Genomic DNA, 72,089 nt, shown 5'->3' with positions numbered 1-72,089 from the left:
TCCGTCCATGTGACCATGGACCTAATTACCATGGACGGAATATTACGTCATCGCGATCAGCGGCGCCCACGTGGTGAGCGCCGCTGATCGCGGCCGAGTGTCAGCTAATTATCATAGCTGACACCCGGCACAATGTGTCAGGGGCGGTCACGGACCGCCCCCGACACATTAACCCCTTGCACACCGCGATCAAACACGATCGCGGTGTACCGGGGGTTAAAGGGAAGCATCGGCAGGGAGGGGGCTCCCTCCGTGCTTCCCTGAGCCCCCCACGGCAGCGCAATGTGCAGCGCTGCTGCGGGGGGCTCTTTCCCTACAGGCCCCCGGATCCAAGATGGCGACGGGGGCCTGCAGGGAGCTGACTTCCTCACTGCCTGCAAAGCGCAGGCATGAGGAAGTCTGCAGCAGTGCCTGTGACAGATCGCTGATCTGTCACAGTGATCTGTGATGTGACAGATCAGCGATCTGTCACAGGACAGTGATGTCCCACCTGGGACAAGGTAATAAAGTAAAAAAAAAAAAAAAAAAGTGTTAAAAATAATTAAAAAAAAAAATCGCTAAATAAATCAGTAAAAAAAAAAAAAATATTCCCCAATAAATCCATTTTTTCAAAATAAAAAAAAACAAAAACAATAAAAGTACACATATTTGGTATCGCCGCGTCCGTAATGACCTGCCCTATAAAACTGTCCCATTAGTTAACCCCTTTAGCGAACCCCTTAAAAAATAAAAATAAAATACGAAGCAAAAAATAATGATTTATTATCATACCACCGAACAAAAAGTGCAATAACGCGCGATCAAAAAGACGCATATAAATATGCATGGTACCGCTGAAAACGTCATCTTGTCCTGCAAAAAACAAGCCACCATACAGCATCATCCGCAAAAAAATAAAAAAGTTATAGCTCGCAGAATAAAGCGATACAAAAATAATTATTTTTTATATAAAATAGTTTTCATTGCAAAAAACCGACAAAACATAAAAAAACAACCTAAATGAGGTATCGCTGTAACCGTACTGACCCGAAGAATAAAACCGCTTTATCAATTTTACCGCACGCGGAACGGTGTAAACGCACCCCCCCAAAAGAAATTCATGAAACGCTGGTTTTTGTTCATTCTGCGTCCCAAAAATCGGAATAAAAAGCGATCAAAAAATGTCACGTGCCCGAAAATGGTACCAATAAAAACGTCAACTCGTCCCGCAAAAAATAAGACCTCACATGACTCGGTGGGTCAAAATACGGAAAAATTCTAGCTCACAATATGTGGTGATGCAAAAACTATTTTTACAATAAAAAGCGTCTTTTAGCGTGCGACAGCCGCCAAACATAAAAACCGCCATAAATCGTAAATCAAACTCCCCGTTATCACCCCCTTAGTTAGGGAAAAATAATAAAACTAAAAGAAAATGTATTTATTTCCATTTTCCCGCTAGGGTTAGGGTAGGGTTAGGGCTAGGGTTAGGGTTAGGGCTAGGGTTAGGGCTAGGGTTAGGGCTAGGGTTAGGGTTAGGGTTAGGGTTAGGGCTAGGGTTAGGGCTAGGGTTAAGGCTAGGGTTAGGGCTAGGGCTCAGATTAGGGTTAGGGGTGTGTTGAGGTTCGGGTTGGAGTTATAATTGGGGGTTTCCACTGTTTGGGCACATCAGGTGCTCTCCAAAGGCAACATGGCGTCTGATCTCAATTCCAGCCAATTCTGCGTTGAAAAAGTCAAATGGTGCTCCTTCCCTTCCAAGCTCTGCCATGTGCCCAAACAGTGTTTTACCCCCACATGTAGGGTATCAGCCTACTCAGGACAAATTACAAAACAACTTTTGGGGTCCAATTTCTCCTGTTACCCTTAGGAAAATAAAAAATTGGGGGCAAAAATATAATTTTGCGGAAAAAAATGTTTTTTTTATTTTCACGCCCAGGCGTTATAAACTTCTGTGAGGCACTTGGGGGTTCAAAGTGCTCTCCACACATCTAGATAAGCTCGGTGGGGGGTCTAGTTTCCAAAATGGGGTCACTTGTGGGGAGTTTCAATAGTTTAGGTACATTAGGGGCTCTCCAAACGCATATGACACCCGCATACCAATCCATCAAAGTCTGCATTCCAAAACGTCACTACTTCCCTTCCGAGCCCCGACGTGTGCCCATACAGTAGTTTTCTCCCACATATGAGGTATCAGCGTACTCAGGACAAATTGGACAACAACTTTTGGGGTCCAATTTCTCCTGTTACCCTTGGGAAAATAAAAAAAATGGGGACTAAAAGATGATGTTTGTTGAAAAAATACGATATTTTTATTTTCACGCCCGGTCGTTATAAACTTCTGTGAAGCACTGGGGGGTTCAAAGTGCTCACCACACATCTAGATAAGTTCATTAGGGGGTCTAGTTTCCAAAATGGGGTCACTTGTGGGGGGTTTCCACTGTTTAGGTACATCAGGGGCTCTCCAAACGCAACATGACACCCGCAGACCATTCCATCAAAGTCTGCATTCCAAAACGTCACTACTTCCCTTCCGAGCCCCGACGTGTGCCCATACAGTAGTTTTCTCCCACATATGAGGTATCAGCGTACTCAGGACAAATTGGACAACAACTTTTGGGGTCCAATTTCTCCTGTTACCCTTGGGAAAATAAAAAAATGGGGACTAAAAGATGATGTTTGTTGAAAAAATACGATATTTTTATTTTCACGCCCGGTCGTTATAAACTTCTGTGAAGCACTGGGGGGTTCAAAGTGCTCACCACACATCTAGATAAGTTCATTAGGGGGTCTAGTTTCCAAAATGGGGTCACTTGTGGGGGGTTTCCACTATTTAGGTACATCAGGGGCTCTCCAAACGCAACATGACACCCGCAGACCATTCCATCAAAGTCTGCATTCCAAAACGTCACTACTTCCCTTCCGAGCCCCGACGTGTGCCCATACAGTAGTTTTCTCCCACATATGAGGTATCAGCGTACTCAGGACAAATTGGACAACAACTTTTGGGGTCCAATTTCTCCTGTTACCCTTGGGAAAATAAAAAAATGGGGACTAAAAGATCATGTTTGTGGAAAAAATACGATTTTTTTATTTTCACGCCCGGACGTTATAAACTTCAGTGAAGCACTGGGGGGTTCAAAGTGCTCACCACACATCTAGATAAGTTCCTTGGGGGGTCTAGTTTCCAAAATGGTGTCATTTGTGGGGGGTTTCTACTGTTTTGGTACATCAGGGGCTTTCCTAACGCAACATGGTGTCCGATCTCAATTCCAGCCAAAAACGTCAAATGGCGCTGCTTCCCTTCCGAGCTCTGCCATACGCCCAAATAGTGGTTTACCCCCACATGTGGGGTATCAGCGTACTCAGGATAAATTGCACAATATCTTTTAGGGTCCTGTTACTTTTGGAAAAATAAGAATTGAGGGTGAAAAGATCATTTTTGTGGAAAAAATATGATTTTTTAATTGTACTGCTGTACGTTATAAACTTCTGTGAAGCCCTTGGGGGTTCAAAGTTCTCACCACACATCTAGATAAGTTCCTTGGGGGGTCTAGATTCCAAAATGGTGTCATTTGTGTGGGGTTTCCACTGTTTTGGTACATCAGGGGTTTTCCAATCGCGACATGGTGTCCGATCTCAATTCTAGCCAAAAACGTCAAATGGCGCTGCTTCCCTTCCGAGCTCTGCTATGCGCCCAAATAGTCATTTACACCCAAATATGGGGTATCAGCGTACTCAGGACAAATTGCACAATAACTTTTAGGGTCCTGTTACCCTTGGAAAAATAAAAATTGAGGGTGAAAAGATCATTTTTGTGGAAAAAATATGATTTTTTAATTGTACCGCTGTACGTTATAAACTTCTGTGAAGCCCTTGTGGGTTCAAAGTTCTCACCACATATCTAGATAAGTTCCTTGGGGGGTCTAGTTTCCAAAATGGGGTCACTTGGGGGGTTTCCACTGTTTAGGTACATCAGGGGCTCGCCAAACGTGACATGGCGTCCGATCTGAATTCCAGCCAATTTTGCATTGAAAAAGTCAAACGGCGCTCCTTCCATTCTGAGCTCTGCCATGCGCCGAAACAGTGGTTCCCCCCCACATATCAGGTATCAGCGTACTCAGGACAAATTGCACAATAAGTCTTGCAGTCCAATTTCTCCTGTTACCCTTGGTAAAATAAAGAAAATTGAACCTGAATTATTTTTTTTGTGAAAAAAAGTTAAATGTTCATTTTTTTTTAATATTCAAAAAATTCCTGTGACGCACCTAAAGGGTTAATAAACTTCTTGAATGTGGTTTTAAGCACCTTAAGGGGTGCAGTTTTTAGAATGGTGTCACTTTTGGGTATTTTCTATCATATAGACCCCTCAAAGTGGCTTCAAATGTGAAGTGGTCCCTAAAAATAAAATGGTGTTGCAAAAATGAGAAATCGCTGGTCAATTTTTAACCCTTATAACTTCCTAACAAAAAAAAATTTGGGTTCCAAAACTGTGCTGATGTAAAGTAAACATGTGGGAAATGTTATGTATTAAGTTTTTTGTGTGCTGTATCGCTGTGATTTAAGGGCATAAAAATTCAAAGTTGGAAAATTGCGAAATTTTCAAAATTTTCGCCAAATTTCCGTTTTTTTCACAAATAAACGCAAGTTATTTGAATGCAATTTTACCACTAACATGAAGTACAATATGTCACGAGAAAACAATGTCAGAATCACCGGGATCCATAGAAGCGTTCCAGAGTTATGACCTCATAAAGGTACAGTGGTCAGAATTGTAAAAATTGGCCCGGTAGTTAACGTGCAAACCACCCTTGGTAGTGAAGGGGTTAATAGCCAGGCCATCTCTCACTGTATTTTCACATCGCCTATGACTACAGTAGATAACATTGTGTGTGAAAGGGGGGAACTACTCCCACCAGTAGTCACCACTAGTGTTGAGCATTCCGATACCGCAAGTATCGGGTATCGGCCGATACTTGCTGTATCGGAATTCCGATACAGACTTCCGATATTTTTTCAATATCGGAAGTCGGCATCGGAATCGGAAGTTCAAAGTTGATTGACAGCCTGACGTCATCATGATGCGCGGTGTGTGCGCATCATGATGCGCCGTCATTTCGGGCCTTCCGGGGGTCTCTGCCGGCCTGCCCGGGGTCTGTACTGGCCTGCCGGGGGGCTGTGCCGGCCTGCCGGTGGTCTGTGCACCCTGTGGGGGTCTGTACCGGCCTGCCGGGGGGCTGTGCCGGCCTGCCGGGGGGCTGTGCTGATGTCCGGGGGTCTGTGCAATCATCGTCCGATGGGACTATAAGTCCCATCTGGCGATGCCTGCTACCATGACAGTGATTGGCACATTAGCCAATGATGGGACAGTAGTAGTCCCATCATCCGGCTAATGTGTTAAATGTTAAAAAAAAAAAAAAAAAATACTACATACATACTACATACATACTACATGCATGCTACATACATACTACATGCTACATACATACTACATATATACTACATGCATGCTACATACATACTACATACATACCACATATATACTACATACATACTACATGCATGCTACATACATACTACATACATACTACATGCATGCTACATACATAACATATATACTACATGCATGCTACATACATACTACATGCTACATACATACTACATACATGCTACATACATACTACATACATACTACATATATACTACATGCTACATACATACTACATACATACTACATGCTACATACATACTACATATATACTACATACATACTACATACATACTACATGCATGCTACATACATACTACATGCATGCTACATACATACTACATGCATGCTACATACATACTACATGCATGCTACATACATACTACATACATACTACATATATACTACATGCATGCTACATACATACTGCATGCTACATACATACTACATACATACCACATATATACTACATACATACTACATGCATACTACATACATACTACATGCATGCTACATACATAACACATATATACTACATGCATGCTACATACATACTACATGCTACATACATACCACATACATACTACATACTACATGCATGCTACATACATACTACATGCTACATACATACTACATATATACTACATGCATGCTACATACATACTACATGCTACATACATACTACATGCATGCTACATACATACTACATACATACTACATACATACTACATGCATGCTACATACATACTACATGCTACATACATACTACATATATACTACATGCATGCTACATACATACTACATGCTACATATATACTACATGCTACATACATACTACATGCATGCTACATACATACTACATACATACTACATGCATGCTACATACATACTACATGCTACATACATACCACATACATACTACATATATACTACATGCATGCTACATACATACTGCATGCTACATGCATGCTACATACATACTACATACATACTACATACATACATACCACATATATACTACATACATACTACATACAATACATTCATACAATACATACATAGACATACAGTACATATAACATAGAGTAACATACTTACCAATACTTGTCACATTGTTCCCCGAAGCCATTGTCTTTTAAAGGAATAAATATTAACATAACAAACCACAAAAATACTCACCCACGATCCGAAGCAGTCCACGAGTGTGTCCCACGACGATCTTGGGTAGAGAACTGCAGCATCAGCTGATGCCGCCGTTCTCTACGGGCTGCAGGAATCCAATGACGGAAGGTAGGTATCCTTCCGCACTGTATTCCTCCGCCACTTAAAAAAAAAAAAGTCCCTAGTCTCACTTTATGCCATTGCTGTGTGGGAATTTCATGTAGTATGTATGTAGTATGTATGTAGCATGTAGTATGTATGTAGCATGCATGTAGTATATATGTAGTATGTATGTAGCATGTAGTATGTATGTAGTATGTATGTAGTATGTATGTGGTATGTATGTAGCATGTAGCATGCATGTAGTATATATGTAGTATGTATGTAGCATGCATGTAGTATATATGTAGTATGTATGTAGCATGCAGTATGTATGTAGCATGCATGTAGTATATATGTAGCATATATGTAGTATGTATGTAGCATGTAGTATATATGTAGTATGCATGTTGCATGCATGTAGTATATATGTAGTATGCATGTTACATGCATGTAGTATATATGTAGTATGCATGTTGCATGCATGTAGTATATATGTAGTATGTATGTTGCATGTAGTATATATGTAGTATGAATGTAGCATGTATGTAGTATGAATGTAGCATGTATGTAGCATGTAATTTTTTTTTTTTTTTTTACATTCAACACAATAGCCGGATGATGGGACTACTACTGTCCCATCATTGGCTAATGTGTCAATCACTGTCATGGTAGCAGGCATCGCCCGATGGGACTTGTAGTCCCATCGGACGATGCCTGCACAGACCCCCGAAGCCTGCACAGCCCCCCGGCAGGCCGGCACAGCCCCCCGGCAGGCCGGCACAGCCCACCGGAGCCTGCACAGCCCCCCGGCAGGCCGGCACAGCCCACCGGAGCCTGCACAGCCCCCCCGGCAGGCCGGCACAGCCCCCCGGCAGGCCGGCACAGACCACCGGAGCCTGCACAGACCCCCTGGCAGGCCGGCACAGCCCCCCGAAAGGCCCGTACAGACCCCAGAGAGGCTGTACAAGGCAAAAACAGGGTTTTTCTTATTCCGATACCGGAAGTCCCATAGACTTGAATGGGACTTCCGGTATCGGAATCGGCGATACCGATACTTTTTTTTAAGATCGGCCGATCCATTCCGATCCGATACTTTGAAGTATCGGACGGTATCGCTCAACTCTAGTCACCACCAAATTTTACTACCTTATCTCATCATGTGGTGTGTGTGACATGGTCAGACACATCCTGTTTTATTTATGAAGGAGAGACTCTGAAACTCTCAAAGCCTATGCAGACAATGCAAGAACTGACTAAAATTAGAAGGAAGAGGGACTGCAATACACCCTGGAAAACATGTAGAGGAGGGCCTCAGAAAACATTTTTTTCCCATTTTTAAGGAGAGGGACCCCTAGACTGCTAAAGCATATGCACTAAGTGCAAGTGTTGAAAAAACATTTACCCCTAGGGGTAAATGATATTATATAAATTATATATATCTATAGATATAAAATTGAATGTATGTGTGTATCACCAATCACGAAGCATTTTTCATTTCACCAGAGCTCGTTAAAAGAAGCTGAGCTGTGATTGGTTGCTATGAGCAACAGTTTTCCTTGCAACCAGTCACTAAGCATCTTTCATTTCACCAGAGCTGTGTAAAAGAAGCTGAGCTGTGATTGGTTGCTATGAGCAACAGTTTTCCTTGCAACTAATCACTAAGCATCTTTCATTTCACCAGAGCTCTTTAAAAGAAGCTGAGCTGTGATTGGTTGCTATGAGCAACAGTTTTCCCACTCCACGACAACACCTCAGCAGACAGTGACCGGGTGGGAGAAATCTAGCATCCCTGGGAACATAAGCTCCCAGCCATTGTCTGCCCGCCAGAAAAGAGCAGAGAGCACAGGACAGAAATGAATCACCCCCTCCCGTGCCAATATACCCATCACACATCCTCCATCCCATAGGCACATCTTCCCTCTTAAAGGGATCTCCGGTATGGAAGTTAGGGCAAATCCCTCAGCACTCTGATACTGACTCCAGGCCTCTCTTAAAGGGATCCCCGGTATGGAAGTTAGGGCAAATCCCTCAGCGCTCTGATTCTGATCCCAGGCTTTTATTAAAGAGATCATTGGAATGGTAGTCAGGACAAATCCATCCAGCGCTTTGGTTTTGACCCCAGGCCTCTCTTAAAGGGATCCCCAGTATGGAAGTTAGGACCTTTCCACTCAGCTCTGTGATTCTGACCCCAGGGTCTCTTAAAGGGATCATTGGTATGGAAGTTAGGGCAATCAACTAAGCACTCTGGTTCTGACCCCAGGCCCCTCTTAAAGGGATCCCCGGTACCGAAGTAAGGGCAAATCCATCCAGCGCTTTGGTTTTGACCCCAGGCCTCTCTTAATGGGATCCTGGGTATGGAAGTTAGGACTGTTCCACTCACCTCTGTGGTTCTGACCCCAGAGTCTCTTAACCCCTTAACCCCCAAGGGTGGTCTGCACGTTAATGACTGGGCCATTTTTTACAATTCTGACCACTGTCCTTTTATGAGGTAATAACTCTAGAATGCCTCCATGAATCCTGGTGATTCTGACATTGTTTTCTCGTGACATATTGTACTTCATGTTAGTGGTAAAATTTCATTGATATAACTTGCGTTTATTTGTGAAAAAAACAGAAATTTGGCGAAAATTTTGAAATTTTCGCAATTTTCGAATTTTTATGCCCTTAAATCACAGAGATATGGCACCCAAAAAACTTAATAAATAACAATTTCCACGTGTCTACTTTACATCAGCACAATTTGGGAACCAAAATTTTTTTTGTTAGGAAGTTATAAGGGTTAAAATTTGACCAGTGATTTCTCATTTTTACAACACCATTTGAAGTCACTTTGAGGGGTCTGTATGATAGAAAATACCCAAAAGTGGCACCATTCTAAAAACTGCACCCCTCAAGGTGCTCAAAATTAGATTCAAGAAGTTTATTAACCCTTCAGGTGCTTCACAGGAATTTTTTGAATGTTTTAATAAAAATGAGCATTTACCTTTTTTCACAAAAAAAATTACTTCAGTTCCAATTTTTTTTATTTTACCAAGGGTAACAGGAGAAATTGGACTGCAAAAGTTATTGTGCAATTTGTCCTGAGTACGCTGATACCGGATATGTGGGGAGGAACCACTGTTTTGGTGCATGGCAGAGCTCAGAAGGGAAGGAGCGCCATTTGACTTTTTCACTGCAAAATTGGCTGGAATTCAGATCAGACGCCATGTCACATTTGGAGAGCCCCTGATGTGCCAAAACAGTGGAAATCCCCCATCAATGACACCTTTTGGAAACTAGACCCCCCAGGGAACTTATCTAGATGTCTAGTGAAAACTTTGAACCCCCAAGGGCTTCACAGAAGTTTATAGCGTACAGCCGTACAATTAAAAAAATCATATTTTTGTCACGCTCACCGTTATAGTTGTCAGGAGTGGCGTGACAGGCAAGAGTCAGCGGTCCCTGTACAGGTGAAGTGACACTGGAGGCTGGTTACTCTCAGTGGCTGAGCAGGAGCGCAGCGTCTGATGTCAGAAAACCGGTCCTAGTACCTGCGGGAGGGGAAGAGCGACGGAGAGGCGCTCAGTGCCCGCAGTACCTTCCACCATGTGACCGCGCGTCAGAGGAGGGGGCGGAGCTTACCTCCAGGATGCAGCAGAGACAGGCAGGGGACTCAGCTACACAGGGGCTGAACAGTGGCAGTAGTCAGACAAAACAGGGGGTCATACACAGATTGAGCAACGCAGTACAGAATCAGAATGTCAGAGGATAGTCAGGTGAAGCAGTGGGTCAGACACGGGTCGGGCAACTCAGTACAGAATCAGAACGTCAGAGAGTAGTCAGGAGAAGCAGAGGGTCAAACATGGGTCAAGCAGTACAGTACCAAATCAGAAACCAAGAGACGTAAACCAAGTCCAGAACAGATCATACACCAACCAATGTACGAGAACAGGCAAGAGGCACTAGCGATGCTGGGTCGGGCACACTCAAGTTAGGAGTGCTCACCTGAAGCTATAAAAACCCTCCCTGGCACCAAAGAAAGGCTCTCCCTATTAACCCCTGCACCATCTGTCCTGAATCCTGAATAAACCATGACAATTTTTCCAACAAAAATAATCTTTTCATCCCCAATTTTTATTTTTCCAAGGGTAACAGAACTGCAAAAGTTATTGTGCAATTTGTCCTGAATACATTGATACTCCACATGTGAGGGTAAACCACTATTTGGGCGCATGGCAGAGCTTGGAAGGGAAGCAGCGCCATTTGACTTTTTTGGCTAGAATTTAGATTGGACACCATGTCGTGTTTGGAAAGCCCCTGATCTGCCAAAACAGTGGAAACCCCCCAAAAATGACCCTATTTTGGAAACTAGACCCCCAAGAAACTTATCTAGATGTGTGGTGAGCACTTTTAACCCCCAAGTGCTTCACAGAAGTTTATAACGCCCGGGCGTGAAAATAAAAAAATCATATATTTTCCACAAACATGATCTTTTAGTCCACAATTTTTTATTTTCCCTAGGGTAATAGGAGAAATTGGACCCCAAAAGTTGTCCAATTTGTCCTGAGTACGCTGATATCTCATATGTGGGAGAAAACTACTGTATTGGCACACGTCAGGGCTCGGAAGGGAAGTAGTGACGTTTTGGAATGCAGACTTTGATGGAATAGTCTGCGGTTGTCATGTTGGTGTTGGAGAGCCCTTGATGTGCCTAAACTGTGGAAACCCCCACAAGTGACCCCATTTTGGAAACTAGACCCCCCCAAGGACCTTATTTAGATGTGTGGTGAGCACTTTGAACCCCCAAGTGCTTCACGGAAGTTTATAACGTAGAGCCATAAAAATAAAAAAATCATATTTTTTTCCACAAAAGGGATATTTTTGCACCCAATTTTTTATTTTCCCAAGGGTGTCAGGAGAAATTAGACCCCAAAAGTTGTTGTGCAATTTGTCCTGAGTAGGCTGATACCCCATATGTGGGGGTAAAACACTGTTTGGGCGCATGGCAGAGCTTGGAAGGGAAGGAACACTGTTTGACTTTTTCAATGCAGAATTGGCTGGAATTGAGATCAGACGCCATGTTGCGTTTGGAGAGCACCTGATGTGCCCAAACAGTGGAAACCCCCAATTCTAACTCCAACCCTAACCCCAACACACCCCTTACCCTAATCTCAGCCCTAACCCTTGCCCTAACCCTAACCCTAGCCCTAGCCCTAATCCTAGCCCTAACACTAGCCCTAACTCTAACCTTTGCTGATGATGCAGTGTGGTGGCTTGTTTTTTGCGGGATAAGATGACATTTTCAGCGGTACCATGGTTATTTATATCCGTCTTTTTGATCGCGTGTTATTGCACTTTTTATTCGGCAGTATGATGATAAAGCATTACTTTTTGCTTTGTTTTTTATTTTTATTTTTTAAGGGGTTCACTAAAGGGGTTAACTAGTGGGATAGTTTTATAGGGCGGGTCGTTACAGACGCGGCAATACTAAATATGTGTACTTTTATTGTTTTTTTTTATTTCCAAAAAATGAATTTATTAGGGATTACTATTTTTTTTAAATTTATTTAGTGATTTTTTATAATTTATTTTTACACTTTTTTTTTACTTTATTACTTTGTCCCAGGGGGGGAAATTACTGTGAAGTGCCAGATCGCTGTTCTGACACTTCACACAGCGCTGTGTTAGAGCAGTGATCTGCAGGCACTGAGGAAGCCGCCTGCAGGGAAGGAGACTGTCGGAGCAGCACAGCACATCGCGCTGCTTCGGTGGTCTCAGGGAAGCACGCAGGGAGCCCCCTCCCTGCCTATACTTCCCTAATGCCCCGATACACTGCGATCATGTTTGATCGCAGTGTGCCAGGGGTTAACGTGCCGGGGGCGGTCCGTGACCGCCCCTGACACATAGTGCCGGGTGTCAGCTATGATAATCAGCTGACACCCGGCCGCGATCAGCGGCGCTCCCCCCAGGGGCGCCGCTGATCGCGATGACATACTAGCCCATCCCCAGTCATAGGGGCCCGGGTACCATGGACGGGATAGTACGTCAGATGTCAGAAAGGGGTTAAAGGGATCATTGGTATGAAAGTTAGTGCAATTCAACTAAGCTCTCTGGTTCTGACCCCAGGCCTCTCTTAAAGGGATCCGTGATACGGAAGTGAGGGCAAATGCACTCTGCGCTTTGGTATTGACTCCAGGATTCTATTAAAGCGATCATTGGTATGGAAGTTAGGGCAATTCCACTCTGCGCTCTGATTCTGACCCCAGGCCCCTCTTAAAGGGATCCCCGGTAAGGAAGTGAGGGCAAATCCACTCTGCGTTTGGTACTGACCCGAGACCTCTCTTAAAGGGATCTCTGGTATGGAAGTTGGGGACTTTGGTACTGACCCCAGACCTCTCTTAAAGGGATCTCCGGTGTGGAAGTTAGGGTAAATCCCTTAGTGCTCTGATTCTCACCCCAGGCTTCTATAAAAGGGATCATTGGTATGGAAGTCAGGGCAAATCCACTTGGCGCTCTGGTTCTGACGCCTCTCTGAAAGATATCATTGGTATGGAAGTGAGGGCAATTCCACTCTGTGCTCTGATTCTGACCCCAGGCCCCTCTTAAAGGGATCCCCGGTATAGAAGTGAGGGCAAATCCACTCTGCGCTTTGGTACTGACCCCAGACCTCTCTTAAAGGGATCTCTGGTATGGAAGTTGGGGGCTTTGGTACTGACCCCAGACCTCTCTTAAAGGGATCTCCAGTATGGAAGTTAGGGTAAATCCCTTAGTGCTCTGATTCTCACCCCAGGCTTCTATTAAAGGGATCATTGGTATGGAAGTCAGGGCAAATCCACTTGGCGCTCTGGTTCTGACGCCTCTCTGAAAGATATCATTGGTATGGAAGTGAGGGCAATTCCACTCTGCGCTCTGATTCTGACGCCAGGCCCCTCTTAACAGGATCCCCAGTATGGAAGTGAGGGCAAATCCACTCTGCACTCTGATTCTGACCCCAGGCCCCTCTTAAAGGGATCCCCAGTATGGAAGTGAGGGCAAATCCACTCTGTGCTTTGATACTGACCCCAGACCTCTCTTAAAGGTATATCCCTCAGTGCTCTGATTCTCACCCCAGGCTTCTATTAAAGGGATCATTGGTATGGAAGTCAGTGCAAATCCACTTGGTGCTCTGGTTCTAACACCAGGCCTCTCTTAAAGGGATCCCTGGTATGGAAGTTAGGACCTTTCCACTCAGCGCTCTGGTTCTGACCCCAGGCTGACGGGATGATGTGGGATATTAGGGGTAGTAGTCCGGTGGCTCTGGCTGACGGGATGATGTAGGATATTAAGAGTAGTAGTCCAGTGGCTCTGGCTGAAGGGATGATGTGGGATATTAGGGGAAGGAGTCCGGTGGCTCTAGCTGACGGGATGATGTGGGATATTAGGGGTAGTAGTGTGGCGCCCCTGAGGCTCAGTCGCCACAGAGGTACTGCACCTTCTCCTAAGGTGTGGTGCCTCACCATCCAGGTAAGTTGGGGGCTCCTGACCATGCTCCAACACTCGCACCCCACACAACAGGGTAGTTCTGCACAACCACATTGCGGCTCCTTGCTTAGAGAGAAGCAGAGCACCTTTGGTGGTTCCCTGCTTGGAACACTAGACGTGCTGGAAGGTGGTTGGAGTTTAGACTAGATATAAAAGAACGGGACAGATCCAAGATTGAGGTTCAGTCAGATACAGTAAGAGAGAGGAGGCCACTCGGAGAGGAGTGGGGATCCCTGGAAGAGGGATGGAGGAAGGAGTGCTGCAGTTGCCTCAGTGACCTGAGCCAGCTGGCACGGGAAAGGAAAGGAAAGAAGGAGAAAGACATTGAACTGAAGCCTGAGCTTCCATAGAAGGGAAAAGACAAGTACGGAATGTAGGAGTAAAAGGGAACACAGAGGACGTGGGTTAGAGGAAGAACCCTGCCTAGAAGTTCTAAGCGCAAGGCCGGGGCCCTGTCCCCGAGGTTGTATGGACACTAATGGTTCTGCAGCAGACACCGGTGGAGTAGTGGACTGTAAATGCACTACTCCCATCTAAGACTTGGGGGCACAACAGCAACACGGATAGAGAGCCAGCTGTCTGCCGTACAAGTAGAGTTCTTGGGAACATCTGTCAGTAGGAACTCCAGTGTAATTCAGTACTAGGAGATCTTCACACTTAAAGGCGCTATAGAGGAGACGTTCAGAAAAGGCTCATAAGTTGGCGGAGCGTGGAAGGGAGCATTCCATCTTGCCTGCAGGTTGACTGAGTCCCTCACCCAGAGGACACGGCACAGAAGCGGGCACTACAGACTGTGAGTAAAGCTTTGGAACTACATGCCCTGGTGTCCTCCATTCCTTCCTGCGTCCGTCCGCCTGGCACTGCTACATCCCCTGCACCGTACACTATACCATCTAAGTGTCTCCATATCTACGCTGCCCTGGGACAACAGCCCTGCCTGTGGAGGGCTATAACACCATTGCTGCACCACACCATCTGTCCCAGAGGATCTGTCTGCAGCGTTGGCTTAACACCTCCCTTGCCGAACACCACAGGTGGCGTCACGAACTATTCATCTAACTACATTCCACCATCTACATCCCCCCGCCACTGCTTGGGCGCCCAGGGCCACGGTCCGGGTCACCGCTGCTGTGACACGTCCCGCTGATACCAGCCCGGTACTGAGTACCCCACAGCCCTGGGAGGCCGACCCAGTAGTCCGGTGGCTCTGGCTGATGGGATGATGTGGGATATTAGGAGTAGTAGTCTGGTGGCTCTGGCTGAAGGGATGATGTGGGATATTAGGATATTAGGGGTAGCAGTCCGGTGGCTCTGACGGAATGATGTGGGATATTAGGGATAGTAGTCCGGTGGCTCTGATGGGATGGTGTGGGATATTAGTGGTAATAGTCTGGCGGCTGTGACGGGATGATGTGGGATATTAGTGGTAGTTGTCCGGTGGCTCTGGAAGACGGGATAATGTGGGATATTAGGGGTAGTAGTCCGGTGGCTCTGATGGGATGATGTGGGATATCAGTGGTAGTAGTCCAGTGACTCTGGCTGACGGGATGATGTGGGATATTAGGGGTAGTAGTCCAGTGGCTCTGGCTGACGGGACCATGTGGGATATTAGGGGTAGTAGTCCGGTAGCTCTGGCTGACAGTATGATGTGGGATATTATAGTGAATGTGGCTATACGGAGTTGGCGGGGCTCTACACTCAGCTTTATATATATATATATATATATATATATATATATTATAGATATAATCATTATAATTTGTTATAACTAACCGTAATTACTACGCCCAGGCAACGCCGGGCTCTTCAGCTAGTATATATATATATATATAAATATAGGAATTGTAGAGGTAGCCCTCATACACGTCCTGTAAAAATTATGCAGGAGGGCATCAAACACACCCTGGAAAAATTAAGAGTGAGGATTGCATGATGACCTTCTACAAATTATGAATGAGGGCCGCCTAATGACCCTCCAAAAATTATGAAAGAAGGCCACCTATTCACCCTCTAAAAATTATGAGCGAGGGCTGCACGATAACCCTCTAAAAATTATGAGCAAGGGCCGGATGATGACCCTGTTGATATAGTGGAGGAATAGCAGGAGGAAGACAACCATGAACCATATCCATTTTTTCAGGTGAGAAGAGATGCATGGGAATACATCAGAAAAAAAAAACATTTGACCATTGAATACTGAATGTGATAGTTTGACATTGAACATTCGGCCTCTGTGTGCACCATCATCAGCACATCCACTTCCCCGTCCCTTACTACACGCCTTGCATATTTTAAATTAGGTATATAATATATGCCTGCAAACTTTGTGCTATTAATAGAGCAAATTAAATATGTAGACCTGAAAAGGACTTTTGTTTTTAGGTTGCTTCAGCAGAAGCATAGCTATAGAAGGACTGTGAGGCAATAAACCCTGCTTATATGCCTCTAATTCAAAACTATCCCACCTCCGCCAGCTATCCCTACACTGAATGCAAGTAACATCAATTTTACTAAAAATAGGACAGGATGTAGGATAGGGACAGGATGTGGCCAGTGAGCCTTACTTCTATACCAGGAAATATCTTTGAACAAATTATTAAACAGCATGTATGTAAGTGCTTGGATAAGAATACAGTAATTAACCAGAGCCAGCATAGGTGTGTAGTAAGCAAGTCATGCCAGACTAATCTAAAGGCCTCGTTAGACATAACGATGTCCCAGCGATCCCACCAACGATCCGACATGGATGGGATCTCTGGGACATCGTTAGGCTGATCGCTAGAGTTGAGCGATACCGTCCGATACTTCAAAGTATCGTATCGGATGGTATCGGCCGATCTTTAAAAAAAGTATCGGTATCGCCGATTCCGATACCGGAAGTCCCATTCAAGTCTATGGGACTTCCGGTATCGGAATAAGAAAAACCCTTTCCTGCCCTTGTACAGCCTCTCTGGGGTCTGTACGGGCCTTTCGGGGGGCTGTGCCGGCCTGCCAGGGGGTCTGTGCAGGCTCCGGTGGTCTGTGCCGGCCTGCCGGTGGTCTGTGCAGGCTCCGGGGGGCTGTGCCGGCCTGCCGGGGGGCTGTGCCGGCCTGCCGGTGGTCTGTGCAGGCTCCGGGGGGCTGTGCCGGCCTGCCGGGGGGCTGTGCCGGCCTGCCGGGGGGCTGTGCCGGCCTGCCGGGGGGCTGTGCCGGCTCCGGGGGGCTGTGCCGGCCTGCCGGGGGGCTGTGCAGGCTCCGGGGGTCTGTGCAGGCATCGTCCGATGGGACTACAAGTCCCATCGGGCGATGCCTGCTACCATGACAGTGATTGACACATTAGCCAATGATGGGACAGTAGTAGTCCCATCATCCGGCTAATGTGTTAAATGTAAAAAAAAAAAAAAAAAAAAAAAAATTACATGCTACATACATACAACATGCATACTACATACATGCTACATTCATACTACATACTACATACATGCTACATACATACTACATATATACTACATGCATGCTACATACATACTGCATGCTACATACATACCACATACATACTACATACATACTACATATATACTACATGCATGCTACATACATACTACATGCTACATACATACCACATACATACTACATATATACTACATGCATGCTACATACATACTACATGCTACATACATACCACATATATACTACATACATACTACATATATACTGCATGCTACATACATACTACATATATACTACATGCATGCTACATACATACCACATATATACTACATACATACTACATATATACTGCATGCTACATACATACTACATATATACTACATGCATGCTACATACATACTACATATATACTACATGCATGCTACATACATACTGCATGCTACATACATACCACATACATACTACATACATACTACATATATACTACATGCATGCTACATACATACTACATGCTACATACATACCACATACATACTACATATATACTACATGCATGCTACATACATACTACATGCTACATACATACCACATATATACTACATACATACTACATATATACTGCATGCTACATACATACTACATATATACTACATGCATGCTACATACATACTACATACCACATACATACCACATACATACTACATACATACTACATACATACTACATGCTACATACATACTACATATATACTACATGCATGCTACATACATACTACATATATACTACATGCATGCTACATACATACTACATGCTACATGCATGCTACATACATACTACATACATACTACATGCTACATACATACCACATATATACTACATACATACAATACATTCATACAATACATACATAGACATACAGTACATATAACATAGAGTAACATACTTACCAATACTTGTCACATTGTTCCCCGAAGCCATTGTCGTCTACGGAATAAATATTAACATAACAAACCACAAAAATACTCACCCACGATCCGAAGCAGTCCACGAGTGTGTCCCACGACGATCTTGGGTAGAGAACTGCAGCATCAGATGATGCTGCCGTTCTCTACGGGCTGCAGGAATCCAATGACGGAAGGTAGGTATCCTTCCGCACTGTATTCCTCCGCCACTTAAAAAAAAAAAGTCCCTAGTCTCACTTTATGCCATTGCTGTGTGGGAATTTCCAAGCTAACTAAACAGAACAGGAAAGGAAGGTTGCTGTCTGCAATCTGCCAAAACCCTATCAAAGACAAAAGCCAACAAGCTGAAATGGAAAAAGACCCTGAAGCAGCTAGGCTTCAAAAACTAAATCAGCACTCAGGTATTTTCAGAAGACAGAGCTAAAGGAATTCAGCACACCCCAGCAGGGAATGGCAGAAATCCAGAAAAACAAAGCAAAACAAAGTCAAAGCACAAATGCAAAAAGCCGAGCAGAAAACTTAGCTTTAGAAGAGCAGGAATTCAGACTGGTCTCCAACGATCCCACAGAGAAATCACCCGCAGGGCAGAAGGGCGTCGGCATCCTTATATCCAGTCAGTAACTCCACTCAGCCAGTCAACCTCATCAGGCTCAGGTGATTGATAATCAGGCTCACTACCTTTCTTTACCAGAAGAGGGAGTTCCTCGGGCCTCAGTAGTGAAGGGGAAAATGAACTCACAACAGTACCTCTCCCTTGAGGAGGGGTCACCGAACCCTCAACCACGCCACCAGGACGATCAGGGTGAGCCCGATGAAAGGCACGCACCAATCTATTGGCATGAATATCAGAGGCAGAGACCCAGGAATTATCCTCCTGACCATAACCCTTCCACTTAACCAAATACTGAAGTCTCCGTCTAGCCAGACGGGAATCCAGTACTTTCTCTACCTCATATTCCATGTTACCTTCAACCAATACAGCGTCTGGAGGTGCCACCCCCGGAACAACAGGTTCAACAAACCTCTTCAACAAAGATTTATGGAACACATTATGGATTTTAAATGTGACAGGAAGAGCCAAACAAAAAGAGACCGGATTAATAATCTCCAAAATCTTGTAAGGTCCAATAAATCTAGGCTTAAACTTAGGAGAAGCCACCTTCATAGCAATATTTTTTGATGATAACCACACCATATCACCAACCTTAAACTGGGGACCAATGGTCCTATGTCAGTTAGAAAACCGCTGGGCCTTTTCCTGGGAGATAGATAACTTATCCACCACTTGGTCCCAGATCTGGTGCATTCTCTCCACCACAGTGTCAACACCTGGGCAGGCAGAGGGCTCCACCTGCCCTGAAGAAAATCGAGGATGAAACCCAAAGTTACAAAAAAAAGGTGACATCAAAGTGGCAGAACTAGCTCTATTATTTAAAGCAAATTCGGCCAAGGGCAAAAATGAAACCCAATCATCCTGATCAGCAGAAATAAAACATCTCAAATATGACTCCAAGGTCTGGTTTGTTCTCTCTGTCTGCCCATTGGTCTGAGGGTGAAAAGCAGAGGAGAAGGACAACTGAATTCCCAGCTTGGAACAGAAAGTTCTCCAAAATCTAGACACAAACTGGACTCCTCTGTCAGATACAATGTTCTCAGGAATCCCATGCAAGCGAACCACCTGTTGTAAAAACAGGGGCACCAACTCAGAGGAAGACGGCAGCTTAGGGAGTGGTACAAGATGAACCATCTTAGAGAACCTATCACAAATCACCCAAATAACAGTCATCCTTTGAGAGACAGGCATATCAGAGATGAAATCCATTGAAATATGGGTCCATGGCCTCTTGGGGACAGGCAAAGGCATCAACAACCCACTAGAGCGAGAACACAATTTAGACCGGGAGCACGTCCCACAGGACTGCACAAAATTCCTGACATCACGAGACAAGAGGGGCCACCAAAAAGACGGACTCACCAGATCTCTAGTACCAAAAATACCTGGATGACCAGCCAAAGCAGAGCAATGAACTTCAGACATCACTCTCTTCTTCCACTGGTCAGGAACATACAACTTTCCACTGGGACAACGCTCAGGTTTGTCCTCCTGGAACTCTTCCAGAGCACGTCTCAAATCGGGCGAGATGGCAGAAAGAACTACCCCTTCGCCTAAGATGGTAGCAGGCTTGGTCACCACAGGAGAATCAGCAAAGAAGCTCCTAGAGAGGGCTTCTGTCTTGACATTCTTAGTTCCAGGAAGAAAAGAAACCACAAAATAAAAACGTGTAAAAAACAAGGCCCACCTAGCCTGTCTAGGGTTCAAGCGCTTAGCCGACTCTAGGTAAATCAAATTCTTGTGGTCAGTGAGGACCACGACTTGATGCTTAGCTCCCTCCAACCAATGTCTCCACTCCTCAAATGCCCATTTCATGGCTAACAGTTCCCGATTCCCCACATCATAGTTATGTTCAGATGGAGAGAACTTTCGGGAAAAGAAAGCACAGGGATTCATTTTAGATGTTACAGGATCCTTTTGGGACAAAACAGCTCCTGCCCCAATCTCAGAAGCATCCACCTCTACCTGGAACGGAAGTGAGACATCAGGTTGCCGCAAAACCGGGGCGGAGGCGAATCTTCGCTTCAGCTCCTGAAAGGAAGAAACAGCCTCTGGAGACCAATTTAACACATCAGCACCCTTCTTAGTCAAATCAGTCAATGGCTTGGCAATACTAGAAAATTTTGCTATAAATTTCCGATAAAAATTAGCAAAACCCAAAAACTTCTGGAGGGCCTTCAAAGAAGTGGGCTGAACCCAATCGTAAATGGCCTGTACCTTGGCCGGGTCCATTTCAATAGTTGACGGGGACAAAATAAATCCCAAAAAAGAAATCCTCTGTACTCCAAAAAGGCATTTAGATCCTTTGACATACAGGGAATTCTCCCTCAAGATCCGGAACACAGTCCGAATATGTTCCACATGAGAATCCCAATCCCTGGAGAAGATCAAAATATCATCCAGATAGATAATCAAAAATTTATCTACAAAATCTCAGAAAATATCGTTCATGAAGCACTGGAAGACAGAAGGGGCATTAGCGAGCCCAAAAGGCATCACCAGGTACTCAAAATGTCCCTCCGGAGTATTAAACGCCGTCTTCCATTCATCCCCATGCTTAATGCGAATAAGATTATACGCCCCCCTGAGGTCAAGCTTGGTAAACCAGCAAGAACCTTTAACTCTGGAGAATAGATCAGAAATCAGGGGTAACGGATACTGATATTTAACAGTAATCTTGTTGAGGGCACGATAATCAATACAAGGTCTTAATGATCCATCCTTTTTGGCTACAAAAAAAAACGGCACCTAAGGGTGACGAGGATGGTCTAATATGACCCTTCTCCAACGCCTCCTTAATATAGGATCGCATAGCCTCGTGCTCGGGTACAGATAAATTGAAGAGCCGACCCTTGGGAAATTTACACCCCGGGCTCAGTTCAATTGCACAGTCATAACTCCTATGAGGAGGCAGAGACGCAGACTCATTCTCACTAAATACATCATAAAAGTCCGCCAAATAATCAGGAACATCATGTGACTGAGGAGAGGTGGAAAACACCGGAGCCTCACTAAAGGCACACCGACAACCCCAACTCACCACAAACACAGATTTCCAATCCAAAACTGGATTATGAATTTGTAACCAGGGAAACCCCAGAACAATAGTATCATGCAGATTATGCAACACCAAAAATCTGCAATTTTCTTGATGGTCTGGGGCGACCCGCATTACCACCTGGGTCCAAAACTGAGGTTTATTTTTAGCCAAAGGAGTAGCATCAATCCCCCTCAAAGGGATAGGCGTCTGCAGAGGTGTCATCGGAAATCCACAACGTTTAGCAAAATCCAAGTCCATTAGGTTTAGGGCTGCTCCCGAATCCACAAAAGCCTTGGCGGAAAATGTGGACAGGGAGCAGATCAGAGTAATAGCCAGAAGAAACTTAGGTTGAACACCACCAACAGAAAATGTGTGTGCAAAGCGTTTCTCTCGTTTAGGACAGACAGAAATAATATGCGAGGCATCTCCACAGAAAAAACACAACTTATTACGCCTTCTGAACTCCTGACGCTGCTCTCTGGAAAAAACTATCACATTGCATAGGTTCAGACATTTGTTCAACAGGTGACAACACCTCTCGTGCAGCTTTGCGTTCGCGCAAGCGCCGATCAACCTGAATGGCTAATGACATAGAATCATCAAGACCAGAGGAAACAGGAAATCCCACCATAGTATCTTTTACGGCTTCTGACAACCCCTTCCGAAAGAGAGCAGCCAAGGCATTATCATTCCAGGTAGTAAGTACTGCCCACTTTCGGAATTTTTGACAGTACAATTCTGCAGAATCACGACCCTGGTTCAATGCCAGCAGGGTCTTTTCAGCGTGATCAATGGCATTAGGTTCGTCATACAACAACCCCAAGGCCTGAAAAAATGCGTTCACATTAGTCAGAACAGGATCATCTGGTTTCAAAGAAAACGCCCAATCCTGGGGATCGCCACGCAGCAAAGAGATGACAATTTTAACCTGTTGCGCGGAGCTCCCTGACGAGTTAGGCTTCAAGGCAAAAAATAATTTACAATTATTTTTGAAATTCAAAAATTTAGACCGATCCCCAAAAAATACATCAGGTGTAGGAATCTTTGGTTCAGCAGCATGTGAATGAGCAAGGTAGGCGGAAATTTCCCGCACTTCCGCAGCGAGCTGCTCCACACGATCAGACAATTGCTTTATCTCCATTGAGAGAAAAAAAAATTCCCCCTATGGCCTCAGAGATATAGAGGAAAAAATATACACTTTTTTTTACAATTCTTTCCTGCTATTGAGTACCCTAGGATCTACGGTATGGCGGGTGATTCTGTTATGATTGAGTCACCGTAGGAGGCAGACACAAAAATAGAAGCTACGTCCAGAAAACCAGAGAAGTTGGCAACTATCAGATTGCAGACCCCTGAACCTATCAACACAACTAGCAGTAGCCATGGGGGGTTCCTACAATGCCCTAGACCCCTCGATCACAGCCGGAGATCTAAATAGCCTAAAGACAGAAAAGGAAATCGAAACTGCCCCAGAGCAGACCCCAAAGTAAAAGGCAGCCCCCAACATATGATGACGGTGAAGCAAGATGAAAAAAACACTCACACAGATAGAAAGATAGGCTGAGCAAACGATGGGGCCCAAGCTAACTAAACAGAACAGGAAAGGAAGGTTGCTGTCTGCAATCTGCCAAAACCCTATCAAAGACAAAAGCCAACAAGCTGAAATGGAAAAAGACCCTGAAGCAGCTAGACTTCAAAAACTAAATCAGCACTCAGGTATTTTAAGAAGACAGAGCTAAAGGAATTCAGCACACCCCAGCAGGGAATGGCAGAAATCCAGAAAAACAAAGCAAAACAAAGTCAAAGCACAAATGCAAAAAGCCGAGCAGAAAACTTAGCTTTAGAAGAGCAGGAATTCAGACTGGTCTCCAAGGATCCCACAGAGAAATCACCCGCAGGGCAGAAGGGCATCGGCAGCCTTATATCCAGTCAGTAACTCCACTCAGCCAGTCATCCTCATCAGGCTCAGGTGATTGATAATCAGGCTCACTACTTTTCTTTACCAGAAGAGGGAGTTCCTCAGTAGTGAAGGGGAAAATGAACTCACAACAAGCATCCCTTGGATACTCGCTGTTTACCTTGGAAACCGGTGTAAACGCTGGTTTCTAAGGTAAACATCGGGTATCTAAGAGCTGTGCGGCTCCTGGATACCCGCTGTTTACCTTGGAAACCAGCGTGTATGCGGGTTTCCAAGGTAAACAGCGGGTATCCAAGAGCCGCGGCTCCTGGATACCCGATGTTTACATTAGAATCCAGCGTCGCTGATTGCTGGTCTCTCGCTGTCACATGCAGCAATGCGTGCTGGCCAGGGGGAGACTAGCAATCAAAAAATGGCTGGCGAGATCGCTGTGGCGTCACAAAATCAGCGTGTGTGTGACAGGGCCTTAATTTTCTTCTATGATGGAATCACTGACTGGATGGATCAGGAAAATGTGGTAGATATAGTATATCTCAACTTCAGCAAAGCATTTGATAAAATATCTCATATTGTCCTTATTGAAAAAATGACCAAGTATGGGATTGAAAAGGCAACGGTTAGGTGGATTCATAACTGGCTCAGTGATCACGTTCAAAGAGTGATAATAAATGGTTGCACATCCAAAGTGTAAAGTGCAAAGTGTGCCCTATGAGGAATGGTTAAAGGATCTGGGAATGTTTAGCTTGCAATAAAAGAAGGCTAAGAGGAGACTTAATAGCTATCTGCAAATATCTGAAGGGATATCACAGTGTAGAGTGATCATCCATATTCTCATTTGCACATGAAAACACGAGAAGCAATGGAATAAAACTGAAAGGGAGAAGATACAGATTAGATATTAGAAACAACTTTTTGACAGTGAGGGTGATCAATGAGTGGAACAGGCTGCCGTTGGAGATGGTGAGTTCTCCTGCAATGGAAGTCTTCAAACAGAGGCTGGGCAGACGTCTGTCTGAGATGGTTTAGTGAAACCTGCATTGAGCACAGTTACCAACTTCTCTGGTTTTCTGAGACTTAGCTTGTTGTCTTTTTTTCCTCCTCGGTTTCCCATTCGTAACAGAATCACCAGCCATACCGCAGATTCTAGGGTACTCAAAAGCAGGAAAGAATTGTAAGAGAAAGAAAAAAAAAAAAAGTGTCAGAATTTTTTTTTTTTTAATTATGTATTTTTTCCTCTTTTTCTCTGGGGCCGTAGGAGGATTTTTCTCCTAATGGAGATTAAGCAACTATCTGATCGTGTGGAGCAGCTTGCTGCTGAAGTACAGGGAATTTCCACCTACCGTATTCAGTCACATGCTGCTGAACCCAAGTTTCTTACTCCTGATGTGTTTTCTGGGGATCGGTCTAAATTTCTGAATTTTAAGAATAATTGTAAATTATTTCTTGCTTTGAAGCCTAACTCATTGGGGAGCTCTGTGCAGCAGGTTAAAATTGTCATCTCCTTGCTGCGCGGCGATCCCCAAGATTGGGCTTTTTCTCTGACACCTGAAAATCCTATTCTGACTAATGTGGATGCATTTTTTCAGGCCTTGGGGTTGTTGTATGATGAACCTAATGCCGTTGATCAAGCTGAGAGAACCCTGTTGGCATTAAACCAGGGTCAGGATCCTGCAGAGTTGTACTGTCAAAAATTCCAAAAGTGGGCGGTCCTTACTACATGGAATGATAGTGCATTGGCAGCTCTCTTTTGGAAAGGTTTGTTAGAGACCACAAAAGATGTTATTGTGGGATTTCCTGTTCCCTCTTGTCTGGATGGCTCTATGTCATTAGCCATTCAAGTTGATCGGCGTTTACGTGAACATAAAACTACACGGGAGGCGCTGCCACCTTTTGAACAAATGTCTGAACCTATGCAATGTGATGGGGTTTTGTCTAGGACGCAACGTCGGGAGTTTAGAAGGCGTAATAAGCTGTGTTTTTTCTGTGGAGACAATTCTCATACTATTTCTGTCTGCCCTAAATGAGAGAAACGTTTTGCACACACATTTGCTGTGGGCAGTATACAACCTAAGTTCCTTTTGGCAATTACTCTGATCTGCTCCTTGTCCACATTTTCCACTAAGGCTTTTCTGGATTCAGGAGCAGTTCTGAATCTGATGGATTTGGACTTTGCTAAACGTTGTGGTTTGTCCATGACGCCTCTGCAGATACCTATTCCTTTGAGGGGTATTGATGCTACTCCTTTGGTGGAGAATAAACCTCAGTTTTGGACCCAGGTGATAATGCGAGTTGCCCCAGACCACCAAGAAAATTGTAAATTTTTGGTGCTGAATAATTTGCATGATACTATTGTTCTGGGGTTCCCCTGGTTGCAAACTCATAACCCAGTTTTGGATTGGAAATCTGTGTCTGTGGTGAGTTGGGGTTGTCAGTGTGTTCTTAGGGATGCTCCTGTTTTCTCCACCTCTCCTCAGTCTCATGATATTCCTGATTATCTGGCTGATTTCTCTGATGTTTTTAGTGAGAGTAAGTCTGCGTCTTTGCCTCCTCATAGGAGTTATGACTGTGCAATTGAGTTGATGCCTGGGTGTAAATTTCCCAATGGTCGGCTTTTCAACTTATCTGTACCCGAACATGATGCTATGCGATCCTATATTAAGGAGGCGTTGGAGAAGGGTCATATTAGACCATACTCGTCACCGTTAGGCATTGTTTTTTTTTTTGTGGCCAAGAAAGATGGTTCATTAAGACCGTGTATTGATTGTCGTTCCCTTAACAAAATGACGGTTAAATATCAGTACCCATTACCTCTGATGTCTGATTTATTCTCCAGAGTTAAGAGTGCCTGCTGGTTTACTAAGCTTGACCTCAGGGGGGCGTATAATCTTATTCGCATCAAGCACGGGGATGAATGGAAGACGGCGTTTAATAGTCCGGAGGGACATTTTGAGTACCTGGTGATGCCTTTTGGGCTCTCTAATGCCCCTTCTGTCTTCCAATCCTTTGTGAATGATATTTTCCGAGACTTTGTGGATAAGTTTTTGATCATCTATCTGGATGATATTTTGATCTTTTCTAGTGATTGGGATTCCCATATGGAACATGTCCGGACTGTGTTCCGGATTTTGAGGGAGAATTCCCTGTTTGTTAAGGGATCGAAGTGCCTCTTTGGTATACAGAGGATTTCATTTTTGGGATTTATCTTGTCTCCATCGACTATTGAAATGGACCCGGCCAAGGTACAGGCCATTTATGATTGGGTTCAGCCTACTTCTTTGAAGGCTCTCCAGAAGTTTTTGGGTTTTTCTAATTTCTATCGTAAATTTATAGGTAATTTTTCTAGTATTGTCAAACCACTGATTGATCTGACCAACAAGGGAGCTGATGTGCTGAATTGGTCTCCTGAGGCTGTCTCAGCATTTCAGGAGCTTAAGTGGAGATTTACTTCAGCTCCAGTTTTACGGCAACCTGATGTCTCACTTCCATTTCAAGTGGAGGTGGACATTTCTGAGATTGGTGCAGGAGCTGTGTTGTCCCAAAAAGACCCTGTGACTTCTAAGATGAATCCCTGTGCCTTCTTTTCTCGAAAGCTTTCCCCACCTGAACGCAACTATGACGTGGGGAATCGGGAATTATTGGCCATGAAATGGGCATTTGAGGAGTGGAGACATTGGTTGGAGGGAGCTAGACATCAATTTGTGGTCCTCACCGATCACAAGAATCTGATTTATCTGGAGTCGGCCAAACGCTTGAATACTAGACAGGCTAGATGGGCCTTGTTTTTCACGTGTTTTAAGTTTGTGGTCTCTTTTCTTCCGGGCACTAAGAATATTAAGGCAGACGCCCTTTCTAGGAGTTTCTTTGCTGATTCTCTTAATGTGACCGAGCCTACTACTATCCTAGGTGAGGGGGTAGTTCTTTCTGCCATTTCGCCCGATTTGAGACGTGCCCTGGAGGAATTTCAGGAGGATAAACCTGAGCGCTGCCCTATAGGAAGATTGTATGTTCCTGACCAGTGGAGAAAGAGAGTGATGTCTGAAGTCCATTGCTCTGCATTGGCTGGTCATCCAGGTATTTTTGGTACCAGAGATTTGGTGAGTCCGTCGTTTTGGTGGCCTGCCTTATCTCGTGATGTCAGGAATTTTGTACAGTCCTGTGGGACTTGTTCTCAGTCTAAACCCTGTTCTCGTTCTAGTGGGTTGCTGATGCCCCTGCCGGTGCCCAAGAGGCCATGGACCCATATCTCAATGGATTTTATTTCTGATCTTCCTGTCTCTCAGAGAATGACTGTTATCTGGGTGATTTGTGATAGATTTTCGAAGATGGTCCGTCTTGTACCACTCCCAAAGTTGCCATCTTCCGCTGAGTTGGTGCCCTTGTTTTTACAACATGTGGTTCGGTTACACGTGATTCCTGAGAACATTGTGTCCGATAGAGGGGTCCAGTTTGTTTCCAGATTCTGGAAAGCCTTTTGTTCCAATCTGGGAATTCAGTTATCCTTCTCCTCCACGTTTCATCCCCAGACCAATGGGCAGACTGAGAGAACAAACCAGACCCTGGAGTCTTATTTAAGATGTTTTATATCTGCTGATCAAGATGATTGGGTCTCATTTTTGCCCTTGGCCGAATTTGCGCTGAACAATAGAGCTAGTTCTGCCACTCTGATGTCACTCTTTTTCTGTAATTTTGGGTTTCATCCTCGATTCTCTTCAGGGCAAGTGGAATCTTTGTCCTGCCCAGGTGTGGACACTGTGGTTGTGAGAATGCAGCAGATATGTGACCAAGTGGTGGATAAGTTGTCACTCTCTCAGGAAAAGGCCCAGCGTTTTTCCAACCGGCGTCGGACCATTGGTCCCCGGTTTAAAGTGGGTGATATGGTTTGGCTGTCGTCTAAGAATATTGCTATGAAGGTTGCATCTCCAAAATTTAAGCCAAGATTTATTGGACCTTATAAGATTTTGGAGATTCTTAATCCTTTTCAATTGGCTCTTCCAGTTATGCTCAAAATCCATAACGTATTTCACAAGTCACTGTTGAAGAGGTTTGTTGAGCCAGTAGTTCCTGTGGCGGCACCTCCTGATCCTGTATTGGTTAAAGGCAATGTGGAATATGAGGTAGAGAAAATATTGGATTCTCGTTGGTTAGACGGAGACTCCAGTATTTGGTCAAATGGAAAGGTTATGGTCAGGAGGATAATTCTTGGTTCTCTGCCTCTGATATTCATGCCAATAAATTGGTTCGTGCTTTTCACCGGGCCCATCCTGATCGGCCTGGTGGCATGGATGAGGGTTCAGTGACCCCTAGTCAAGGGGGGGTACTGTCATGAATTCATTTTCTGCTCCACCAGTTGAGAGTTCCCCTTCCGTTCTCCCTCTGGTGGTGACAGGAGGTAGTGCTGTTGGTTTAAGTGGTAGTGATCTGCCACCTGATGAGAAAGATAACGATTGGATCTCTGGAGTATCAGACTGGATATAAGACAGCCGACGCCCTATCTGGGTGCTGGTGATTCAGTCTGCTTCTCAGGTCCTGGACTTCAGCTCTCTTCCAGTCTTCTCAAGTTAAGTTTGTTTTTATGCTAATGTTCACACTTGCGCTTGTTGGTCAATTCAGTTTTTTGTGTAATCAGCCTGCCCCTGCTGGGGCTATGCTGAAATTCCACTCCTATTGATCAGTATTTGCCAATCTGCTTTTTGTCCCTTATTAGATTGGCCTCTTTTTTGCTCTGTCTCAGAATATTTCAGAGTGCTGATACAGGTTTAGAAGTCTAGTGACTTCAGGGTTAATTTTGCTATCAGAAGTGTTGGACAATATTTTTGTAGGTTTTTTTGGCAGATTGCAGACAGTGTCTTTCCTTTTCTGTCCTTTTTAGTTAGCCGGGCCCCATCGTTTGCTCAGCCTATTTTCCTGCCTTTGTTTGTATTTTCATCTTTTCACCGTCAATATATGTGGGGGGCTGTCTCTCCTTTGGGGTCTGCTCTGGGGCAGTTAGTTTTCCTCTTTTCCTGCTTTAGGCTTATGTAGTTCTCTGGTTGTGACGAGGCGTCTAGGACCAATGTAGGAACGCTCCACGACTGCTGCTAGTTGTGAGGTTAAGATCAGGGATCTGCAATCTGCATAGTTACCAACTTCTCTGGTTTTCTGAGACTTAGCTTGTTGTCTTTTTTTCCTCCTCAGTTTCCCATTCATAACAGCAGGGGTTTAGACACGATGATCCTTGATGTCCCTTTCAACTCTAACATTCTATAATTTTATGATTCTATGTAGCCCTGAAAAGGACTTTTGTTTTAATTGTGCCACAGTGGTATACAAGTATTGCAATAGCAATTAAACACAGCCTATATGCCTGCTCTAATCTAAGCTCTACCTCCTAGATCAACTCTTCCTGAACTGCATGCAGAGGATAGTGTGCCAAGCATCTTATATAAGATCCGATGACACTATGCGATCAGCTAATCATAGGAATGCCAGTTGCCAACATGGCTACGGCATTACCGAACATGGTAGAAAATCCCCGCATGTTAATTGGCTGTCTAACACCCTGATGCTCGATCGAGTATCAAGCAGTGGCATGCATGCTCGCCCATAACTAGTAACAACCCATCCACTCCACACAGACAAAGAAACCAAACCATAGATGTGTATAAATTAAGTTATGTGTAATAATGAGAAATGACACAGGGAAAAAGTATTGAACACATGAAAGAAGAAGAAGAAGATTCAAAAAGCCATGGAAAGTAATAACACCATTTGAAATCTATCAGTAATTAGAAAGCAATCCAGTCACTTAGTGAAAATTAATATCAGCTGGTTCAACTGATGGTCTAAAAAAGGTGTCTCATAATCACCAAAGTGCCACACTTTCAGCATGATAATGGTCCCAAGCACACTGCCAGGGCAATGAAGGAGTGGCTTCGTAAGAAGCATATGAAGGTCCTGGAGTGGCCTAGCCAGTCTCCAGATTTCAACCCCATAGAAAACCTTTGGAGGGATTTGAAAGTCCATGTTGTCCAGCGACAGGCCTAAAACATCACTGCTCTAGAGGAGATCTGCATGGAGGAATAGGCCAACATACCACCAACAGTGTGTGGCAACCTTGTGAAGACTTACAGAAAACGTTTGACCTCTGTCATTGCCAACAAAGGATATATAACAAAATATTTAGATGAACTTTTGTTAATGACCAAATACTTATTTCCACCATAATTTGAAAAAATAAATCTTGCCAAATCAGACAAGGTGATTTTCTGGATTTGTTTTCTCATTTTGACTCTCATAGTTGTGGCCTACCTATGATATCAATTACAAGCCTCTCATCTTATTAAGTGGGAGAACTTGCACAATTGGTGGCTGACTAAATACTTTTTTTCCCCAATGTATATATCCAGTGATCTGTAGCTGAGGATCCTCTTACACACATAAAGCTTGATGTTACTGTGCAGCAGAACTAATAAAAGGGGCTTCTCACCAGCACTAGATACAGTTAGGCTTAGCCTCCTGTTGTCGCTCACCCAAGCATGTTCAAGCTGTTACACCAACAAGTGAATTTTTGATGTTCACAGAAATTAATCGCAAATCATTTGGTGCATTTCACACTTTAGTAAAACATACCTGTCATTTCAGGTAACTTTTCAGAATAAAATGTTGTCTGTGTGCATGATGGTGGATACTAGATGCTATGATGTCTTTCATATACAGTACACAAAGAATTGAGGGAATCCAGCTCTCCTGTTTTTCTGTAGCTCGTCTTCAGAAGGAGCAGCATGGAGGTCATTATACAGCAGTACTGAGCAGATTATCTGTGAATCTAGGGTGACATGCAACACTTACTAGAAAGCAACAACTCAATATATGTGTGTCTCTGTCTCTCTCACCTACTCAGCTCCTCTTACCTCCTAGCCTTCAATAAGCAGCTATAATCTGATCCCTCAGTGAGATAGCTGTCCATCTTGTTTTAAGCAAGACAGACTTTATCGGTCTTGCTCAAGAGAAAGACGTAAGAGGGAGAAGTGGCATATAAGTGGAGAAAGAAGCTAATTTGACTGAAAAGATGTATTGTAAAGGTTTTTTTAATATTTGATTGACCTTTTGATTTTGCTTAAGTGCCTTGAAACAACACTGACCATTTAAAGAACATTAAAGCTGAAAGCATCTCTTTTTGAAAACCTATTGAAAACATTGATTTTATTAAACTAATTTTATAGTATTACTAACAAAGACTATTAATTTAAAATAGATTACTAAGGAAATATTGCGAATACTGAATATATGAAATTCCATCTGAGACGTTTTTGTATAGCTCAAGGATAAGGCAGCTGTGCATGCTAAATATGATATTCAATATGTCTTTTATAGTAAACTAAGAAAGCTGAATGATATATTGCCAACCAGGTGCAAAACATTGTCCAGGATTTGAAAACATGACATAATTCTTCCACAAACAGCACACTTCTTTCCTTATGGTTGCTATTGCATCCTAGTATTGTAGTTGCCAATAGTACAGAATTTTGATAAACAATCAAGAGGAAATTGGGGATGTCACAGCACAAAAGGAGGCAAGGTCCCCAGCTTCCTTGGGAGAAGACAGTGCCCCTTAAGTTTAGGGTGTTTCTGGGTGGAATTTGGTGGCATTTCCAGGTGAGACCATTGGTTCAAATTAAAAGTAAGCAGGAGTGGTGCTGTTATTAGAAAGCAGCCAGATGTCCTGGACATGTTTTCTAGATGTAATCTGTATGTGACAGAGCAGTCCACAGAAAGCTGCTGATCGGATCCATGTATGCGATCATCAATGAAGCCAGAAGTGTTACATTTTCACTTGGCACCTCAGAAGAGTCTGCAAAAAAACAAAACATTACTGATCAAATACTGTTTCCTTTATTTTAAAATGCCCCATGTTACATATTCTAGGATATATCAAATGTTTTGGTATAGACACAATCATCTACATTAATTGTGACCTCAGCCAAACTTTGTGATTTTCATAAATTAAAGAAGTTTTCCAGGACATGCTATTGATGGCCTGTCCTCTGGTAGTTGCAGGTTGTGGAGCTCCCCGCAGGGCCTTAGGTTACTCGGTACCGGGCCGGTCTGGCTCTTGAAAGGGGATGTCATGGCAGTGACCCGGTCCGTGGCCCTGGGCATCCAGTAATTAAATAGAGGATAGTTATGTGATGTTTAATTGTGACGCCACGCCACCCGTGGTGTTCAGCAATGGGTGGGGCTATTGGTGACGCAGCAAAGATGGTTCAGCTCCCCACGAGTAGAGTGGGGCCCCAGGGAAAATATAATTGATTGTTCAGATGGTGGTGAACATTGGGGTGCAGAGAATAAGAGAAGGACACAGAGAGGTGCAGTTTTCTTTACGTTTTACTTAAAAGTAGTTGCAATCTGGGGTACCACATACAGCTGATGGATCGAGTCCGGCTCGCCTGGAGGCATTCAGGGGATCCACCCTGCCAGGTGGGGTTGGGGACTTTCCTTCTGCGCTCTGTTTTCGGGCCCCTGCTGCTTGTAGCTAAGCTGTGGCCCTCGCCTGCGTGATGGTTTCTAACCTGTATGGCTGACAGCGTGAGCCTATATCACGGGTACTGTCCTTTTCACCGTCAGCCCTGGGCTCTTGGTCTGCTGCCGGGCCTTCAGGCGTTCAGTGTGGCCAAGGAACTTGCAGTCCCCTGTACTCCAGATTCAGCTGTCAGGGCGTACAGCTCCTGCCCAGCCAAGGACTCTGGCGTCCCTTTTTATATCAGCATTTCACAAAAACAGACCAAGAAAGCAAAAATTTGGTAAATCCCTAAAAATTAACCTTTAATTCAATTATTAGAAATTTTTAGAAAATTCTAAAAAACTGGGTGATATCAAGCTTGCTATAATGTCTAAGAAAAAATAACACATAGAATTGACACATAAACAATCTATATATATTTCAAAGGGAGGGGGGTAGACTCACGCTAATAAACCCTAATGTGTCCCGTCCTAACCTCGGAGGTTGGCACCCTAGTTGTTGACGATATGGCGCCCCCGCTCAACGTCGGTAACCCTAAAGACCCTTAATCACCCTAACAAAACAAAAAAGGGATACACAAAAAACCTTTGTTTGTGTGTCCCTTTTTTGTTTTGTTAGGGTGATTAAGGGTCTTTAGGGTTACCGACGTTGAGCGGGGGCGCCATATCGTCAACAACTAGGGTGCCAACCTCTGCGGTTAGATAGGGACACATTATGATTTATTAGGGTGAGTCTACCCGCCTCCCTTTGATATATATAAAGATTGTTTATGTGTCAATTCTATGTGGTATTTTTTCTTAGGCATTATTGCAAGCTTGATATCACCCAGTTTTTTAGAATTTTCTAAAAATTTCTAATAAGTGAATTAAAGGTTAATTTTTATGGGTTTACCAAATTTTTGCTTTCTTGGTCTGTTTTTGATTATTTTTGGTCCCTACACTTTTTCTGAGGTTTTTTTATATCAGCGCTTCACTCTGGGGTCAGCTATACGCAATTTTAGTTCCCCCAGAGCCTCTTGTCTCTGCTCCTGTCCCTTCCCTCTTCACAGATCAACCTCCAACTGTCTCTATCTGTCTTGTCATGAGCTCAAGCTGCTCCCGTTTCCATGACAACTCCCTTGTTTACTCTCTCAGCTGACTTCTTACTGAATCACTAACCCCAGCTGCTGGCAAGAATTTAAGGAAGCTCCCCTTTCTGACCTGCAACAGGAATTGTCATGTAACCTGTGTTACCTGGCATGGGGGCCCCCCCTCCTGCCTCCAGGCATGACATCACCCCTTTGAGGGAGGCAATGTCACTATGGCAACCAGACTCTGGGGTGCCACATTTGCTCTGTTTTTCCAGTCAATATGTCTGTCACCACAGCTGAAACCTATTAATTTATAATAGGGTCCATAGGGCACTGGTGTCCGTCAGGGCCAGAGCATTCACAGCATTGTGTTTTCCATTAGAAGTGAAATTCACATCGCAGATATGAACAGAGCCTTATAATCCAAGATATTATACTAATCTATTGGTAATGTGGTTAGAAGGTATTCCAATAATACAGAATATAAGGAACTTTGGGGGTGTTCTGTCTGTTCCACTCCTTTTGGTCTTTCTTTTAGTTCACACTTTCCTTAGATTTCATTCATGCAGATTATTTGTATATCATCTCTATCAGGCTTGACGGACATGCACAATTATGTAATGCATGAAATATGGATAGATGTCCAAGCACATTCCAGAAAACTCAACCAACTCTGCGGATTTAGGCAGGACTGCGGGCAACCTCCTGTGCTTTAGAAGAATTGGGTATGTAGGATTTCAACATGGCTGAGCCTTTGTTTCCACATAACATAAGCCACCACCAGTGTTTCCTGGCAATGGTTTATTCCCTTCTCCCCATTGAAAAAAGTAGCTGAGCAATGTACATGGTTGTCTGACACAGTCCCAGAAAACTACAAATAGAATGGTGGTGCGCAAGTGTAACCTTCGCTCTATTCCTGGGTAGGTGACAACTAACTGACATTCATGGTACAATTCTTGGAGATACCTCCACTTTCTTTTCGAGCAGAAAAATATGGGGCCAAAATCTACAATGAGTTTGTGTTGTATCTGATAAAAAACTGACAGAGAATGTGCCAAAGCCTTGAACAGACTTGGACATGTGAATAGGGGCCTTAAAGTGTTATTTACTTGTTGTTTTCTGCTCTGTTTCTCAGTTAATAACATCTTTGCTTCAGGTTTGGTGTCTTCTATTATGCTGTTTAAGGTTATATTTGCCCATTTCTTTTAGAAATTTTTTTTGTCTTACCGACTATTGAAGACTCATCTTTGTAGGAACATCATGGTACCCTTTTTAACCTAATCTTTTTTCCATTGATGTGTTCCTCAGGCAAGAAACACAGTCATTGTTTAAAGAGTAAGCATCATTTTAATTTTTATTTTATAAATCAATAGTAGTTGTGAAAGTAAGCAACTTTGTAATATATCTCATCAGAGAAATCTGCTTCTTTCTCAGCTAAAATTGATCAGTCATTATCAAAATTCTCAATTCTGAAATAAAATCTGTATTCAGTGAAGACAAACTTCTATTATTGAAAAAGGAGATGACAACTGCTACTGATAAGATTCTATCCAGGTAGGCGGGGGAGGAGAAGGAAGGCGCTATGTCTCTAGCTCCTCCCTCTTCCCGTCTATATAGAATTGTATCCATAGCAGCTGCCATCTCCTATCTCAGCAATGTAATAATTGGTCTTCACTGAATACAGACTTGACCCCAGAATTGAGAATTCTGATAATGACTGATCAGTCTAGGAGGAGAAAGAAGTAGATTTCTCTGATAAGATATATCACAAAGTTTCTCATTGTCAGATAAACAATTGATTTTTGAAATAAAAATTAAAACAACGGTTACTCTTTAAATATCTACATTGTTTTGAATATCTATTACTTATGAGTTATATATGTACCGTCACCTATATGGAGTTTTTATACCGCTGTTGAATTTGTTTTAGGTGCTCACCTTACATTAAGAAGATCTTTGCACTCAGGATTAGGTTGAAGACCAGAATTTTGGCAAACAATGTCCTCATCCCCATTACGGTTAAGGAAAGTATATTGATTTCCTTCATACTGTGAACTGGAAAATAGCAGAATTTAGAGTATAAATGATAATCCAGTAAATTTATGTAATTCTGACAAACAGGGAAAGCAGTAAGCATGTCAGAAACAATGTTGTACTGTCTAACGGACAGTCGTCTAGGCATGCACAAGTGTCAAAATTGCATGAAATGTCCATATAATGTGTGTATTTACAGAATCCACCAAAGTGCTTCCCATGTGAAGACCATATATTGTAATAGGGTGTGTGGACAGGTGTTATCATCCTCAGGCAATAGCTGTTAGTGCCTATAGTTCACACAATGGAAGTGAGAACTCCACTGCAGACAGTTACATTTAAAGCTTTTGGAGCACAGTATGTGACATCTCTACTTGCAAATCAACTGTTTTAATCAGTCTTCGCTGGAAAAAAGCACTTTCACCTTTCTCTTTGGCAGCATCTTAGAACAGGCTCCTTTCACAACATCATAATGTACTGTCAGTTTCAGACACTTCCAAGCTGTGACAGCATCTAGGAGAGTCAATATGAAAAAGTGAGGGCAGCGCTTCCCAAGTTGGTGAATTTCAATCACTTTATTCTGCCATCTGTTGCGATGTTTCGATCTATACAGATCTTTATCAAGCATAGATCTGTACAGATCGAAATGTCGCAACAGATGGCAGAATAAAGTGATTGAAAATCACCAACTTGGGAAGCGCTGTCCTCACTTTTTTATATTGTTTGGACTTTTTAACTAGAAGGACTCCTTGGACGTTACGTGCACTTTCAATGTAGGTAAAGTTGACCCTTTGTTTACATGAGGTGCTGTGAACTACTGCTTATTTAAATATTAGCATCGAGAAGAGAGGACTGAAAGCACACACCTCCAGAGAGGACCCTAAAGAAATGCCTAGTTGGTTTGCAAGCAGAGATTTCACATAGTGCGTTCCAAAATCAACAAATGTGAATATCTCTGCAATGGAGCAATTAATTGCAAAACAATTACAGAAGCAGAATCAGGGGAGCTCATGGCTTTTTACAAGGTAGTTAACTCAATTATTTTGAGAAAGTGATAGGTCCTCTTTAGGCAGTTTGCGCACGATGAGTTGTTGGTGAGTTTATGATACTGTATATTTTTGATGTGTCAAAACACAGCATCTTACAGTTCCAGCAAAGTGGATGGGATTTATAGAAATCTCATGCCTACTTTGCTTTCTTTTACTCAACTTAAACTGATCTGTGGTGTGTGTTACAAATCAGCAACATGTCAATTTCTCTTGCGAGTACGCTGAGTTTTCTGGGCAGATTTTTCCCATAGACTTGTATTAGGTGCAGAAAAACATGTATGTGTTTTTAGTGTTTTAAACAGCAGACAAAAAGGCAGCAACACTTACCTGCCCAGATCTAGGAACAAATGCACTGCAGGGTGCAGTCAGCCCATAAAGCAAGATGTTAGCGACACAGGTGCAAAATACCAGATTAACAGCCACTCTCCACCTACCCATTCCTGGAGGGGGTGACTGCCTAGTATACAATTGCACAATAAAGGCCCGCATAGGGTGTTGTTCACACTAGGGAACTGCATAGTGTCTTGTTCACAGCCTATTAGTCACGCCCCTACTATTCCACTAGGCGGGCTGGCTGCACACCCTCAATGTATCCCAGTGTGAACACCCCTCATATGAGACCAGACATGTCTGAGCTCGGCTGCACCCCGAAAAATATACTGCAAAAAGTACAAAATTAGTGAGGTATTAGCTGATATTTTGGCCAAAATACGTGAGCCCGTAACCTGCGCCAAAGGTCCCCATGCTTACGGGTCCCTTCACTAAACTAAATAGCAAAGCAACTGTAGGGACCCGTAAGCATGGGGACCTTTGGCGCAGGTTACGGGCTCACATATTTTTGATCGCTTTTTAATCCGATTTTTGTGAGGCAGAATGAACAAAAACCAGCATTTCATGAATTTTTTTTTTTGGGGGGGCGTTTACACCGTTCCGCGTGTGGTAAAATTAATAAAGCAGTTTTATTCTTTGGGTCAGTACGATTACGATACCTCATTTATATCATTTTTTATGTTTTTTATGTTTTGGTGCTTTTTTACAATAAAAACTATTTTATATGAAAGAATTATTTGCATCGCTTTATTTTGAGAGCAATAACTTTTTTATTTTTTCGCTGATGATGCTGTATTGGGGCTTGTTTTTTGCGGGACAAGATGACGTTTTCAGCGGTACCATGTTTATTATATCTGTCTTTTTGATCGCGTGTTATTCCACTTTTTGTTCAGCAGTATGATGATAAAGCATTTTTTTGCCTTTTTTTATGGGGTTCACTAAAGGGGTTAACTAGTGGGATTGTTTTATAGGGCGGGCCATTGCGGACGCGGCGATACTAAATATGTGTACTTTTATTGTGTAGATTTTCTTATTTAAATATTTAATTAACCAGACCCGACATTCAGTGTCTCCCGCTCAAACACCAACTCCTCAACACACCTCCTATATGTTGGTGTCCCCCAAGGTTTGGTTCTTGGACCCTTTCTCTTCTCCATCTACACCTTCGGCCTGGGACAGCTCATACAGTCCCACCACTTGCAGTATCACCTTTATGCTGATGACACAAAGAGCTACCTCTCTGGACACGGTATCACCTCCTTACTAACCAGGATCCCACATTGTCTGCCTGCTATTTCATCTTTCTTCTCTGCTAAAACTTAACATGGATAAAACAGAATTCATCATCTTTCCATCATCTCACTCAACCCCCGCAACGGACCTATCCATCAAAATCAATGGCTGCCCACTCTTCACAGTCCCCCAAGCTTGGAGTAACCCTTGACTGTGATCTGTCCTTCAAACCACATATCCAAGCCCTTTCTTCTTCCTGCCGACTCCAACTCAAAAATATCTCACAGATCCGCACATTCCTCAACCAAAAATCTGCAAAAGCACTAGTGCATGCACTCATCATCTCCCGCCTCAGCTACTGCAATCTCCTGCTTTGTGGCCTCCCCTCTAAACTCTCATGCACCCCTCCATACACTGCCCAACTAATATCGTCCCTAATCCCTTATAGATTGTGAACCTTCGTGGGCTGGGTCCTCTCTCCTCCTGTACGTTTTGTTCAAGATTATTGTACTTGTTTTTTGTTATGTACACCCCACATGGATAATGCCATGGAATAAATGGTGCGATAATAAATAATAATAATAATAACACTGACTTTGCAGTTCCAGCACCTCAATTTTGCTTGCATTCTTAGATTATTATTCACAGACTGAGATTACTATTCCCATCTTCAATGTGCTTCAGTACTGCAGTAGGACAAGACAACAAGACAATCAGATTAGGCCTTTTTCTCTCACTATGTGGAATGACCCGTACGCTTTTACCTTTATCCCTGTGCTGTAAAAACCTAAAATGGCACTGCTCTGTCACTTCTCATCTTTTATAGCCTCAGTGATATCCACTCTCATTAGCTGCAACAGACCATGTGATGTGATATCTGCAGGGCATTATGGAGAAGCCTGTCTGCCACACCTAACATTATTAGTCCACACTCTGAGTCTTCAGTAGTGTGTGAAATGTCACCAATCCTCACTAGTTGAATCACCAAATGTTCAAATTTGCGGATGCGTGCAAATTTGAGGGCATTTGGCATGAAGTCAATTCATAGCGGACTGATCTTCTCATCTCAAGTTAACACATCTTAAAAAAAAGCAAAGAATGTTACCAATTCCAGTTACTCTGAGAATCACAACAGATATAAAGTTTTAAATATATTAAATATACTGTATTATTACCTTTTGACATTACCGTCGTCAACTTTTGAGTTGGTTTGGTCTCACATGTAAAGTCCTCATACTTCACGTTCTGAACAATGACCGCACTGTACAATCCCTTCTTAGATAAGATTGTTCGAACATTTTCTTGTTTGGTTTTATTAACATAAATTTCAATATCCTTGGGGTAGAAATCTTTTGCCAGGCAAGCGATGGAGGAGACGTCCCCTTTAGCTTTTAGTTCAAACACTTCATCAGGAGGTGTGGTAGGCTTGATACCTGGAATAACAGAAGAATCAAAGTTCAACATTGATAATCTTAGTAACATGCAAGACAACATGGACGTATATTATCTACATCTTGCCTTCTTCCATTTGGTCACCCAGAAACAGACTGACATTTAGATGAGTTAATACTTGGGTTAGTTAGAGTGCTTTTTCACTGATCAACAGCTTGTGCAAACAAGGATACAATAACCAAACAAACAAGATGCTCGTTCTTTGGGTAATTGGATTGTTGTTGACAGCATTAAAATCAGTCTCTGACATTGGTATTTAAATAGCTTTTTCCCCTCCCATATGAAGGGGTGCTGATGGCTTGCCATGGAAGCCAGCAGATCTTCTGAGGGACTCCATTGCCACCATCGCGGTTCAACTATGAAGCCTAACCTGTGGCTTGGCTTCATAAAAGATTGTGATTTTTATCATATAATTCAACACTGAAGTATTATATTCTTTCGTAAAAGTGATCAAGCAAGTTAAAATCCTAAAGAACAAGTTAAAAGCAATATTTTTTTAAGAATATTAAAAATGGAAGTTTGAACCACACCCTTTTGACAATCCTGAAATATGGAGATGACAAAATTAATATATTTTGTAGCTTCATGTCCATAAAAGTGTGATCTAAGAAGATATAAAACTAATTAAAGGAAAAAAATAGAAACACCAGAAGTACTCTTGTTATACACCATCCACCCTCTTTGAAAATGCAATAACAAGAGAATAAAACATTTTGTATGCCTAAAAACAATATAGATAAAAATGACAGCTTGCAACACAAAAAATAAGTCCTTCAATGCAAAAAAAATCTGGGTTTCAGAAAATAGGGACACAAGCAAAAATTTTTTTTTTTAATTCACTCAAATAGATTAAATATTACACAAGGTTGGTATCATCATAATCATAGTGTCTGAAGAAACAAGTTGCCAGGTCATTTTTACTACCCAATGAACGCCGTAAATGTGACCTTTTTTTTCTACTTTTTCAGATCAATAAATAACAAAAGAATGGTTGCTGTTCAAGTTGTCGTTCAAAAAAAAAACAAGCCTTCGTATGGCTAAATAAATGCAAAAATAAAAAAAACTATGACTATGAGGGGAGAATACAAATGTGCAAAAACTTAATTATGCTACTTCAGGAAGGAATTAATAAAAGTTTAAAAAATGCATCTAAAAGAATAACAGGAAAAAACAAGCCAAAAGCAAAACAATTGTCTTCCAGGTTAATGTAAAGACACATATGATAATGCTAAAATAACATTTAAACTGCATGGACAGAGTACAAAAAATCATGGAGAGGATTGACTATTTTTTCCACTCCACCTCCAAACCCCCCCAGAATTGATCAATCATTTATGTATACCTCAAAATGATATTTTTAAAAAACATAACTCATCATGCAAAAAAGCCCACATACAATTTGATTGATTTAGCACCATAAAATCACTTATGTATTTTTCTTGAAGTGTAGTATTATGCCAAAGTACAAGATATCAAAAATCTCTGCTGGCTAAGCATTTGGTCTTTAATTGTTCACATTATTTATTGTGAATGGTAAATGGTTTACATCTATAAAGCAAAAGAAAATAGCAGAATTGCACTTTTTTTTAATTAAATTCCCTTAAAAGTTAATAAAATGTAATATGGTAAATGCACAGAAAATGATGGCATGTGAAAATACCACTATGCTACCCCTGAAAAAGCTATGTTAATGGAGAAATGAAAAAATGTTGGTTTTTATTAAAAAAGTAAACATTTTAACAAAATATCTCATTTTGAAGGAGTGCTGATGAGGCTAATGACTTCAGTACTAAAGTGGTTAAATATCTTGTTAAAGGGAACCTGTCAGGTCGAAAAATGCTATTAATTTGCAGATATAGCGTTAATCTGCAGGTTAATAACATTATGAAGGTCCCTGAGTGAAAATTTAGCACCTGGGAGAAAATGAACCTTATTCCATCTGAGAGTTGCCGGCTTTCAGTCATGCCCGGAGCAATTACAGTCACCGCTCAGAGCACCAAGAGCGGCAGCTGGAAGCATACCCTGGAACATTGGCAGACAACTAACTCTGCACTGATGCAAATCAGAGCCAGCTGCCAGTCACAGTTCCAGGTCTTGCTTACAGCCGCTGCTCACAATATAGTGAGCGATGACTAAAGCCACGGTGGAATGTCTGCATAACTGAAAGCCGGCGGCTCTTGGGAGTAATAAAGTTAATTTCTTATTAGGTTCTGTACTTTTAATACTGCAGCTGCACACCTTCATAAAGCTATGAACCTCCAGATTAACCTTACAGATTAATAGCTTTATCTGACCTGACTGATTTCCTTTACAATTTTTAACTTGCATCTACTACATAATATAAATGCAACAACTTAAATATGCACGCTAAAATAGATCATGCAGACACTAAAAACATTGGATGCAAAGTAAATAGTATCAATATAAATTAGAATGAAAAAAAAATCAAATAAATGCAAACTATCTCAACACGTATATCCTAATTTAATAGTTGTTCTTCATATATACATTAAAAAAAAGCCTGCAAACACTTTGCGGATGTTATAAATTGAAGTAAAAAAATATATGTCTTATCAAGTATATTTTTAGATTTTGATTTTATTCAAACCGAGAAATGATGAAACATTAGACATTTGTAATATTATTTGAAAATAACTTATACATGTATTTTCTGTAACGGACATTTTTAACATAATTTTTAGAACAAAAATTAAATTAATTATATTAGAATTATATTTAAAAAATGTCCGTAGTTTAATTAAAATTACAAATATTTCATAATAAAATCTATAGAAATACTAAAAACTAATAATTAGGTCTATTACTATGCTTTTCACTCAACTACTGAAAAAGATATAGTAGATAAAAACTTCTCAGCCATTCAAAAAAAGTTCCAAAAGCTTTATACTGTATATAGAACATAAATCTATCTTATATAATGTTTTTTCACACTTACTTGGCAGGACATCAAGTCTTGTTCCAGTTCCAAAAATCAGACCATCTGAAGTCCATCTGTACTCCAGTCCACAATGAAATAAGCTCATTCAGAAACTTCTTCCTGGAAAGCTCAGACATAGAGTATTGTCTGTTTATAGGATTTCTAGATTTAAAATTTTGACCCAAAGGTTCATTCAATCTATCCAGAAAGACAAATGAATTAACATAATGAATAATACATATTGAAGGGGATAGGTCACATTACATGAAAATGTATTTACAGAGAATGGTCTGATTCAGTGGCGCTGGTGTGCACAAGGGTCTAGCAGCAAATAAGACAATAACCACACACTTGTCACTTGAAAGTAATCAAATAGTAAAATAGATTTGCACTTTTGCCTCTTGTCCTTTCAGGATAAAATGTGCCCTTATATGTATGCAAAATCTGCTGCAAATTTTTATTTACAATTTTCCACTCTTAATGGAAACGACTATTTCTAACACCTGTGCTGCTATTCAGTAAGGCAATTTCTTACAGTATCTGCACAAGTGTACCTCATATATGGATTCCCTATGATGACTGCAATTAAGCTGTGACATTTATGGGACATTAACCGGAACTAACATCTGGCATCTGAATGATTGTTGCTAATATTTGAACAACTTACAACACATTTTTTCCCAATCTAATGTGGGGTCCACAGACTGCATGCAGTGATGGAGATGATGGCATCACTTGGCCTCACTAGTAGGAAGCACCACTACAGTGTTGGACTAGATGACTTGGGTCTTTCTGCCCAGTATATTAGCTGCACTGTAAGACACATATATATGTTTAATTACAAACCACATGTAGGTGCCTTAATAAAAATGGTAAGATGTTTACTTTTAGTTTCTTAACAAGTTACTTTTAGTTACAGTTTGTCACTACCAATATTCCACAATGATGAAAACAGGGGACCAGTAAATACAGTTTCTATGTTGGCTCATTGGTTAGCAATGTAGGGTCCAAATCCCACCAAAGATAATATCTGCAAGGAGTGGAGTTTGGATGCTCTTCCCATGTTTGCGTGGGTTTCCTCCTGGTACTCTGGTTTCCTCTCACACTCCAAAGACATATGAATAGGACATTTAGATTGTGAGCCCCAAAGGTGAAAGTCATGATGATTTCTCTAATGTGCTGTGTAATATGATGCTGTTTAAGTGAGAAACAAAAAAAATATAGATCAAAATTAACTCACAGTACTAGTGATCCGTCATCTGCTAGAAAAGTATTTTATGCTTTCTTTCAGGCTTCATAATAATTTAATGGGAGTTTGAAACATCTTACACATTAAGCAATGTAAAGAAACCACACAGTATTGTATTAACCTATAAAGGGAAACACCAGTAAGTCTAGAGTCTTTCATGCCAATTCTCACCAGTAATCATGATGTATCGTCTCAGTTCTGTCATTGAATTCTGCATATTAGGGCTCATACTCACATGCGACAAACTCGGACGAGTCTCGTACGTCAAAACCCGGCACTGCCGTCGGCACTCGGATTGGAGCATTTAGCTGCATAGAAATACATGCAGCTGAACGCTCCTATGCGAGTGCCGGCGGCAGTGCCGGGTATTGACGTGTAAGACTCATCCAAGTTTCTCGCATGTGAGTATGAGCCCTTAGATACATAGTTGCATAGTTGAAAAAAAGCCACAAGTCTAAAAACACCAAACTATAATTCTACCATGATGATCCAGAGAGAGACACAAAAACCTCTTCAAGGCAGATGCTAATTGTTCCATATTGAGACAATAAATCCTTGAAGCAACATCCCATCATCATTAATCGAATATCCCAGGGCATGCCCTCTATTTTTTTTATTAAGGGAAAGAATGCCACAGGTAATTATTGCCTTCCTTCTAATGTTAATAATAATATACAGTATGACAGTCACTTTAGTTTTCTATAAAATACACACATTTTTTCAGCATTGCCATAGAATTTTCTCTTTTCTTTATTGAATTAAGTTAAGATCTTTGAATTCCCCCCCAAAAAAACAAAACATGGATTTCAAATGGTTAATCCATCCTTAAAAATTACATGTAAAGACATAAAGATTTTTCTCTCCTGGCTATTACCCAAAAATGATGAGCAGATGTAGCGGATCAATCAGGTTCTCAAAAAGAACCTGTCTTGTGTTGAAAAAATTAGTTTGTCAGTCAGCCAAAATTCCCATGTTGTTCATTTCAGTTTTTAATTTTCCCTCTGTTGCAGAGACATGCTCTTTTTTTCTATTTTGATGCCAAGTATGATTGTAGTCTGAGAAGGCAATTCAGTAGAATTTTCCTTTGGAAGCATGTAGTCCTCTTCCCTTTATGATACTGACCAATAAACGATGGCAGCATATGAAATTGGTCAAAGTGATCTCATAAGATCTCCTTATTCTCAATGTGACTCGTCCATGACGGGTGCTCAGGTTAATCTTCTTATAGCGTGGTCTCACAAGAAAAGGGTGATCTCATAATATCACGCTGCTTGACCGGTTTCAGATGCTGCCAAGAGTGATTGGGGACCTGTGGCGCCCCTGAGGATTCAGTTGCCACAGAGGTACTGCACCTCCTCCTGAGGTGTGGTACCCCACCATCCAGGTGAGTTGGAGGCGCCTAACCACACTCCAACACTCGCATCCCACACAACATGGTAGTTCAGCAAAGCCACATTGCGGCTCCCTGCTTGGAGTGTAGCAGAGCACCTTTTGTGGCTCCCTGCTTGGAACACGAAACGTGCTGGGAGGCGGGTGGAGTTTAAAATACATAAAGAGAGGGAGGGTTTAGGTTTTCAGTCAGTCAGTCAGTCAGGGAGTCAGAGAGACTCACTCAGAGAGGAGTGAGGAAAGAAGATCCCTGGAAGAGGGATGGAGGAAGGAGTGCTGCAGCTGCCTCAGTGATCTGAACCAGCTGGCACAGGAAAGGAAAGAAGGAGAAAGACATTAGACTGAAACCTGATCTTCTATGAGAGAGAGAGATTAGTACGGAACGAAGGAGTAAAAGGGAACAGAGAGGACGTGGGTTAGAGGAGAACCCTGCCTAGAAGTTCTAAGCGCAAGGCCGGGGCCTGGTCCCCGAGGTTGTATGGATACTGAAGGTCCTGCAGCAGACACCGGTGGAGTAGTGGGCTGTAAATGCACTACTCCCATCTAAGACTTGGGGGCACAGCAGCAACGTGAATAGTGAGCAGGCTACAGCTGTCTGCTGTACAAGTAGAGTTCTTGGGAACATCTGTCAGAAGGCACTCCAGTGGAACTCAGTACTAGGAGTACTTCACACTTAAAGGCGCTATAAGAGGAGACGTTCAGAAAGGCACATGTTGGCGGAGTGTTGGAAGGGAGCATTCCATCTGATCTGGAGGTTGACTGAGTCCCTGACCCGGAGGACACAGCACGGAGGCAGGCATCTGTGTGTGCTACAGACTGTGAGTAAAGCTTTGGAACTGCACGCCCTGGTGTCCTCCAATTATTCCTGCGACAACACACCCTGTACCACTACATCTGGGTACCAGCTTCTACACTGCCTGTACCTCTTCTCTGCCCCTACATCTACACTGCCCTGGGGCTACAGCTCCACCTGTGGGGAGCTTCACCATCTTGGTTGCAACACACCACCAGCCCCAGAGGATCTGCATGCAGCGTCGGCCCAACATCCCACTTGCCGAACACCACAGGTGGCATCACAGACTATTCCATTAACTACAAACCACCATTCAACACCCCTGATTACTTGGGCGCCCAGGGCCACGGACCGGGTCACTGCTGCTGTGACACATCCCCCTGACACCGGCCCGGTACCGAGTACCCCACGGCCATGGGAGGGCGACCCAGACCATCATAGAGTGAAGAGGACTACACGCCGCCAGAGAAAACTTCTTAAACTCCTTCTTTGAAAACAAGCATACATTGCACCAAAATAAAAAAGAGCATATCTTCGCAATAAAGGCACTAAGCAGAAAATAGAAAGCAATTTCAGGTTCAGAGCAGCATATGGATTGTGGCAAGGTGACAAATTCATTTTTTTTGGACATGTGATGTCATGCCCATCAAGATAAATGATTGGAACTGAAGTATCCTTTGGTTGATGTCAGGGGCATACATAGAAATTATGGGGCCCAATACCAGAACTTCTATATCGGGCTCCCTCAATAAAAAAAATTGGAGAGGCATAGAGGAGCATATTTCACCACTTTGCAGGCCTTACAGAGTAATGTTTCTCCTATTGAAGTCCTAGATTCCCCTTTAATAATGTATAATGGCCCCCACAATAGCCCTCCAAACAGTATAATGGCCCCCACATAGCCCTCCAAACAGTATAATTGCCACCATATAGCACTCCAAACTGAATATTGGCCCCCACATAGCCCTCCAAGCTGTATAATGGCCCCCATATAGCCCTCCAAAGAGTACAATGGCCGCCACATAGCCGTTCAAACAGTATCATGCCCACCACATAGACCTCCAAGCAGTATAATTTCCCTCACAAAGTGCCCCAAAAAGTATAATGGGTCCCACATAGCCTTCCATATAATATAATGTGCCCCACATAGCCTTTCATATAATATAATGGCCCCACATTGCCTTCCATATAATACATTATCCCTAAAATGGTCTTTCATAAAATATAATGTGCCCCACATAGCCTTCCATATAGTATAATGGCTACACACTGTGTTCCGTATAATATAATGGCCCCACTTTGCCCTACGTATAATATAATGGTCCACACATAGCCTTCCATACAATGTAATGGACACCACATAGCCCTCCATATAATATAATGGGCCCCACATAACACTCAATATAATATAATGGCCCCACATAACCTTCCATATAATATAATGGTCCCCAAATATCCCTCCATATAAAATAATGGGCCTTCCACAGTCTTTCATATGATATAATGGCCCCATAATGCCTTCCATATAATTTAATTGGCATCACATAACTTATTCTATAATATAATGTACCCCAGGTATAATATAATGGCCCCTCATAGCCTTTATATAGTAAAATGGGCTTCACATTGCCTTCCGCATAATATAATGGTCCCCACATAGTCCTTTATATAATATAATGGCCCCACGTAGCCTACAATATAGTATACTGGGCCTTCCATAGCCTTCCATTTAATATATCAGCATCCAGGATACCGATACAGTTGAACGCGTGATGTTGGGCGGAACGGGGGTCTGGTGTCTGGCCGACATTGGCATCAGACCCAACCACCCCTTAGGCCTCATAGTAGCTGTGTGGTCTGCCATCATTGGTGATATGCCAGTCCTTCAAACTCACCTTTACAAAGCAACCTTAGGTGTCCTGAGTTGTGGATGCTAATTGTTTGGGTTATTTAAACAAATATCTAATCAAGCTTGCAGCTTGTTGCTGCTGTGACATAAATATCTGCTGGCAACCATTGGTGCTAAGGACTGAAAATGCTTTCAAGAGATTTTAACACTATCATGCTTACTTTCTACTAATTTGAATCATGATTCTTTTATGTTGTGGTCATGGCTGGGTTGAGCAGACTGTTAAGTCCAGCCATGGCACACATGAATTTTTGGACCTACTGTGCCACAGGGTCAGGCTTACCCAGGAAGGGGCGTACCATGGTGTTCACTGGAGCCTCTAGCCGTGTGGTCAGGTTTGTGCGGCCAGATAGCTACCAGGCGCCACTCCTGGGCATCTGCTGACATCAGAGATCAGGTACGCTGGTACTAATTTTGGGCTTAGTTTAGACACACTGGTCTAGGATCCAGGATCAGTGTTAGGTCACTACTGGACGGGGGAATAGTGTTCATGCACTGGCTGCACTGGGACCAAGGGGACTTGGGGAACAATACTGGCCGCTCAGGGACCAAGGGACAATGTTCAGGTGCTGGCCACTCTATGATCAAAGGGAAGTGTTCAGGAACTTGCCGCTCTGGGATCAGAGGATGAGGTTGAGGTACTTGTTAGGCGTCAGGTTCCTGCAACTGCACAGCAGGGATCCAGAGCCTGCATTCAGCGGTCTCCCATTCCCCATCGACCGCAGAGGAGCCTGCTCAGCAGTCCCGTCGTTCCCGACGCTCTGCTCAGACCAGCTCTGTGGGTCTGGCTGTTGCTGCCACCTCTGGGCCAGCAACAGCAACGCAGGCTGCTCAGCAGCAAGCCACTCCAGAGGCTACACTAAGTCCTTCCGTCGCTCCACTGAGCATGCTCACGAGATGATCTCCCATTGGAGATCGGGAGTCACATGCACAGGTCCTTCTCCAGATCTGATTGGTCCATCTCAGGGATCTGGAAGCTTCCAGAAGGTCCCGGCTATAAAAGGATAGCGTGGCCGCTCGGCCATGCGCTAGTATAGACTCTAGTTGCTACCTGTGTGAATGATGACGGATGCATGAACTTGCAAATGACTCATTAAGATTCCCCTCCCTCTGATACTACGTGTGTGGATAGGGAACTAATGATAGAGTCAGCGCCAGTCAGTGGCAAGCTACAGGCCACATTGCATATCATCCACGGTACTAGCGTCTGACAGTGTGCCAGCTACCGGGCATTGTCGTCCTGCAACAGTGTCTGTCGCCGCGCTGCAGTCAGCAATACTTATTGGCGTCCATGGTTGCCAAGCTGCACGCACGGTAGGTCTAGAAGGACAGACACTGACCCTGTGTCTTGGGCCCGAGTCCTGTGACCATATACCGTGCGTGCATTCCGCTGAGACCTGTGAATTCAACAGGCTCAGCATTTGTGTTTAACGCCTCGGCGTCTCTGTGAATTAACAGAGTCAGCCCAGCGCACACTGGGTGACGTTCAACCCGCGTGGGCTATACCGCCATATCGAGCGTCTGCCATTACATAGCAGCAGTGTAACAGCTCTGCACGGTGGACCCCGGGCGGCGAACGCACTTTCTATTATTTATTATTTAGTGCATTCCGCCATCCCTAACAGTACTGGTCACTCCAAGACCAGGGGACATGGTTCAGGCAGTGGCTACTTCATGACCAGGGGATGAGGTTAAGGCACTGGCCACTCCAAAACCAGAGGATGAGGCTCAGGCGTTGGCTGCTCCGGTACCAGGGGACGAGGTTCAGGAATTGGCTGCTTCTGGACCAGGGAATGTGGTTCAGGCACTGACCACTGTGGGACGAGTAACGAGGTTAAGGCACTGGCCACTCCAGGACCAGGGGACAAGTTTCAGGTCATCTCCGCTCCAGGACAAAAGGATGACGTTCAGGCACTGGCCTCCCTGGGATCAGGGGATGAGGTTGAGGTACTGGCAGCTCCGAGACCAGGGGATGAGGTTCAAGCACTAGGGACTCTGGGACCAGGGGACGAGGTTCAGGAATTGGCTGCTTTGGTACCAGGGGACGAGGTTCAGGCACTGGCTGATTTGGGATTAGGGAGCAAGGTTCAGGCATTGGCTGCTCCAGGATCTGGGGACAAGGTTCAGGTACTCTCTGCTCCAGGAACAGGGACAAGGTTCAGACACTGGCTGCTCCAGAACCAGGGTACAAGGTTCAGGCATTGGCCGTTCTGGGACCAGGGGATGAGGTTAAGGCGCTGGCAGCTCCAGGACCAGAGGACGAGGTGCAGACTCTGCTGCACCAGGACCAGTGGACGAGGTTCATGCACTAGCCACTCCGAGACCAGTGGATGAGGTTCAGGTACTGGCCATTCTGGGCCTAGGGGACGAGGTTCAGGCGTCACGAGAGTTAATCTGGCCTCTGTTCAGTGGTGTCCTTCTTTTCAGAAGTGCACAAAACTGTGGCTGACTGCACATTTATGCACGCCTAAAAAGATGGACACCACCGGATCATAGGGCAGACAACGTCCACAGTGCCCCCATATGCCTCATTATAGGGAATCTTCCACCGGTTTGAATCACGTATTTCAAATATTTACATTTATATTTTTTTATATTTTGGCGCTTTCACACAAAGAAAAATATTTTAATAGAAAAAATAATTAGTTTTGCATCGCTTTATTCTGAGAGGTATAACTTTTAATAACTGTATGACAGCTTGTTTCTTGCGGGACAAGATGACATTTTCAGCATTACCATGTTTATTTATATTTGCATTTTTTATCGTGTTTTATTCCGCTTTTTGTTTGGCAGTATGATGATAAGGCATTGTTTTTGCCTTGCTTTTTTTTTTTTTTTTTTACGTTGTTCAATAAAGGGGCTATCTAGTGGTACAGTTTTATAGGTTGGATCGCTCCAGATGCGACAATTCCAAATATGTGTACTTTTACTGTTTATATATATTTTTTTCACAAACATATTTCTTTATGGGTACAATATACAGTGTATATATATATATATATATATATATATATATATATATCTTGCAAGGATTTGTATTCACTCAGCTGCAGCAGGAGGGAAAACAAGAGGTGTGTATCAAGGTCCTGACAGCGTCGGCGTACAGCCTCCGCTGAGCAGGGACTCACCAGTACTGTAGGGACCCCTGGGGACAAGAACAGCCTGGAGCATGGGACCTACGGTCATGTGACTGCAAGGGGGCGGGGCTTAGCATCCTGCTTTCAGAGAAGGTAGAAAACTCAGAGTCGGGCAAAACGGAGGTCATACACAGTACAGGCAACAAGGTACAGAAGGGATAAACCGACGGGAGGTCAGACAAAGCCAAAGGTCATACACAAGAGGGCGGTGCGGTACCAAAGGGACGGGCAGAGAGCAGTCGAGTCACAAGCAGAGAGTCATACACGAGAGAGCGGTGCGGTACAAGAAGGGCAGGCAGAACTCGTAACAGGGACAGAACCGGATCACAACCAAACAAGCAACAAGTAATCAGGCACAAGGCACACGTATACAAGAGGTCAACTAACTCAGCCGAGGGCAGGAGTATAACTGACACTGGACCTAGGTCCAGTGAGCATTAAATAGCCGCCCTCTGCCAGAGAGAGGCAGAACAATTAACCTCCAGTCTGACCAGGACTGGCCAACGTGAAACCCCGTCCTGGATCATGACAGTACCCTCCTCTCAATGGGGGGCCACCGGACCCCCAGGTTTCTCAGGGTACTTGACGTGAAAGGCCCGGACCAACCGATCCGCATGAACCGATCGAGCCGGAACCCATGAGCGTTCTTCAGGACCGTAGCCTTTCCAATGTACCAGATATTGAAGGGCACGACGGACCAACCTGGAGTCGACAATTTGTTCCACCTCGTACTCCGACTGCCCGTGTACCAAAACCGGTGGCGGGGAAGCTGATGATCCCTCTCCACATGACCTCACCAGTTTCAAAAGGGCCTTATGGAAAACATTTGGGATCCGCAGAGATGGCGGGAGACGCAACCGAAAAGCCACCGGGTTAACTGCTTCGGTAATTTCATAGGGACCTATAAACTTGGGTCCAAGCTTCACAGAGGGGACCTTGAGCCTTATATTCTTGGTGGACAACCATACCTTATCCCCAATCTGAAACACCGGTCCTGTGGATCGTTTTTTGTCCGCAAAAAATTTAAATTTGTCCTGGGCCTTCGTAATGTTACTCTGGACCTCCCGCCATACCTCCCCCAACCGCTGGATAGTCTCATCCTCCCCAGGACACCCAGAATTCAAACGGGAAAATTATCCAAAATGAGGATGAAACCCATAATTGCAGGAAAAGGGAGATGTACCCGTAGACTGGTTAATGCGGTTGTTAAATGCAAACTCGGCCAACGGTAACGCAGAACACCAATCATCCTGTCGGGCTGAGGTCAAGCAACGCAGAATTTGTTCCAGAGACTGATTGGTCCGCTTGGTCTGCCCATTAGTCTCTGGATGATAAGCAGATGAAAAGGACAGACCAATACCTAACCTTTTACAAAAAGCTCTCCAAAATCTGGAAACAAATTGCACTCCCCTATCAGACACCACATTCAAGGGTACCCCATGCAACCGCACCACATGCTCAACAAACAATCTGGACAATGTTTCCGCATTAGGTAGAGCTGGCAAAGGTACAAAATGTGCCTGCTTACTAAACCTGTCCACCACAACCCAGATGACGGTATTACCCTTGGAGGGGGGAAGGTTAGTAATGAAATCCATGGACAGATGAGTCCATGGTCTCTCTGGAATTGGCAGTGGTACCAATTCCCCGGCCGGCCGGTTATGGGTTTTTTTTTCATGGGCACAAACATCACATGCGGACACATATTCTCCAACATCAGAGGCTAAAGAAGACCACCAGAATAATCTAGCAATGGCCCTCCAGGTAGCCGATATCCTTGGATGTCCACCCAGAACTGAGTCATGGAACTCTCGGAGGACCTTGAGACGAAACTGAGATGGCACAAAAAGTTTATCCACCGGCTTAGCCGGAGGTGCAAGAGACTGGGCTTCCCGAATCTCCCGTTACAACATATTAGAAATACCTGCCACCACCACCCCAGGCTGAAGGATGGAGGATGGAGGTTTGGGGGGAGACACCTGATCTAGACTGCATGACAAGGCATCAGCTCTGCCATTTTTAGATCCTGGCCAAAAAGTGATTGAGAAGTTGAATCGAGAAAAAAAAGTGACCATCTAGCCTGCCTGGGAGTCAACCTTTTAGCTGACTCAATGTAAGCTAGGTTTTTGTGGTCTGTAATTACGGTTATAGGATGGACAGCCCCCTCCAAAAAATGCCTCCATTCTTCAAAGGCCAACTTTACGGCCAGAAGTTCTCGATTCCTCACATCATAGTTTCTCTCCGCAGGGGAGAACTTCTTTGAGAAAAAGGCGCAAGGTCTCAAATTGGTCAAAGTGGCGGGTCCCTGGGACAACACCGCCCCCACCCCCACCTCCGAGGCGTCCACCTCAACAATAAATGGTTCAGACGGGTCCGGTTGAATAAGAACCGGGGCGGACATGAAACATTTTTTCAAAAACTGAAATGCCGCTACTGCTGCGGTTGACCAATTCTTGATATCGGCCCCCTTTTGAGTCATGTCTGTGAGGGGTTTAACCACCTGTGAGAACCCCCTTATAAATTTCCGATAATAATTAGCGAACCCTAGGAAACGTTGCAGACCCTTCAAATCACAAGGTTGAACCCACTCGACAATGGCCTGCACCTTATTAGGATCCATGCGATACCATTCAGCAGACACGATGAACCCTAGAAAAGACAGTTCCTGAACAAAAAATAAACATTTTTCTAGTTTATCAAAAAGACAGTTCTCCCGGAGCCTTTGGGAACTGCCCGAATATGACCAATATGAGCCTGTTTATCAGGAGAGTAGATCAATATATCATCCAAATATACCACCATAAAACGTCCAATAAAATCAGAAAACACGTGATTTATGAAATTTTCAAACAACCCTTCTGTAGTGAGAAAAGCGGTTTTCCACTCATTTCCGTCCCGGACTCGGATAAGGTTATACGCTCCTCGTAGATCTAATTTTGAAAACCACTTAACTCCGGATAACTGGTTGTATAAATCAGGAATAAGTGGAAGGGGATACGTATTCCTCACAGTTATCTTATTTAACTCACGAAAATCGAGGCATGGGCGTAAACCACCATCTTTTTTCTTTACAAAAAAGAACCCCGCCATCACGGGAGAAACAGAAGGACGAATGTGTCCCTTACGGAGACTCTCGGAAATATATTCCTTCATCGCAGCCCGTTCTGGACCCGAAAGGTTATACAAGCGGGTTTTGGGCAATTTAGTATCTGGAACTTGGTCAATGGCACAATCAAATGGGCGGAGTGGTGGTAAAACCTCAGCCTCGTTTTCGGAGAAAACGTCAGTGTAGTCTTTCAGGCACTCCGGAAAACCTTCCACGGACCCACGGACTCACGGACGACACAGACACAGTAACCAATTTTCAGAACAATAGGGACCCCATCTAACAATGTCCCGAGATTCCCAATTAATTACAGGATTATGCAATTGTACCCAGGGGAACCCCAACACCAGTCCCGCAGGCAGGTTGTCCATCACAAAACATTAAATATGTTCCTGGTGCAAGGAACTCACTTTAAGGAGAAACTCTTCAGTATGAAACATAATGTCATTCTTAACCAGTGGTGTTTTGTCAATGGCAACAATGTGCATAGGAGTCTCCAACCTAACTGTCCCTAACTTACACCTGGACACCAAGTCAAAGTCAATAAAATTCAATGATGATCCGCAATCCACGAAGGCAGAAGTGGATGTTGAGACACTCCCACAACAAAGTTTCACTTGCAACAACATTTTAGAGAAGGCAGAAAAGGGTACCTGAGAGCCTGGGTGACCTCCATGACAATCACCCGGGCTCAGTCGCTTGTTGGTTAGTGGACGGGAGGGGCAATCCTTTTTCCAATGTCCAGAATCGCCACAGTGAAAACAGCATTTTCCCATGCGCCGTTGTCTCCTTTCATTCTCTTTGAGGTCGATGGTCCCATTTCCGTGATTTCCAATGTAGGACTGACTCCCCTTCCTTGGGAAAATAATGGTGTCTCCATTTGCATCACTCCCCTCGCCCGTAGCCTGTGATCCATTTGGACGGCATGTGTCATAGCCTCCTCCAGGGAATCAGACGGAGGGTGGAGAGCCAAGGCATCTTTCAGATGTTCAGACTGGCCTCTACGGAACAAACCCCGGAGGGTGGCATCATTCCAGCAGACCTCAGCAGCCCATTGTCTGAACTCTGAGCAAAACCACTCGGCTGAGTGCTTCCCCTGGCACACACTCATCACCATGTCTTCAGCCATATGCATCCGATCAGGCTCATTATAAATATGCCCCAGGGCCTCAAAAAATGCATCCACAGTCATACGCTCAGGGGCCGTGGTCGGAAGGGAAAAAGCCCAAGCTTGGGGGGCTCCCCTTAACAGAGACATAATGACCCCCACTCTCTGACTTTCATCCCCAGAAGAGTGTGGTCTTAAAGAAAAAAAAAGCTTACAGCCCTCCTTGAAAACTCTGAATTCTTTTTTGTCTCCACCAAAGGTATCCGGTAACTTAACCGGAGACTCCAGGGAAACTAATGTAACCTCCCGAGCCCCTGATGAAAAAAAACCCTGCACAGTGGCAGCGATCAGCTGCTGAGACTGACCCAGGACTCGTTGTTCTCAAAGGAGTTTCTGAGACATCTGAGTCAGTTAGGCTCCATCACACCCACAGGAGAAGGGGAGCAGAAAAAAAAATGGTATTCGGTCAGTTATAATATCAGGGTCCTGACAGCGCCGGCATACAGCCTCCACTGAGCAGCGACTCACCAGTACTGTAGGGACCCCTGGGGACAAGAACAGCCAGAAAATACAGATGCACAGGACCTGAACGCTGAAGTTTAGCAAGCTGGCATGGGACCTATGGTCATGTGACTGCAAGGGGGCAGGGCTTAGCGTCCTGCTTTCAGAGAAGGTAGAATACTCAGAGTCGGGCAAAACGGAGGTCATACACAGTACAGGCAACAATGTACAGGAGGGATAAACCGACAGGAGGTCAGACAAAGAACCGGACCACAACCAAACAAGCAACAAGTAATCAGGCACAAGGCACACATATACAAGAGGTCAACTAACTCAGCCGAGGGCAGGAGTATAACTGACACTGGACCTAGGTCCAGTGAGCATTAAATAGCCGCCCTCTGCCAGAGAGAGGCAGAACAATTAACCTCCAGTCTGACCAGGACGGGCCAAAGTGAAACCCCGTCCTGGATCATGACAGTGTGCTTCTTTACAAGAGTCTGTGTGGGTTTATTTGCTCCATAAACCTCAAAGTAACAAAACAAGGTTTCCAGCCTTCACAGCAGCCAACAGCAACACAAACAGTCATTAGCTGGACTATGTTCCCTTAGGTCCTGTGAGCACACAGGCTAGGGCAATGTCCAGCCTGGAGGCTCCATCTTGAGCCATAAACACAGGAGGCTTTCTACCTCCCAAGTCACAGCCCATGTGCTAAACTACAGTCTCCATTATGTGGGCTATAACCACACCCACAAGTGAGGTATGCATCACATGGGCTGGTCACATGGTCGTGACCTCACTACAGGTCCTGACACCTGCAGGTTCTAAAGAAAAACGGGTACAGTCAGTACCCTCACCCAGAGGTGAGGTAATATGGGTAGCCAGACCCTCCTATCTCTCATAGGTACCCGCAACCCAGACCCAGGTGCACTAAATTGCATATTAGTGCTCACGTGCACTAAAGACAAAATACACCGGGTTGCATCACAGGGAGCATCCATCCCTGTGACATATACCTCCCATTAACCACGCGATCACCAGTCACACCACAATATATTTATTATTATTATTTTGTGATTCTTTAAAAAATATTTTTACAACTTTTTATCACTTTTTTACTTAGTACCACGAAGGGACTTTCACTTTCTGCAGTCTGCAGGATAAATGCTATACCTTATAACCTGTCAGCCCTGCAGCCACAAGAGAGAACACTAATACCCTCATAGAAACAAGGATACAAGGAATGTGTAAAGAATGTATCAAAATAGTTTTAATTATTTACATACAAATACATATCAATATAATGGATGCTAATTAGTCAACCAGAAAAAATGGGCAGAGGTTGACATATGAACCGGAGGATACATTTTCGTATAAAGCTCAGTGATTTATATACTGTATAATAATAAATAGCAGCTAGTAAACCTATTACAATAGCAGATAAGCTCAAAAAGAACCTGCACTAAAATTAATTTTAACAATAATTGAAAAATAACCACTCATATATCAAGGCAAAATGCCAACATCATCATAACCAATATTGAAGTCATCTTTAAAAAATTGCAATAGCAAATGAGAGGCCACCAAATATATAAAGTGTCTATGTGCAACGCTGTTATATCAGCAGAGCTGATTGGATGAAGTTATTCTGCCATAGGTTAAACCCTAATACCATCAATCCCAATAAATCACATTAGCCTGCATGAAGTATTAAATTAACTGTTTAATATATCAAAACACCCGCCTCGTCTCCCCCCAATGCATGTTTCGGCTTTCTTTCTTTGAAGGGAACAAGATGATATTTTCAGCAAAACCATTTTTATTTACATTTATCTTTTTGATATCTTTTTATTCCACTTTTTGTTTGGCGGTATGATTAAAAACCATACCTTTTTGGCCAGTATTTTTTTTACGGTGTTCACTGAAGTAGTTAACAAGTGTGACAACTTTATGGGTCTGGTCGTTCGGGACATGGCAATACCAAACATGTACTTTTTTTGTTTACTTATTTATTACATAAAAATATAATTTTATGGGTATTATATACACTGCTCACAACAAATAAAGGGAACACTTAAACAACACAACGTAACTCCAAGTCAATCACACTTCTGTGAAATCAACCTATCCAGTTATTAAGCAGCAGCAATTGTGAATCAATTTCTCCTGCTGTTGTGCAAATGGAACAGACAACAGATAGAAAAGATAGGCAATTAACAAGACAACCGCTATAAAGGAGTGGTTCTGCAGGTGGTGACCACAAACTATTTCTCTGATCTCATGCTTTTTGGCTGTGGTCTTGGTCACTCTTGTATTTTGTTATTGCTCTCACCCCTAGATGTATTGTACATTAGTGTCTACAATCCACAGAAGTTGCTCAGGTAGTGTAGCTCATCCAGGATGGCACATCAATGTGAGCTGTGGCAAGAAAGGTAGCTGTGTCTGTCAGCACAGTGTCCAGAGCTGTCATGGGAAGCCTAGGTAACTTTAGGCTGAAACCCCGGGGCCCCTGCGGTGTCCCTCAGACTAGGGGAAACCCTGTCTGTCCCTCAACCCAGGGTTTACACTGAAGGTGTGCCTGCCTGGGCCTCCACCCTATCCTTGTCTCCTGTCCAGCCCTAAGCTGAAGCCACCACCCTCCACCCAGTGAGGAGACCAAACACCAGACCCCACAAATAAGTATGGACAGGGATAACGGAAATTCACCACACCGCGTACACACAGGGGAATACAGTAATGTGCAAGGGCAACCAAATAATACAACACAGGGAGGCAAAATGGCAACAATGGAATATACTACACCAGCAACTGTATGCTCCTTAGACCACCACTCCAGACCGGTATCGCTTAGCACAAGGCAAGAGCTATAGTCGGCGACGCCCATAGTCACACAGGGAAATTTAAAGACAGAGGGCGTGGCTAAGCCCTCAGCCAGAATGACAACTTGGTTAACCCAATCCAAGCCGGATCAGAAGACCAACCAGCGCCGCTGAGAACCATGTGGTTGGATGGGGTATTACCGCTGTCTGCCGGACACCATGGTGCGAACAGTGTCCGACATGACAAGAGCATGGAGCAGATATCAGGAGACAGGCCAGTACACCAGGAGATGTGGAGGAGGCCGTAGGAGGGCAACAACCCAGTAGCAGGACAGCTACCACCTCCTTTGTGCAAGAAGGAACAGTAGGAGCAGTGCCAGAGCCCTGCAAAATGACCTCCAGCAGGCCACTAACATCCATGTGTCTGGTCAAACTGTCAGAAACAGACTCCCTGAGGATGGTATGAGGGCCCGACATCCACAAGTGGCTGTTGTACTTACAGTCCAACACCGTGCAGAGTGATAGGCATTTGACAGAAAACACGAAGATTGGCAGATTCTAAATTGGCGCCCTGTGCTCTTCACGATTAACATCAGGTTGACACATGTGACGTGGCAGAGTCTGTAGATGCCATGGAGGACGTTTTGCTGCCTGAAAAATCCTCCAGCATGACCGGTTTAGGAGTGGGTCACTAATGAGGTGGCATTTCTTTAGAGGGCCACCCAGCCCTCCATGTGCCAGCCAGATATACCCTGACTGCCATTAGGTATCAGGATGAGATCCTTAGACCCATTGTGAGACAATATGCAGGTATAGTGGACCCTGGGTTCCTTCTAATGCATGACAATGCTAGGCCTCATGTATCTCAAGTGTGTCAGCAGTTCCTACATGATGAAGGCATTGATGCTATGCCTGCCCATTCCCCGGACATGAATCCAATCAAGCAAATCTGGGATATCATGTCTGATTCCATCCACCAATGCCACGTTGCACCACAGACGGTCCATGAGTTGACTGATGCTTTAATCCAGGTTTGTGAGGAGATCCCTCAGGAGAACATCCACAGCCTCATCAGGATCGTGCCCAGGCTTTGCAGGAAGATCACACAGGCACATAGAGGCCTCACACACTACTGAACATGCCCCTTGAGGCATTTCCACTGAAGTTGGATCAGCCTGTAATTTGATTTTCCACTTTGATTTTGAGTATCATTCCAAATCCAGACCTGGATATTAATTTTGATTTACATTGATCATTTTTATGTTTCATTGTTCCACATTCCACTATGAATTTAGATTAGGAACTGGAATATTTCACTCAGTGATATCTATGATGTGGTATTTAGTGTTCCCTTTATTGTTTTGAGCAGTGTACATACATTTTTTTATTCTTTTGTATTTTCTTTATAAATATTTTTACTTTTTTTTTTTCACTTTTTTACTTAGTTCCTCTATGGGGCTTCTACTTTTAGCAGTCTGATCACTGTTATAAAGCATTGCAATGCATGAGCATTGCAATGATTTATAACTGTCAGCACTGCACTGACACAAGCCCCTCAGACCATGCTCTGTGCATGGTTTAAGGGGCTTGCCGTAGCCTGGTGACCTGCATGTCATCATGGCGACCTCGGGTCTCCATGGCAATGATCAGACTCTCGCGATGACCTTGCCGATCGAAGATGAGAAGGAACCCCCTCCCTCTCCCTGTCGTCTAAATGCTCTGATCGACATCGATCGCAGAATTTAGGGGGTTAAATTTCCGATGGTGGTGCGGGCACCACTCCTGGCAGTGAGAGCCGGGAGTCAGTTGTTATGTCAGCTGATCACCCAGCAGCAATCATGCTTGCACAGCTTCTGTGCACACAAAATCTCCAGGACGGGTCCCAAACTTCCTAGATCGGGAATTCCTTCCCTTCCATGGGATACATTCAAGGTTGTGAAGGGATTAATATCCATTGGTAAGTGCTAGACTTATCTAAAAAGGATTATTTTCCTGAGTAGAAATTTTAAAGTAGATGAGTTAGTTATTAATTTACTACATCTATTAGGATTTTTACAGGATGTCTGTTCATGTTAACCACTGTGGTGAGTATACACTCACTGGCCACTTTATTAGGTACACCATGCTAGTAAGGGGTTGGACCCCCTTTTGCCTTCAGAACTGCCTCAATTCTTCGTGGCAGAGATTCAACAAGGTGCTGGAAGCCTTCCTCAGAGATTTTGGACCATATTGACATGATGGCATCACACAGTTGGCGCAGATTTGTCGGCTGCACATCCCTGATGCGAATCTCCCGTTCCACCACATCCCAAAGATGCTCTATTGGATTGAGATCTGGTGACTGAGGAGGCCATTTGAGTACAGTGAACTCATTGTCATGTTCAAGAAACCAATCTGAGATGATTCGAGCTTTATGACATGGCGCATTATCCTGCTGAAAGTAGCCATCAGATGTTGGGTACATTGTGGTCATAAAGGGATGGACATGGTCAGCAACAATACTCAGGTAGGCTGTGGCGTTGCAACGATGCTCAATTGGTACCAAGGGGCCCAAAGAGTGCCCAGAAAAAATTCCCCACACCATGACACCACCACCACCAGCCTGAACCGTTGATACAAGGCAGGATGGATCCATGCTTTCATGTTGTTTACGCCAAATTCTGACCCTACCATCCGAATGTCGCAGCAGAAATCGAGACTCATCAGACCAGGCAACGTTTTTCCAATCTTCTACTGTCCAATTTCGATGAGCTTGTGCAAATTGTAGCCTCAGTTTCCTGTTCTTAGCTGAGAGGAGTAGTACCCAGTGTGGTCTTCTGCTGCTGTAGCCCATCTGCCTCAAAGTTCGACGCACTGTGCGTTCAGAGATGCTCTTCTGCCTACCTTGGTTGTAACGGGTGGCAATTTGAGTCACTGTTGCCTTTCTATCAGCTCAAACCAGTCTGCCCATTCTCCTCTGACCTCTGGCATCAACATGGCATTTCCGGCCACAGAACTGCCGCTCACTGGATTTTTTTTCTTTTTCGGACCATTCTCTGTAAACCCTAGAGATGGTTGTGCGTGAAAATCCCAGTAGATCAGCAGTTTCTGAAATTCTCAGACCAGCCCTTCTGGCACCAACAATCATGCCACGTTCAAAGGCACTCAAATCACCTTTCTTCCCCATACTGATGCTCGGTTTGAACTGCAGGAGATTGTCTTGACCATGTCTACATGCCTAAATGCACTGAGTTGCCGCCATGTGATTGGCTGATTAGAAATTAAGTCTTAACACACAGTTGGACAGGTGTACCTAATAAAGTGGCCAGTGAGTGTATATCACAGTGATATCTAATGCAGCAAAAACTGATTGTTACAGTTAGCTTCTCTCAAAACCACATCACAAAAAAGTCACATAATTAGGAGAAGAATTAAACTGACATCTTTAAGTGAAATTTTGAAATTTGATAGCTTTGATGATTTTTTTTTAACTTTGTGCTGCTAAGCCTTTGGTTGCACAGAAAGATGCATAAAACTAATATTCTAGGACTAACCTATTCCAAGAACTTTAATGCAAATACATACTTAGTTTGTGAAAGTGAATTCAGCATATATTTTTGGAGAAAAACAGATACTAACCAACAGTGTGTTTAACAATACACTGTATTAATAGAATTTTAGGCTTCTTAATTTGTAAAAAAAGCCCAAACATTACCTCTATATTGGGTCAGATGACTGTCTTTCTGGTGTTTATACACAGGCGGTGCTTAAAGAAGAAACTGTGGCTTTTTCACAAGGAGTGGCACACAAATTATCCCTGTTTGGGAAATATCAAGAGTTTCTCCAAAGATTATCCCTTTATTTTGAGAGTAGAAACAGGTGTTCTGTTGTGAAAGTTAAGAACTAAAACAATGTCAACTTGGAGTGAAAAATCCCTTTTTTGGGATCTGCAACAGATTTGCTATTTGGAAAATTATAATTACAATGGCTTTTTATCAAGCCAACTAAAGAATATTTAGGAAGCAGGCTCATCAGCAAACTATGAAAAATAAATCTCTATTTTGGTAGTAGATCAACACAATGGCATAACAACTGCGGTTGCAGTGGTCACCACTGCGACTGGGCTCGGCGGATCAAGGACTCGATGATGTCAGCAGAAACTTCAACTGGTTGTGGGTCCTTGGACGCACATCCAGCTGAAGTGTATTGCATTACACTGACCCATTGGGTCCATGCGTCGCAATATATGCTGCAGGCCAATTGAGAGGCCTTCAGCTGACGTTGGCTTGCAATGTGACCGGGGGTGCATGGCAGTGATGTCATACGCTCCTGTTGCATGATAAAGTAAGCTGCCAGCTTCCAAAGAGGATGTATGCGGCGAGGAAGTCCAGGGAAGGTAAGTATTATTATTTTTTTTTTTAAGTTACTGTCCATACTACTATGGATCACTTTGGATTGTGCATTATACTTTATTGAGGACTATGGGTGTGCATTATACTTCATTGAGGACTATGGGCTGTGCATTATACTTCATTGAGGACTATGGGCTGTGCATTATACTTCATTGAGGACTATGGGCTGTGCATTATACTTCATTGAGGACTCTGGGCTGTGCATTATACTTCATTGAGGACTATGGGCTGTGCATTATACTTCATTGAGGACTATGGGCTGTGCATTATACTTCATTGAGGACTATGGGCTGTGCATTATGCTTCATTGAGGACTATGGGCTGTGCATTATATACTTTATGGAAGGCAATGGACTATGCATTATATACTTTATGGATGATTAGGGGCCACGCATTATACTTTATGGAGGACTATGAGGTGCATTATACCTAATGGATGACTATGAGGTGCATTATGTTTTATGGAGGACTATGGGCTGTGCATTATACTTCATGGATGCCTATGAGATGCATGATGCTTTATGGAGTGCTATGGGCTTTGCATTATATTTTATGGGTGACTATATGCTGTTCATTATAATTTATGGATGACTATGGGCTGTAAATTATACTTTATGGAGGACTATGAGTTCATTTTAACTATATGGAGGACTATGACCTGTGAATTATACATTATGGATGACTATGAACCATGCATTATACAAATATATTTCCGCTTATGGATGACTATCAGCTGTGCATTTTACATTGTGAATGCCTATGAGGGGCATTATACTTTATGGAGGACTCTGCACTATGTGTTATACTATATGGGGGACTTTACGGTTGTGGATACTTTTGCTATGGGGCCCCATGACTTCTGTTTACGTCCCTGGTGATTATAGTGGTTTATTTTTTTTCTATACATTAAAGAACAGCGGAAGAATGGAAGACATACATACCAAGATGAGGGCCAGGATGAGGGGCATATACCAGGATGGGGCCAGGAGTAGGGACATATATACCAGGATGACGGGTGCATATATATGCAGCTGCTTTTTCCTGTGCCACGCTCACCTGCAGATATATATGGGTTAGGCTACTTTCACACATCAGTTTTTTGCCGTCAGGCAGGATCCGGCTATTTTTAGAAAAAACAGATCCGGCATAAGTTTTGGAGAACTGTAGAAACGGATCCGTTTTTTTGCTGGATCCGTCTGGCAGGTTATATCTGTTTCCGGGGGCTGGCCAATTGGATCTGAGCATGCGCAGACTTAAAAAAAACGGATCCGGTGGCTGGATCCGTCTTTTTCTGGATCCGGCGCATTCCGGCGCCCATAGACTTTCATTGTAGCAAAAAGCTGGAAGCGCCGGATCCGGCGCTTCCGGCTTTTTCGCCGGAGACAAAAAACGTTACAGTAGCCGTTTTTTCCAGACGCCGGAATGAGACAAGTTGCCGGATCCGGCAAAAAACGGATGAAACGCAATGCCATCCGGCGCCAATGCAAGTCAATGGGGAAAAACTGGATCCGGCATTGCATTTTGCCGGATCCGGTTTTACAAGAAAAAGCCGGATCGCGCCTGACGGCAAAAAACTGATGTGTGAAAGAGGCCTAAGACATCTATTTTTTCCGCAGTGGTTTCTCTATTTAAGACCCTTTTTTCTTGATATATACCTTTCTGGCGACTGTGTTCCCTGAGTGATACAGCTCTGTTTGTTTAATATGCACTATGCACTTTTTTGAAAAAATCCTTTTGATGGCAGTATGATATTAACTGTTTCACTCTTTTGTCTATATCCATTCTGCTACTTAGTGTGTTGTTGTGGCTACCATATATGAGCCTTGTATAAGCACCTTGTCTTTTGTCTGTATTACATGTGTTATTATTCAGACTATATTAATAAAGAGAATTTTTTATTATAAAAATTGGATTACATCTCCGTGCTTTTCTGTAGGATTAAAATTATATTGTAGTATCCATGGTTACAACATGTCCAGTTTAAAAGTTTACTAACCTATATTGGTAATGGATTTCTATCAGTGGATTGTGTTCTCAATTTCTTCTCCGTTCACTTCCTGTAACAAAACCGCTCCTAGGCCTACTAAAGATGCATCTGTTTGCATGATAAAGCCTTTCTTGAAGTTGAGGCTATTGAGGACAGGCTGTCTGCACAATGCCAACTTCATGTATTACAATCCTTTATCCACATGGTGGTTTCACTAAACCATGACCTAATTTCTTACCTTTAATAGATCGATCAAGTGTGTCGATCTCCTGGGAAAATTAGATATAAACCATGGGTAGTACCCAATAATATATATGAAAACGAAAGAAAGTAACCAGCTCACCGGTCTGCCACGGGTGCACGGAACTCTGCCAGGACAAGCGTGGATCACATGAAGAAAAGAAAAAAAAAAAAAAGTGCTCCAGCTCCCATAAAATTGTAGATGTTTATTGTTCCATTAAAAGCATTAGACAGATGGCATGCTCATGTGAGGTGGCTCAGGGAACAAGCAATGCGTTTCGATCAAAAAGACCTTTATCACAGCCTGTCTACAGATAGCAACAATGAACTATTTAAGCTATTGAATAGCCAATAGGTGAATTCATTTGCATCACATGACAATCTCAAAGGTCCTATTCAGCAAAGATACAAAAATGCAGGAAAATGTCTCCAATTTGGAGAAAGAAATTATGGACAGAAAGAAACGCAAATTTGCGCATGATCTTAAAGACTATTCTACTAAAAAAGTTTACGATTGGTGACAGTGGAAACCGGGACCTAAAACACCTAGGTCCATTCTCAAACGTAACCAGGCTCACAGAAAACCGGTTGTCTAGTTTAAAAGGCAAGCGAGGGGTGTCTCTTACCTCCTGAGGAACAAAAGGCCAGGCAGCAACACACTACCAAAGGGGAAAGGCAAGTGCGAGTAGAGATACAAGACCCCAAGGTGAGAAACTAAGACACATTCAAATAAGTAGATAATTAATTACAAAGTAGATAATTAAGGAAATATTAAATATAATGAATATATGAAATTATGTCTTTGAAATATTTTTATATGGTTCAAGGATGTTACAAATTCGTGTTAATTATGATATACAGTATCTGTCTTATAATATACTAAGCAAACTGAGTAATATATTGGCAAGCAAGTTAAAGACATTGTGTAGGATTTAAAAGCTCCACATCCTCCCTATGAGTTGTGTTTGGTTTTGCAGTTGCAAGTTGTCAATTTTGGGATGAGGCAGATGCTAGGTACTCCCCAAGAAGAAAGCATTGCCTCTAAGTTTGTGTTTTTTCTGGGTAGGTTTGGGGGTATTCACAGGTGATACAGTTGGCATAAATTAAAAGTATGCAGGTGTCATTTTTTGCTATTAAAAAGCAGCCAGATTTCCTGGACATGTTTTCTAGATGTAATCTGTATGTGACAGAACAGTCCAGAGAAAGCTGCTGATTGTATCCATGTACACAATCATCAATGAAGCCAGAAGTGTTGCATCTTCACTTGGCACCTCAGAGGAGTCTGCAAAAGAAAATAAAAATAAAATAACAACATCAGTGATCAAGCTCTGTATTTCTCTTTCCATAAAAGCCCCATGTTATATGTTCTAGGATATATGAAATACTTCAGTATAGACACAATCATCTACATTATTTGTGACAACAGCCAAACACTTTTATTTTCATAAATTCTAGAAGGTTTCCGGGACATGCTAATGATGGCCTGTCCTCCGGTAGTTACAGGTAGCGCTGTAATTCCAGTTATCATATCAGACACCACTACTGAAACCTACTAATTAATAGAGTCCATAGGTCACTGGTGTCTGTCATGTGCCAGAACATTCACAGCATTGTGGTTTCCATCATACATGAAAATCACAGCATAAAAAGAGCCTTAAACTATATTCCCACATAGTGCATTAATTTATTGGTGATGTGTTTAGAAAGTTTTCCAATAATACAGAAAACAAGGATCTTTGGAATGTTATGGGTGTTTTTGTCTTTTCTGCTCCTTTTTGTCTTTCTTTAGTTCACACTATATTTAGACCGCATTGTTGCAGAGCAGCATCTTTTATTTTAGCTATTTTCTATCTGCAAAAAAAGTGATAGAACATGTATGTGAAATGTAAATACAGTATGTGAATAGAGCCTTTTAATTTCATTTCCTCAACTTTTACTGCTCTGTTTTCTAGAGAATAACATATCTGCAATATGTCTTGACTGGTTTTGTGCGGTTTAAGATCATATTTGTGTATTTCTATTAGAAATAATCTATAATATAACAGGCTAAAAAAACTCCCCTTTCTACGGTCAGTATGGTACTTTTTAGGGTCAGTATGGTTTACCAAATATTCCATTAATGTGCTCCACAGACCCCAAAATCCCTTCATTGTTTTAAATATCTACTTTGCCATCAATATCTAGTGCCAGATTTATCTGCATTACCATTTCTTTTATGGAGTTTTTATAACTTTTCTGAACTTATATTAGGTGCTCACCTTACATTAAGAAGATCTTTGCACTCAGGATTAGGTTAAAGACCAGAATTTTGGCAAACAATGTCCTCATCCCCATTACAGTTATGGAGAGCATATTGATTTCCTCCATACTGTGAACTGAAAAATAGCAGAAATTAAAGTATAAAAGCTAATCCATTAAGTCCCTGAAATTATAACAAGTAAAGCATCAAGCATTTCCTAATTTTACATTTTCTAAGTGTCCCAGTTTCTTGGATATCGTACTTATTGAAGACGAAATCTGGGGCATAATGCTAACCAGAACATAATTACACAAAATAAAGAGAACATATAATCTGGATGAGGCATGTTAAAATAGGGGTATGGGCATAAATGCGCTGTTGTAGTGATTTAATAGGTTCCTTCACTGTAGAAATACGTGGCCTGGTTATCCTTTAATCATCATTCAAAATTTTGGGGGCAATAAGCTGTTTGTGAATTGGAGTGGGCCTGTGGGGCAGAACTGTGGTTGAGGTCTTCGGCTCTCGAGTGCCTCTAAGCTGCCTCAGGTGTTCCTATATCCAAATGACACTGATGTCGGTGCATACGCAGATTTAGATCTCACCTCAATGACACATTTTACTGAAGACCGCCGGGAGGTAAATCTGCGCATGCGCCAATATCATCGCTATTTTACTGAAGCCTGCAAGCAGATCAATCTGCGCAAGCGCCACCAGTTGCGAGAAGATGCTGGGGTGAAATTTTACACAGTATTAACATGTGAACACCCAAAGCAGCTGAGAGGCCTTGGCAGAACCAAAGACCCTACCCACAGTCCTGCCCCACAGGCCCACCCCGATGCATGAATGGCTTATTGCATCCAATTTTCTAATAATTGTTAAAGATTAACTAGGATGCAGATTTCTACATTGAAGGTATCTTTTAAATAACTAAAACAGCCTTTATATCCACACCCTTACTTTAACATGCCTGATCCTGATGACAGGTTTTCTTTAAGTACAGGACACTACTATCTAAATAAATCATGACTGTTGTTAAAGGTATTATAGGAGCAATTTTCTTCTGGGTATACACAATTTGCAAAGGAGCATGGCATGGCTGTCATTGACATGGAATGTCATCAATAAAATATATGGACTTGCAGAGTCCACCAGAATGCCCCATGATGATCATATACTATAATAGGATATATAGACACATGTTATCATTATGAGGAAACATCTATTACTGCCTTCAGGATATTCCCCAATAGTTCTCAGATTAGAAGTAACATATTACTTGAAACGCATCACTTACGAGAGTTTCTCTCACATCTGCTGTCTGTCTCCTCTACACCTTGATAATCAGTACCTGCATGGTAGGAAAAAAAAATAGTGATATTCTATTCTAGTGTTTCTGTAACTATTATATTGTAATTTGTGATCATTAGTGATGTGATGAGCGAATAAATTCGGCTCTATTCGTTATTCGGCACGAATATTATGCTATTCGGGCTATTCGTTACTTGGCGTGTAATTTGGTATTCGCCTTGGTATATTCGAGTGAACCGCCCAGCATGCTTGGCTATTTATTTGCAGCCAATGAACATGCTGGGCTGGCTTGCCAATCACACTAATGCCGGCACCATCTTTGGTGTGGCATTACTGTGATTGGCTGGCCTTACAGCATCATAAGGGATATTTAATGGCTGCCGGCATCATGTTGCTCACATTGAAGCTGGAAACAGCGTAGGGAGAGCGTAGTGTAAGCGTAGAGAGTGATAGCAGCATATAGGAAAAGTTATTCATTCCAAAAAGCTCTTTTATGAGCTGAAGATTGTGAAGATTAGTTCTTTTTTAGGTGGAGATAGTATAGGAAGAGATTTAATAAGAGGGACAGTAAAAGGCAGGAACCTGAGTGTTATCATCTTTGCAAGCACATGCTACAGATCTCTGCTATTTTCCATTGTGTTGTATAGTTTAGTATTATGAACACACTGTGGGATTAGAGGGGGAAATTGGGAGGGTTTCATTCACTACCATAATATACAAATCAGCTCTTTTTAGAGGCAAATAATATTAGGTAGCACCAGCATATTCAAAACCCATTGTTTTGGAGCTACATAGTATTTCTGTGTAGCAGTCTATAGCTTTTTTTTTTTACAGATAAATAATATTCCTCAGTGCCAGCTTACAGTAACATCCATTTTACAGGCTAATTGTTAAATAATATTCCTCGTCTATTGCTTAAGTAGCTAATATTTATCTAGCAGTTGTGTGACTGGTGCAAACCCTGAAGAGCTACGGAAGTGTCACTATTTACCAGTAATTTCCCTGAGTCTGCTGTTGGTGTGTCTCATAAAGGCGATCTAAAATATCCCCCAAAATTTCTATTGGTCAAATAAATAGTGTATTTTTATCTAGCAGTTGTGCAACTGGTGCAATCCATGCAGAGATAAGCAAATGTCACAATTTAGCAGTGGCAATAATTTTCATTAGCCGCTGTTGCAATGTGTGTCAGCAAGGCGATATACTGTAAAAAAAATTCTATTGGTTTAATAAATAGCGTATCTTTATCTAGCAGTTATGCGACTGGCGCAATCTGGGCAGAGAAAAGCAAACGGCACAATTTAGCAGTGGCAATGATTTTCATTAGTCCGCTGTTGCAGTGTGTCAGCAAGGCAATATAAAAAAATAAATACACTATTTATTAAAGAAATTGTATCTTTAACAGTTGTGCAACTGGTGCAATCCGGGCAAAGATAAGCAAACATCACAATTTAGCAGTGGCAATAATTTTCATTAGTCCGATATTGCAGAGTGTAATCAAGCCGATATAAAAAAGAATAATTTTCTATTGGTTTAATAAATAGCGTATCTTTATCTAGCAGTTCTATGACTGGCGCAAAGCCTGGTGAGATACGCAAACGTGTCTATTTACCTCTAATTTTCATGAGTCTGCTGTTGACATGTGTAATAAAGCTGCTATCTTTAAAAATAATTGCCACACATTGCTAGATACAGTGAATTTGTAAATAATACCTCTGTTAGGGAACTTGTGAAAAATAAAAGCAGGAATCTTGTTTTCATAAGCATAACGCATTCAATACGAGAAAGGGTGACTGTTGTGAATTAGCTTTCTGGCCTACCTCTGGTTACTAGTGAAGGCAGTAGAGCTGGTTCTCTTTCTGGGCTCCCTCTGGTGGTTACTGGAGGTAATGGAGCTGATCTAATTAACAGAGGCCTGCCACCTGATAATGAGGAGGATGACTGGAGATCTGGAGTTTCTGACTGGATTTAAGACAGCCGACTCCCTCTATCCCTGCTGGTGATTTTTCCTGCCTCCTGAGGTCTTAGTTTCCAGCTCAGTCCCTGCTCAAGCTAAGTGTTCGCTTGCTATTGTTCACATTTGATTTGGTTTTGTCTATTTCAGCTTTGTGTGGTCAGCCAGCCCC

General features: G+C 43.1%; 2 gene segments (V, D, J or C); both read right to left on the bottom strand.

The window, feature by feature from the left end:
* Positions 1 to 32,351: 32,351 nt before the first annotated feature.
* On the bottom strand, positions 32,352 to 43,937 carry LOC141089249 (T cell receptor delta constant-like). The segment is given in 4 exon segments: positions 32,352 to 33,019; positions 36,696 to 36,812; positions 40,579 to 40,836; positions 43,812 to 43,937. Coding segments are annotated over 3 exon segments (462 nt in total).
* A 23,288-nt stretch (positions 43,938 to 67,225) lies between these two features.
* The window catches only part of LOC141089212 (T cell receptor delta constant-like), a 19,328-nt gene continuing 14,464 nt past the window's right edge, over positions 67,226 to 72,089 (bottom strand). Inside the window, 3 exon segments of the C gene segment in view lie at positions 67,226 to 67,701; positions 68,678 to 68,794; positions 69,953 to 70,006. Of these exon segments, the coding sequence occupies positions 68,679 to 68,794; positions 69,953 to 70,006 (170 nt within the window).

The sequence above is a fragment of the Dendrobates tinctorius genome, unplaced genomic scaffold (genome assembly GCF_039654945.1).
Source record: "Dendrobates tinctorius isolate UK_male_01 unplaced genomic scaffold, ASM3965494v1 ptg000044l, whole genome shotgun sequence".
NCBI lineage: Eukaryota > Metazoa > Chordata > Amphibia > Anura > Dendrobatidae > Dendrobates > Dendrobates tinctorius.
Note: the sequence above shows the minus strand (reverse complement) of the source record. Positions and strands in the feature narration are given on the sequence as shown.